Genomic DNA, 70856 nt, shown 5'->3' with positions numbered 1-70856 from the left:
GATGTCATCCGTAGGTTTCCCATGATCTACTTTTAAGGCCACTATGGGAGGCACACTCTGTCTAATCAGCAAATACAGGAAAAGAGGTGGAGTACTAAGGTGAGGCGTTCTTAGAAAGCCTACCTGTCACTCAAAATGTTAACACCCATAATTATCTATACCTGTAAGTCCTGGACACTGGACATTTTAACATGGGATTCTATAAGGATTGACTCACTTTTGGAGCCTGCCCCTAGAGGCTGCCAGATGAAGTGCAGTTTTTAACACCTCTGAGGCTTCATGCCTCACCCTGGAGGTTGCTGCACAATGAACATACTTTATAAAATGACATTAATGGTGAAATGTGCACATAAATAAGGTAATATGCTCTCATATTGAGAGACACAAACATCAAGATGGTGACAGCTGCAGGGTCCATACAGACCATTCAAACTGTTATGGGTTTGTCTGTTTTAACTGATCTATGCTGTGCTCGAAGCAATGTGTCATCACACGAATGATGCCAATGACATGATTACAGATGCAACATGCTGTATGTTCGTGTTTGACTGAATAAAAAAGGATAAATCTCTTTAATGAAGGTTTGTGAATCAGAATTACTAATATATTTAGTACAACTACTAAATTTACAACTTAGTGAAAAAGGTTTTACGATAATTTAGTTTTTTCCTATTTTAATAATTGCTATTAATCCCATAACCATTAGAAGCTCACTCTATGTGTCTCAGCAGTGATATATTGTGGGACTCACCGCTGCTTTCAGGAGTATAGAGGCTCTTATCAGTCTGGATGAAGATGTAACCAGCCTGAAAGGAAACTAAGACGACCTTCTCCAGCTCTCGGTCAGGAAAATTTGCTAGCAGGCAAACATACTGTTTTCTGCTGGAATCCTCACTGAAGCTTTCAGAAGGAATCTAAACACGTAGGAGACACAATGTTGAAAAGATGGGGCAAAACAAGTAGGCAAGTTCAGTAGGCCATCAAAAAACCTGCTAGCAAGGAAAGCATAAAGTCCATATGGACAGGGAAGAGGTCAGGGCCGGTAATAATAAACACTGCCAGGAAAACCAGGGCTGACACACACACACACACACACAACACACACACACACACACACACTTCATTACCGTTATTTTTCCAAAGGCCTGAAACTTGTTTGCCTTATCAAGGATCACAGAAGTTTGTGCCAGCATTCTGCTCTTAGTGGGATGGGTCATCACAAAGATGTCAACAGCAATATTGCTCTCTTGGTGTTCCAAATCCTGAATTTCTACAAAGATATTTTCTGATGTCCCTACTCGTAGCAGATTAGGTGCAGCCAAAACCTCCCTGGAAAGAAAGCAGAGGATAAAAATGTAGTGCCAAAAACAGAGAAAACCAAACTGCTGCTAAGGAATAGAATAGAATAGAATAGAATAGAATAGAATAGAATAGAATAGAATCTTTTCTGAATCTTTTTCTGACATGCTAATAATTTGGTCAAAATGGAAGTATGGTGATACGTTTTTGACTCCTAAGTATTTAAAACCCATTACATTGTCGGATTTTCCCACAGAATCACTTGTGCCTGTTTCTTTAGGTGATGGTGATAAAATAAAAAATAAATATTATGCGCTTAAAGAATGTTTAAAACAGGTCTACTTACATGGGAGATCCATAAGAATGAGAAATTAAAGAATAAAACGCCAGACTGCCCAGCAGCAGCAGCTGGACCCGACACATTCTCCTAACTGAACCCATGTTGGCTCCAAGTGCAGAAACTCCCTCAGTATCACTTTTTTAAGTCCACTGACAACCCCTCCTCCAACACCCGCTGTCTCGGCTTCCATAACAGGACAGTTGCACAAAGTTCCAGTCATTGTCCTGGGCCAAGGACACAGTAATGTAAACATATTCCATTGCAATTACAGAAAAAAACTCCTCCCATCTCTCCACCTGTTTTGGGTTCAGTGAATTTCCAGCTAATGCTACAGTCTACTATTGCATTATTGATGGATTAAATAATCGATCAATGAGGTCATTTTAGGGAGAAGCCAGTGGAAAAAAAACTGCACTGATAATGTTCCTGTTACTAGATTAAAGGTAGGGTAGGAGATTTTGAAAACTCAGTGAGAGTCAGCCAGACTTTGAAAGTTAACACACGCCCCTTTCTCTCGGAGCTGACCCCGAAGCCACGCCACCCAACCAGCCTGTGACTTCGGCCATCATGCACGTACCTCTCTGGTGCGCGCAGAGCAGGAAGAGAGCACCAACCAGCCAACTATACACGCAGGTGTGCCTCGTAGGATTGGCTGATGTTTTTAGCGTTTTATAGCTTCCACAGATGATTCATATTCTTCATTTTAAAGCGTAACTGACGAACTAATTGGTTGCTATCGGATTGTAAAGAGAAGTTACACTAATTTAACAAAAAGTGCATAAGAAGAAAATCTCCTACCCTACCTTTACCAGCTACAGCTTAAATATTTAGAATGTTTGTCACCAAGTGTATATGATTTAAAATATGTGAAAACTCTTTCTCCAGCGTGGGAAAATGAAAAAAGTAAAAATGAGTGATGAGAAAAAAAATGAGAAATTATCAAAATGAGTCCACTTTTTTTCTAGTGGTCTTGAGATATGCAGGTCATTCAGTACAGAGGAAAAGCTATACCCCAAAAAGGAAATCTGTTGTTTTGACATGGAGGCACAAGCATCCCGACTTCATGTATGTACACATAAAATAATGCTCTTCTTAACATCTATGGAACATCTATGGCCTCCGAAGCTAGTACAGCCAGATGTGCAGGTATTTTGTGTATTGTGTCAGTCTCTGACACTGGCTTTCTAAAATGTTTGTTGAAGAGCTGCTTTTAAAACATCAACGCTTGTTCTATAATACATTAAACACATTTTACAAAGGAAACGGTTAGGATTCTGTGTTTCTTGATTTGTTTTCTGTGTGTTTGCAGTTGTCTTGTGTTTCCTGTTTTATTTTGAAAGTCCATGTTTCCCCTTGTGTTTCTGTGTGTTTTACTTCCTTGTGTTTCCCACCTTTAGGATTGCTCGGCCCGCCCTGATCTGTCTCACCTGTGTCTTGTTTCCCTTTTGTATTTAAATCCTGTGCTCCCCTTTGTTCATGTTAGTCCATCCATTTATTCATCGCTTGTTCTTGTGTGTGTTTCCATCCTCCCTTTTGGATCTCTGTTAGGTTTGGTTTGTTGTTTACTAGTTTGTTCTTGTTGAATTAGTTGCTTTTTACTCCTTTGATTTGTACTTTACATTCTGGTATTTTATGTTTTTTGACCTTTTTGGCTTTATTAAAAGCTGACTTTTAGTTCACCTTGGCCTTTGTGTCTGCATTTGGGTCCAAACACCCCCATAACACAACAGAAACCTTTTGCTGTTGCGACAGGTTCCTGCCCACATTAACACATAGAGGTGCAGCTGGAAGAATATGCACACGTTCCATTTTCAAGGACTGAATATCAACCTCACGTTACATTTTCCTCATGAGGACGTGTCCCACTCCACTAAGCATTAGCACACTTAAAACCTCTAAAGCTTGTTATAGCATATTTTAATCACGTTATCATTTTTGCATACATTATATGTCATAGCAGATAATGTTTTACATAGAAAAATGGAAAGCAAAATAAAAACAATTTATCAATGAAAAGATTGCCTTATTTCATTACGTTGTGCTAAACTTCACATCCAAAGGTACTCTGCTGGTGAATCATATCCTCCAAACCCAAACAGGTATGTCTGAATTCGACAAACTGACACTCTGCTGGTGTTGGCCAGTACTCGACCCAGGTCTTAGCCCTGAACACATACTGAAACCTGATGACAGAAGAGTGGAAATTAGATTTTTATGTGCCTGGCAGACATAACAAAGGTGACCTTTGGTGACCTTTACTGACCTACATCACATTGAACAGCAGTTCAACAATAAACTTACGTTCTGTTCTGTTCAACTCTTTCAATATCTCTGGATGAGCCCATGATGAGGTAGGTTTTGTCCTTAACTAGATTTAAAGGTGTTCTGCAATGTGGAAAACTGAGGAATATGCGCAGTTTACCCTGAGGAGCGACATCAGTGTCTCCTGTCATTAAGGAAAAAGAAAAGGGGAGAGAGATTTCTTAAAGGAACAAAGACTTAAGCAGCACTACTGTTTGGCATCTATATCATTACAGAGTATACTGAAAAGAGCATAAAAAGTGCCAAACAGTAAATAACATTTTTAGTAGTGAGCTACTCCTTCATGGTGCCTGACACCAGTGGCAGGCAAGTGAAACACTGGTCCTAGTCCTCCAGTCTATCCCGTGCACCTTATATTCTGATCATGAACTAGTGAGTCGTTTGTCTATTTGTTAGGTCTGGTTGTCATGGTGATGGGAAATAGTTGTGTCACATAGGTGTAGGTGGTGACCACTGGAATTTATAAAACAGGCATTCACTCACCTGTACGGGGGTTAGGGGTTAGAGAAGGAAGCTGGGCGGCCACAGTTTTTGTTGACCGTAGTGTATATCATACATGGCACACCATACACCTTTACCCATTTCATCCCTGGTCTCATTCTTTTGGTTTACATGTTTTCATCTCCGGAATACAGTGCTTAATTCCATGTTCATGTATATATAAAACATCATCAAGATGAAGACGGACTCAGCGTCTTTTTTACCACACATAACAGCATGTCAGACATTGAGGAAGTCGCAACAGCCTGGTTTCAGGCTGACAGAAAGGCTCATAGTGGTGACTGGTTATCAACTTGGTTGAAGTTTTTAGTTACTTCTTACCTCTGTGTGTTGGATGGGACCCTTAAACTCTGCGTGGAGCCTGCATTCCATATGTGCACAGTACAAACATCCGTGACTAGAGGACTGTTTAATACAAGCTGACACACTTTAACACTTTCTCAACTTCACTACTTCCTCCGCACCATCAAGCTGCTAGCACAACTTCAGGTCACCATTCAACACATATATACTGTTTGTTGCTGAGTAAACTCTGCATGTTTCCACAGAAGACAAGTACCCACCTTCTTTGATGGACTGCAGAACCCGCATTTTATATTGGTCTGTGTTAGAAACTTCAGTGAACTCCTCCAGTCTCACTTTGTATGCTACAGACAGACGAGGTCTCATAAGCACACTCAAAATATACATACGGTATTTTAATGGACCCCCTTTGTGTTTTTCTTACCAAATGCAGTACTTCTACTTTCACAAAGTGTTTCTGTGCGCTGTTCAGAGCTGACTGTGCCTTGCTTAAGCATGCTGCAGCTCCCTGAAAGCACACAATAGGCTCAGGAAAATGGGTCTGAATGCATGTTAACAGAGCTAATGAGAAATGAAAGCTATGCACATTTATGACATTTTCAATTGTCATGTAATGTGGAATATGAAATGCGATATGGGGTGAGGGTCCAATTGGGAGCTACGATGGAGTAAATATTCACTGGCTTTCAGAAGCCTTTCATATTGCATATTATATATGATGTATGATATTTTGTGTAAAAAGTGTTACCTTTTAGTATGAAAATATTCATAATAAAAATTAAGTAATAAAAAAAGTGTTAGTAAAATGGATAACCAGTGTTTACCTTCAGCACATTGGCATTGTTCACCATTACAGAGCTGCAGCAGTACACCTTTCCTCTCTGGGTGGTAAAATTTCATGCAATGTCTCTCTGCAGTGGAGAGATAGATTTTTGAGTGTGAGACAATTGTGAACATTTTAAAATAATAAATGAAACATCAGACTTACGGTCATAATATTCATAGACTGACACTGCAGCTGGTTGTAAGATGCCCACTCGTAGCACCTGATGGAGCCTAAAACTGATCTCCGTTGGTTGTGTGTGAGACACCTGTGGACAGATGTGCATCAAAAGTGCGATAGATGTTAAAAAAGAAGGAAAACAAATGTAAACCATTAGAAAGACTTACCCCATCTAGGTAGATAATAAGTGAACCTCTTTCTGACAGGGCTGTGTTCATCTCATATTTCGCAATGGTTCTTTCAGGTCCTCTAGACAACTGCAGTGCACACACAAACACACATAACACACGTTTTTCTTAAAGGCTGTCTAAACTCTGCTGAAGGTGGGTTTGTATAAAGGTGCTTACTGCATCCAGGTCTCCGTTGTTAGGAATGAAGCCAGTTAGCAAACCGATATCCAACACTGACATGCTAGCACCATGGGTCTGGTGCTTATATCTGCATACACAACAGATGGAATAATTAAAATTACAGCATAGACGAGACAAAGGCAAGAAGTATGAAGAAGTAAGAAGTAAGTAATACAAATGTAGCTCTCAGCGTAAGTTCAATCAGGAAGACTCTGTTTCCCATCAGTCACCATTTATCCCTATCCGCTTCCTAATCTTTCTCCTTCTATCCCTCACTCCGCTGCTCCCCCTCTCTTCCACTCTCTTAGTCAGGTGCTTAATAGATAGCACCTCCCTCACCAATCAGCTGTTGCTTTCCATCCCTCTCCTGACCAATCACAGCCTAGCATGAAATTTAAAAGTCTCCATCTCCTCTGCAGCTGTCTTCTGATCGAACACGGCAACCCTCCTCCACCCCAAGCACCACCAGGCCCACGCCAGTTTAGACCTCCTATCTCCTGCCCTCCAGCTCTCCACCACCACCAGGTCTAGACCCCGGGGGGTTTTCTGATCAGTGGTCTCTCCTCCTGTGTTTTCTCCCTCCTTTCGGACGTGGTCTTCACGATGGGGTCTAGGATGCCAATGCACATTTATAAATTTGTACACAATAAATCTTTCTCATTCAGTTCGCTGAGTCTCTCATGATTGAAATATACTTTAAAGTATTTAAGGTGTACAGTAATACCTTGAGATATGAGTTTAATTCGTTCAGTGACCTTGCTCATATCTCAAAGTAATTTCCTCATTTAAATTAATGGAAATGCCATCAATCCGTTCCAGCTCACAAAATTCCACTCCAGTTGTTTTGTTTATGTGTTTTGAATATGAAAATGTACAGTACCTGTATTTATAAATGACAAATATTGTATAAAAACATACAGTGATCAAAGAGAATGTTAAATACAATAAACTGGCTTTACTATAAAGTGTATTATTTACCTTGGAGATCAGACAACTTGAGCACGGAGGTTAAGGGAGGAGTAAACGTGCGGAGGAGTTAGGAATTTTGTCTGGTACACTTTCACTTTCGTTCACTTACTCACTACTGTACACTCTGCGGCTCAGCGTCGACTCTGATGCTCGTATCTCAAAGATTTGTTCGTATCTCAAGGCAAAAATGTGGTCGAATCGCAGCTCGTATCTCAAAAAATTTGAATGTCAATGCACTCGTATCTCGAGGTATCACTGTATTTCCAAACACATTTTTTAAAGCTAAAGTGTAAAACCTTTTTCATCTAAATGAGTCTCACACTGTGCTAATGAAGATTATCTCTAACAGGCAAATTTATGAATTTTACTGTACTTTATATTACAGCTATTATGATATTCAAACTCTTCCATTCCGGGAGCAAAGGTAAAGAGGGGAGGACGAAAACACTGTAGCTTCCAAGAAAATAATCCATTATTTAGACATAATAAATGTCTGAAAGTTGAGCCAGACATGTGCACTAGGCTACTGCTGTACAGCAAGGGTGATACAACTACTCACAAAACATCAATTTTCAGCCTGTAGACCCTCTCCGTCTCATCAACTTTCTCTGAAGGAACAAAAACAACACACAATGTACATGAGGTTGGGTGATGATGTTGAAAAACGAATCAATTGAAACAAATAAGAAGAGAGGGGACAACGATTTACCCGGGATGAGCTGCACTGACAAATTAAACTTCTCACAGTCACTTTCTGTTAGTTTGGGCTCAGCATAATACAGGGACACCATCTGTCACAAAGATGAATGTGGATTTTAATGTTGTGCTGGGATTACATAAGAACTCATGACTACAAAACAAAATACTTACCGTCAATGTTGCCTCTCCTGTGCCTGTGGCAATAACTGTCACATTGTGGTTTATACCCTTAACCTATCGTACAGCACACATATACATACAGGCGTCAACAAAAACATGCAGTTATATGAGGGATGTATATGTATAAACAAATGTGTTGTCACTCACGTCCATTGTTCTTGTAGTGTGGTAATTATTCCTGTTAAAGTTGACCAATAAAGGTTTTGAAAGTCCCAGCACAGTGATTTTCACATTTAGATCATACTCTGGATCTTTAGTGCTCTCCCAGTACTCTGCGACAGCCTGGTACACTATTATAGTAGCCTGAAGAGAAAGCAAGACTAAGCTCAGATGAAAAAAAAGAAAAATGTCTAGATGGTCGGAAACACTTTGTGTTACCTGAGTTGAACCATAGCCTCCGCCAACCTTCTGTTGTTTATTGAACCAGTTCACAACAGGCCTGGCATCTTCAAAGGCCTTCAGTATAGCAAATACACAAGACAAAGGTTGAAACTTCTGTTACCGTTGGACAATTGGAGTTCAAAAATAACCAAGGCTGGTCCTGGTTTAGTTATACAAGAGGTGCCTGATGAACGTTTGTAGGTTTTAACCAAGTCTCATCCATGATTATACAGAAACGTCTAGAAACAAAATCTGCAAATACTAGACTGCGCAGTTGTGTAAATGCAGGAGGGAACTCTGTTGTGTTAGTGAGTGGTAAATGAGCTGCTGTCACCCATATGAAATATGAGGATATTCATTACAACTATATGAATAGAATAGAATAGATGAATAGAATCCTCATCAACATCAAAAGGCAGAGGATGTTATTTGACTGATTATAAATTCAAGATGTTGTTTTACAGACTAGAAATCTATAGAAAGAAGCAGCTGAGACATGATACCTGACACCACTATGTTTACATGTTTTTTGAATGCTGTATTGATGATCTGTCTAGTAAAGACATCTTTGATTTATTTTTGTATGAAACAGCCATGATAATGAGCCTGTTGCTTATTAAAACAAAGGGCTACACAGAGTGAGATGATTATTGTTTCTACATAATATGACAACATAAATGTTATTATCAAGGACATAGAATAGAATACAAATACTTCCAAGCTGGGAAATGTACCTTTTTTTTCCCCACATATTCATTGCCAGCAAAATTGTGTGTGTATCAGATACAGATAAATGTCAGGGATTCCCAGCCACGTGTTCATGGACCGCTGCTTCTTTGCTAACTTTTAAGGATTGCACTCAAATCCAACAGCCTTTAAATTCAACAAATAACTCAACAGTTTTACTCGCCACTCCAGTTTGAGAACTTTCCTTGTAAAGTCAGCCGGATAAACAATTAGGCAGGAAAATGTTGAAAATTAGTTTTCAAACATGGATTATTTTCATATAAATCTTTCTTCTAAAAAGCCACGTGAGCTGGAAGGGAACAGCATCTGTCAAGTCACTAGTGTTTGAGTCAATTTCTTTAGACCTTTTTTATTTTAAACTATAAACAACATATATGTTGTTTATATGTGGCATCACCCATAGGTTTCTGAAGAGTCCTTATGGGAGGCACGTTGGCAGCGTCACATTTTGCTTAAACTTCCAATACAGGCAAAGAGATGGAGCATTATTTTTTAGATTTTTTTTAACGATTAAAAGTAGGAAAAAAAGGGAAGAAAAAAATGTGTACAGAGGAAAAGAACCTGGATGCACCATATTTATAAATGACAGCAGACAAAACATAGTTTTTATTAATAATAGTAAATAAAGTTTGTATGAATGGTTGTGAACATACACATATTGTAAGTGGGAGCATACTCACCTTGGCCTTGACCAGAGCAAGAAGAGCATAACCTGTGGCTTCCAGAGTGTATAAATGGCTGCTAGGAATGGGCCAGTGGGATAACTCTGAAAGACACCCAAAATTTACTGTGACATATTTATGAACCGGAGTAATTTCTTTCCCTAATATTTAGTCTTGTATAGATAAAAAGAACTTCTATTCTTGTAAGATCATTTACATTCGGTTTAGGTCCATAGTCCACATAGGTGGATGAATGACGGATATTTGCTTTTTAACAAAAACAAACCTGTCTTGTGAACACACTTTATCTATGACTGATTAACATATTCACTGAAAATTCTCTTGTATGAACCTGAACCTGTGATGCTATATACTAAAAGTCTATGTGTGTGTGAAAAAACCTGGAGAAGCAAACTGGTAGAGGCGCTCCTTGTTCAGTTTGTTTTCATTGGCCAAGGCATATGAAGTTATGGCAACAGCATAAGGGTTGGTGACGCTAGGCAGGCGCCACTCCAGATAGGCTACTGCTTTGTCTATACTTATAGGTACCGATGCCTGGACAGAGGAGGAACAAAGAAAAAGAGAAAGGAACAAGACAAAGGAGCAATGTCAGAGCAGACGATCTGTTATTTTGTCAAAGGAAGGTTCAAGGTTGGAAACACAAATGTTGCTTGTCTGTAGCAACAAATTTCACTCCCTGTGCATAGTGTTGGTGTAAAAACTAAATGTAAATGTAAACATAAAAATCTATTATTATTGCCAAGTATCATAACCAGCATGATGTAATCCAATGGCAAATCTAAGAAATGAAGAAATACAAATTGTGAGGGGCAGAACGAGTACATATTTACTGTATTTTGGTGAGGTACTCACAAGTTCGTGAAAACAACTGCTGCGTGACTCCTGCATGGCAATGAGGCAGAAGGCTGTCAAAGAGACGTCTGAATCTATGCCAGTCATGTCACCCTGCACACACACACACACACATCAGAGCCATCATTATCATTATCAGTCAGACTTGTTTTACCTGTAATGATAATCATGAGGTGCCATGCAATTTCCCTTCACTTTAAATGGCTTTAAAACAAAGAATCACATTTTATCTGTGCACTCACCACCATCTCGTTGTGGGCTACTCTTCCAATTTCACTAAATGCACCATCAGGTCGCTGTGTGTTAAAAATCAAGAACTTGACAGCATTACAGATCACGTCTGTTCGCATTGCCACCAGATTACGTGCCATGGAAAACACCTTGACAACATAGGCGGTCAACCTTGTAGAGGACAGGAGAACATGTACTGGTTCTAAAGATTTCTTACTAATTAAATAATCGCGTTTAAATTATTGAGAGTCTTACCAAGTGCTCTTTCCAATGCTGACAAACGTACTAAAAGAACCATCCCGTGTATTACGAAAAGCCAACTGGTTAGCGTAGCCTGCAAAAAAAATAAAATAATAAATAAATAAAAAAACACACTTTTTATTTACTCCACTGATTCATACTCACTGGAAGCTTGGCCCATTTTTTTATTGTAGCATCTCCCAAATTACACAATTTGCAAATGACAATGCACCGAATACACCTATATGCACCTACCAGTTCTTATGTGTTGGAGGGCCTCATTACGTTTCTGAAAGCCCACAGTTTCCCATTGGTTGGTTTTGTCCAAATACACTGTGGCAATGACAGGCAGAGTCATGCGGATTATGTTCCCCTCTCCAGATCCTGAGGGCTGGGAGATCAAAGAGCCCATTGAACTCCCACTAATGATGTTCTCCACCAGTGAACCTACTTGTTCTCTGCCTGCATGCAATAACACATCATAGTGAATCAGAAAGAAGTAAGCATGTTAATCACTCCAAGAAATCAGTGAGGTGGTTATTTACAGTAGTGCAGCGGCCCTTCAGGCATTGTATCACATTAATGGCTCAAATATAAATGTCTCTCACCTGTCACAGAGATCTGTGTGCGTGTAGGGGTGTTTGGGACCAAAGCATGCCTAGGAATTCCACTGTTTAAAATGTCTTCTTGTTTATCACCTAAAGAGAGAAACAGCGGAGATGTTGGGAGTAAATAATAACAAATGATGAAAATGATAATCTACCCATTTAATGGGTAAACTCACCTATGCCTGTTTTGGTTGGATTTACAGTTAAAATCTGAGAAGATTTAACCAGCACGCCTTTAGGCTTGAAAACCAGAGAAGACAAATTTTTAGAAACAAAAGCATTTTTAAGTTAGTTTTACATATAAAAAGATACTCAGATACTCTCTTACCACTACGAGCAACTTCTTTCTGATTCCATCACTCATTGATGACTCTTTCACAGCTGCTTTGACCTCAATGCTGTATTCACCAACTTTCATGGGAATAATGATGAAGGGTACAGATTGTGTAGTTTGGGCACGAATATTGACCTCCTGAACATACTTTCCAAGACTGAAAGCTACACTGCACACATTCTCTTCCTCAAACAGTTCCACTCGCACCTTGAAGACAGGACAAAAATTGAGAAAATGTATAGTTGAGCACATCAAAAAACATTTTTTTTAACATTAAGAGAAGCCTTATAAAGATAGGACCACCATCAATAATGTTGAACGATGATCCAACAATGATGTCTGGGGAAATATTATTATATAGAAATAAAATTGACTAAAGAAGGGGTTCAGTCCTCTACTAAGCGATGTTCTAGACTTACTGTGACAGGATCAGGAAGGTAGTTGTGTAGGATTGCTTTAATTTCCAGCTGCTCACCATGGACAGCAGAATAAGGCAGTTTAAGATCAATGAAGAATTCCTTCCTCACAATCACAGGCATTGGATCAGCTACACAGATTCCTTAAAGACCAGAAGATAAAACAAAAAGGGAAAAATGTGAAAAAACAGGGGAAAAAGATACGAGGGATAACAAACAAATAAGATGGTAATTTAGTAAATCTTTACCATGGGTTTTTGACATACTAATGCCAATGAGCTGCCAGGCTGTGAGTGAGTGTGGAAGAGGAACAGTGTGCTCAAATGAGGTGGTCTCACTGAAACACACCAAAGTTTAAATTCTAGTAGCTTTAAATGATAGTATAACTAATTAAATGATTAGTATATTTATTTGCTTTGCTTTTACTCTTTTGGTGGGTGAGTTTCTTTTGACGCACCAGTGAGGTGTGTGCTGAGGGCAGGCAGGGAGTCTGATATCTGTCCGCATCCAACTTTCATGAAACAAAGTGCGAGCAACAATCTCCTCGCTGTCAATGTAATCCTCATCTGAAAAACAATTAATTATCACTTACACTCCATTTATTTACACCATTTATTTATTATTACAAAGTACTTGTGAAATATATTCCACTCAGGACACAAAGAGTGTAAATACTAGTAAAAGTAAATATGTGTGATTCCTACCTAAGCTGGTTGTGAGTTCTCGTTTCTGCCTTCTGGTGATGGGACATTTCAATTCTAAAATAATATAAACCATCATTAACAGAATCCAACAATATTTGTTTAGCACTTAAGCTTTGCATGATATGAACAAGAATAAAAAGACATTTGATTTAAAAAAGCTGATTTTTAAGCAAAAGGTGCTGAAGTGACAGCCTCAAAAATCAGCTCATAAAACAATGGACAGCATTCATATAGTGCTTTTCAGAGTTTTATCACCGTGTCTGCACGGGGTCCCAGAAGCAGTGTTGGTCTCAAACAACAGCCCAGCATCAAAGAACACACCCATACTGTCCTTTCCTCCTCCTGGTGTGCATCCTGTGTCGTGCTCCTCTACTATGTCCCATACCTGCATCATAGAAATACAAACAGACCAGGCTCAGGGTTACCGCAGGTAAATGTGGTGTGATCAGCTGTGCTTTAAAAGCAATTTATTTGAAGGATAAAAAATAACCTTTTTCTGGGTGAGTCGGAGCTTGTTGTTTAGGGCGTAAACACCTTTGTCAACAGCGACCAGTCCCACTGTGGCCCCTGGATGTCCTGTAACTCTCATCCTGAACAACTTACCAGGCTCATAGGATGGTACATCTCTTGATGGCTCCAGTCTCAGCTAAATGTAAGGACGAATGCCAAGCAGACATATAAAAATATGTCCAAGACGTGATAAAATTTTATGTTTTGGGTTTGTTTTCACAGAGATACATTTTGTTACATTGTGTCTCTCACCGTGCCCATGCAGGAGACTTTTACATTCACCCAAACAGAGTCTGATACCACTTCATTGGCAGTTGGATGGTAGTAGGCTACAATGCGGAAGGAATGGAGCATTTCCTTGGTGACAGGAAACATCCTGGTAAGTAGAATTTGGCCAACTGCCCTGATACGTCCAAATTTTACCAGCTGTCCTCGGCTCGAGATCTGTTGACACAGTTCCATAAATCATTGTTTATCAAATATAAATGTACATCATCAGAGAAATTAAAAGGACTTAGACATGAAAAGAAGTATCGCTTTACCAGGTATGTGACATCATTTTGATTTGGAGGGTACAAAGAGAAGTAGACCTGCAGGATGCCTCCTAATTTTGGCTCAATTTCCCTTAGACCTGCAGAGATATGTTGCAATGAGTGCTAAAAACAGAAAAGCCTGGTGCTGTCACTGCCCTGTCTGACAGTAATTCAGTAACTCCTTACTGATATGTATGTAGTTGTTGCTTCCAGTGGTGTACGGAAGAGCTGTCATGGTGGCGGATGTTTGTCTTTGCAATGAAATATGAGGATGTTTGGTCTTTGCCTGTAATTGAATCAGCATGTAAACATACACAAGTAATAAAATAATAGAACAATTAAGAAATGCATGTACACTACTGTTCAAAAGTTTGGGGTCACCAGGCCAGTTCTATAGCTTCTCTGATCAGCATAACGGTTCTGCTGTGCTAACATAATTTCACAGGAGTTTTCTAATCATCAATTAGCCTGTTTAACATGATTAGCTAAAACAATGCACCATTAGAACACAGGACTGATGGTTGCTGGAAAAGGGCCTCTGTATACCTTTGAATATATTCCATTAAAAATCAGCCTTTTCTAACTAGAATATAATTTACCACATTAACAATGTCTACACTGTATGTCTGATTACTTGTTATCTTCACTGAAAAAAAATATTAAAAAAATTAAAAAAAATTTAAATAAAGATATTTCCAAGTGACCTCAAACTTTTGAACGGTAGTGTATATATGTATCCATCTTATTTAATTTTAATTTCCTAAAGCACTGTGCATCAACTGCAAAAACAAGGACAACAAAAGCACACAAAACACAAACACATATACCGGTAATATAACATTATAACATAAACACAATGGTTTCAGCTTGCTTGACAACATCAACAATCTGTCATATTTGTTCTCTGTAATGTAAGATGTTTGCTGCATGTATGATCCTCTCTCGTTCTCTTTATCCTCTCTGTCCTGTCTACCTCTTCTTCTTATTCTCTTCTTTCCCTGGCCGACTGTCAGCAGGAAAGTTCTCCCTTATGAGCCGGGTCCTGTTCAAGATTTCTTGAAGTTTTTCTTGTCACTGTTGCTAAGGGGGTTAAGGCTCTGGGTCTCTGTAAAGTGCCTTGAGACTATTCTGATTGTAAAATGTGCTATATAAGTAAAACTGAACTGGACTGAATTGAAACAGTGAGAGGAAAATGATTCGGTCTTTTTCAACAGCTGGATGCAAGCAAGATTTTTGCCAATAAATTGATACCCCCATTTTCTCCTGTTTGGGACTTACAGTGATTTCCATTCTTGCTTTCATTCCAATTGTATTGATGGTAACCCTTGCCATGCCACTGGCATCAGTAATGCCAAGCACTTCACCAGGATGGACAACAACTGGAACACTTTCTGCTGGAGAGTCATCAGGATTTAGAACTTCAATCTGCCATCAAAGCAAAAAAAAAAAAAAAACAGCCGTGAAATATGTCTAAAGGAAAATCCAATACTTGTAGATGAGCATATCTGCAAATGGTATTAATATTGTATTATTATTATTTTTTTCACATTGTCCATGTAAAATGTTTTTACAGTCAGAAGCAGGATAGCTTACCAAAACATCTAAGGCCATTCCTGGGTGGAAGTATTTTGGAGTTCTTGTGAAGTAGATGGTGTAAGGGGACTGGACAATCTGGATACCTCTCAGCTCTGCCGCCACCATTTCACTACCTGTGACAGGAACACAAACTGATCACTATGTGCTTTACATTTCTCTCTGGTTCATGTACAGTTACTAATTTATGATGTTCTTGCAAAAATAAAACAACTTTCACATGATCAAAAATACTTGACTGTCTCTCCTACCGCTCGCTGTCAGCACACTGACAGCCACATATATGGAGTACTTCTCAAGAGTGGGGATGTGTGGGAAAGTCTGTGTGATGTGGCGTCTCCTCAGTGTGACCGTTCCACTACCTCTCTGGATCTAATGCATCAATGTACAAAAATAATATAGTGATACAATAATAATCCATAATAGTTGTTATAATGTTATTTGGGTTGAATTTGTACTCACTGGTACCCTTTGAAGAGAGCTTGGAAGGCTTATCTTCTGACCTTCATGTATAATCCCAAATAAAACATAGGCTGTTCCATCCACCTCCTCACCAAACAGATACCTAAAACCACAGGAGAGGCAAAACAGGACATTTAAAATATCACATGCCACCCTCACTAGGATGCACCGGTAACCAAATATATATATATAGATAAGATCAACTTCACCATAGACACTCTCATGGTCACCACGGAGCAGACAAGATCACAGCTTGCCACCCTCCTACCCAGCGAAGTCATGGATGAAGTCATCAAACTGACTGAAAAAGTCCAGACGGCACAGCACACCAGGGGTAAGGAACGACAAAAACGCAAATTCCATAAATTGAAAACTGTTTTCTCTGTTAAAAATGCAGCTAACCTTCACACATGGAGGAGGGAAGACCACTCACTGCCACAGCAGGACACCCAGGACAAATGGGTAAAGAACCTTTCAGACAGACAACTGAGCCAGCCGGAAAAAGACGTGTTGGCCAAAGGACTCAACTTTGCCATCTCGCCAGAGCAGATTCCAGTGGTGGACCTCATCACAGCCACAGAGTCAGCCATCAAGAACAACAACCTGACAGACACAGAAGCTGAGCAACTCCGCTTGAAGGTCACAGCCACACTCTCCACTGCTAAAGCACCGCCATCCAACCTCTCCAGTGATGAAAGGAAGGCCCTGATTGCACTACAAAAGGACCGGGACATCACCATCTTATCAGCAGACAAAGGAAGATGCACAGTGGTGCTCAACGCACAGGACTACCACGCCAAAGTGACAGAACTCCTCAGTGACACAGCCACATATGAGACACTGAAGAGGGACCCCACCGGAAACTACAAGAAGAAACTAGTCAGCTACCTACAAAAACTGGAGAAGGACCAAATCATCAACCGCAAGCTCTACTTTCGACTGTATCCTGGGGAAGCCACGCCACGCCTGTATGGACTCCCCAAGATACACAAGGAAGGAGTCCCCCTCAGACCCATCGTCAGCAGCACAAACTCAGTCACATACAACGTGGCTAAGCACTTGGCTGAACTCCTGACACCACTGGTAGGTGACACACCACATCACATTCACAACTCGCAGGACTTTGTGAACAAGGTGGAGAAGATCCAAATGGACCCAGATGACACCATGGTCTCATTTGATGTCACCTCCTTGTTCACCTGCATCCCTACATCAGAAGCCACAGAGATGGTAAGGACTTGTCTCACACAAGACAGCACACTCAAGGAGAGAACCAACCTAACGCCAGACCACATCTGTGACCTGCTGGACCTCTGCCTGACCACCACTTATTTCCAGTACAATGGGAACTTTTACAGACAGAAGCATGGCTGTGCGATGGGATCACCTGTGTCTCCTATTGTGGCCAACCTCTACATGGAAGAAGTGGAGAGAAGAGCCCTGAGTTCCTATCCTGGAACCACCCCCACATGTGGATGACACCTGGGTCAAAATCAAGACCAACGAAGTGGAACGGTTCACAGAACACATCAACGCAGTGGATAACAACATCAAGTTCACTCGCGAGGACACCAAGGACAACAATCTGGCCTCCTTGGACTGCACAGTACATATTGAGGAGGACAGGAGCCTCAATGTGGAAGTGTACAGGAAACCCACACACACGGACCAGTACCTGTTGTTTGATTCACACCACCCACTGGAACACAAACTGGGAGTCATCAGGACCCTGCAGCACAGAGCACAAACTGTACCCACCAGCTCAGAGGGGAAGAAGAAGGAGCAACACCACATCAGGAAGGCCCTGCAAACATGTGGCTACCCGAAGTGGGCACTCATCAAAGCCACAAAAACAAGACCCCCCAACAACAAGAAGAAGGACAACACCAGGCGGAGAAAGAACATCTCCATTCCATATGTGTCAGGAGTATCAGAGAAACTCCGCAGGATCTTCAACAACCATGACATCCCGGTCCATTTCAAACCTATGACAACACTGAGACAGAGACTGGTTCACCCGAAGGATAAGATTCCCAGGGAGAAACACAGCAATGTGATATATGCAGTCCAGTGCAGTGAGGAATGCTCTGATCTGTACATTGGAGAAACTAAACAACCACTCCACAGAAGAATGGCTCAGCACAGGAGAGCCACCTCCTCAGGACAAGACTCAGCTGTTCACCTCCACCTCAAAGACAAAGGACACTCCTTTGAGGACAACAACGTTCACATTTTAGACAGGGAGGAAAGGTGGTATGAAAGAGGAGTCAAGGAAGCCATCTATGTTAAGCTGGAAAAACCTTCCCTTAACAGAGGTGGTGGCCTCAGACATCATCTTTCCACCACATACAATGCAGTGATTCCATCCATTCCCAGGAAGTTTGCACATACTCACAGTAAGAACAAAGGGCTGTCAACCAGTCCCCCTCCGGCAGTTTCATAGTCGTTAGCCAGTCGTTAGACACACCTGGCCCAGTCAGCCAGAACATCACAGGTAAGTATGAAAACATTTAGTGCTATTGTTTGTAAGTTTTTTAAGTTTTACCCAGACCCACCCACATAGGTCTGTAACCACATATAAACCAAGTTTCCCCACCAAACAGTTAGAACTGATGAAGCTGCTTGGATGAGCAGCGAAACGTCTTCTAGAAAACTCTACAAGTCCAGACGCCTTGCTTCAATCTTCGCTACCAATAATCATGCCAAATTATCTAGAGGGGGTTCCTCCACAAGGAACTTTAGCACTACTACTACTACACTTGTCAAAAAAAAGCCAAAACACCCCAACAACAGCATGCTGAGTGTGAGAGAGAGACGGCTGCAGCAGCTAAAACGAAAGCTGATCACAGGAACACTCAGACCCACTCCGTCCGTGGCTACTATTATTCATTTTTTTATTCGGCTTCGGCCACAAAATTTCATTTCGGTGCATCCCTAACTATAACTATCTTTGCTTTCTATCAAATGATTGAATCACCAATTAAACCTGTTCACTAAATGTAAAAAAAAAATGACTCTACATACTTAGCTGTGATGTCAATCCTGAGCTCTTCACTGTCCACATAAAAGAAAGCGCTTGCAGGCGTCAGTTTGACCTCCAAACTGGGAAGAACTGTAAAATAAAAATACTTTTTGTGTCTATCCCATCAAACTAAAAAATATGTGAATAGGTTTAAATGCAGAGTTGATGACTGAGAGGTCTTACCATGTTCTTTGACCTGGAACTCTGCTGAAAAGCTCTGCTGTGGGTTACTTTGGAATTTTGCCACCACTTTCCACATTCCAGTACTAGTCAAAGGCACACAACAGAAACGCACACAGTAAGGTATCGGGTTGACTGGTGTTACTGTAATAGATTATAAAAAGTTATGCATGGTTGCCTTTATGCCTCAGATTTTATAATTGTTCTATACAATTAATAAAGACTATACATTGTGGAATTACATTGCATGAAACAACAACAGTTCTTTCAACAACAAAATACCGGTGCAGGTACAGCTTTGGAAAAACAGTTTTAGACTTGATGAAGGGTAAATTTGTATACAAATGATTTTAATTAAAAGGAACTGAAATGAAATACTCACGCAGCAACTTCACCAAGTCTGTATTGTCCACTAACAATTCCTGATCTTGGGACAGCTGTATCAACTGATAAAACGACGCCATCAGGAGTCTAAAAGCATCAATAACAGAAACCCTTACAAGTTCATAATTATTAATACTGCAAATCCTTGCTACTTTGTTATTGTTGTTTCAATTGTGTTGCTTATTTGTACTGAAATGACTACATTACTACATCCCATGTAAGTGGAATATATGATATTACTTATCCAGAAGAATACACCATACCACAACTTCAATGACAACAGTGGGATCAATTTGAGTTCCATCCTTCATCTCCACAGGCTCCATGCCAGCCGTCAATACAAACAGTCTGTACAAAACTGACAGACAAAGGAATGGGTTAACTATTATTGTCTATATGGGGTCATGTGACTGTGAAGGAAATATGCAATTCCACTGCTCAGCTTATTCTAGTGGGATCATGATACTGTAATATACATTAATTAAACAGTCAAAGTGATTTTGACCCTCTCCCTTCCATCAACAGTGAAATTAACCTGCATTAAATGCATTGTATCGCCCGTGTGGAAACACACTGAATAACCTTCCACAGCTTGTATGAAAATCAGCTGATATTTTGGCTCATATTTAGGCTGTAATATAGAAAATAATAAATGTAGAAATGTACAAACTTCCATTCACCACTGTGTATTACTTTAGCTTCGGCAGTGATGTCACTGCAAAATATTGGTGATTTTTTTTCTTCTTCTGGTTTTCTGTGTTTCTCCCAGGGTTCTCAATTGTCCAATAACTAATGTTAAATTGCTTTACACTGTAAACACAGCACATAAACATTTGAATTTTTGAAATTCTTCAACAACCACCACAATAAATCAAATGACATCATATCTACCCCATGAGATGTTCTTGTGTTTTTCAGCAGTGAGCTGGACCCACCTCTGCTGTTAGGGGTGTAGAGGGTCTTGTCAGTCTGAATGAAGATGTAGCCAGACTGGAAGGAAACTAAAACGACCTTCTCCAGCATTTGGTCAGGGAACTCAGCTTGCAGGTAAACATACTGCTTCATGGTGGGATCCCTACTAAACTCTTCCAGAGGGATCTGAAACCAGAATAAGTGAAAAGTGTGAGTGGAGCAGGGTATCCAGTGTGACAGAATTATTCATGTTATTATGGAGAGAAACTGTAATATATTTTATTCACCGCTATTTGTCCAAATGCCTGGAAGCTGTTTGTATTGTAAAGGGTCACAGTGGTGTGTGCCAGTTCTTTGCGTTTGTTTGGATAAGTCATTGCTCTGATGTGCACGTCGATGTCTCTTCCACTGCAATCTTGACACTCCACAAAGATGTTTTCTGTTGTTCCCACCCTCAACAGGTTGGGGGCAGACAGCACATACCTGCAGAGTGTTGGAATGACAGCATGTTCTACTGACATGGAGAAAAACTGGACAAACCTTTTTTTAAATTATTATGTACATGCATTAATGTATAATGTTGCATGCAAAATGATTTATAAGTGATTTTTATGGGCCTAAACACAAAAATATTCAGTGCTTCAGTGCTTCATAAGATCATAAGTTACTTTCTGGACTTTGCACACTAAGTTATCTATTAATTGTCTCGATTGAGATCCAGAATTGTGAATCACTTTTGCTCTTGACTCTTTGTTTCTCTGCAAAAAAAAAATACAAACTGCAACTCCAATTCTTTAATATATTAAAATATCAAACTTTGCTGTGACCAGTGGTGGTTCTCCACACAGTGATATGATCGTTAATGTAATATAGAAAACCGCTTAGCCGCGCAGATGATTTTTTTCCAACTGCTCGTGCCGCCCCCTGCGTGATGCCACCCTGATTCGCCCGTGCCAAAAACCACCACTGGCTGTGACTCTGCTATCAGTTTCTGACTCTTAAACAACCTGCACATTACAGGCACACCTGATCCTCCTTTATACTCATTGACCCGATGACATATCTACCATATTTAAAAGTTCAGTGCTAACATTTTATTTTAAAGCCATATTACTGATAATATTGTGTATCCCTAAACTTTACAGAATAAAAAGGAAAACGTTCCCTTATTTTATACCTCAAGCTCTGTGATAATGTACAGCAAGTCTACTTACAATGGAGCTCCATCAGCTGCAGAAGTCAGGGAGGCCAGAGAGGCCAGGAGCAGCAACAGTGTCCTCCTCATCCTGCTCTGCCTACAATATAGCCTGTGGCCCTGCAGTACCGTCCTTTTATTCACTTTCCTCCTCCTTCCCCTGCGCCCCCATGCTCCTCCTGTTCCTGCACAAAGTAAACACACATATTTACACACGATTTCCCAGCAGCATTTGTGAAATAAGGTTCAGGTTTGATGAAATCCCTGAAGGGTAAATATTAGAAAATCAATACAGGTTTGCATTCTTCACATACTGTAAAATGGATCATTAAGAAAAGCTTGTGTTATGAGTCTAATGACAACTCAGTATTTTTAATGTCTTGTGTGAGTAAATCTCATCCACTTATCATCTGTCCATTTTCAATCAGATGCATGTGTTTCTTCCAGGACTGATTCAGATAACTGTGGTCTTATTTTTTATGTGCTACAATAAATGTGTGACCAGCTCACCCAAATCGATGAGTAAAATGACAAATGACAGGCTGACCAACTTCACTCTGTTGTGGCCCCACCACCTGTAAGAAGGGTACAATACTGCCCTTTTGAATAGGAAGCTCCTGGACATGCAGGTAGAGACCCCACTGGTCACCTGGATCACTAACTATCTTACGGGTCGACCACAATTTGTGAGGCTGAGGAACACCGTCTCGGACACGATAGTGAGCAGCACGGGGGCACCCCAGGGCACAGTACTGTCTCCATTCCTGTTCACACTCTATACATCGGACTTCAGACACTGCTCACAGTCCTGCCACCTGCAGAAGTTCTCGGATGACTCTGCCATTGTGGGCTGTACCAGCAGAGGTCGGGAGGTGGAGTATATGAGTGTGGTGGACAGCTTTGTGGAGTGGTGCGGACAGAACCACCTGCAGCTGAATGTCACAAAGACAAGAGAGCTGGTGGTGGACTTCAGGAAGCACCAGACACTCCCAAACCCGGTCAGCATCAAGGGTACCAACTTGGACATTGTGGACAGCTACAAATACCTGGGTGTCCACATTGACCACAAACTGGACTGGTCCACAAATGCAGAGGCAATATACAGGAAGGGACAGAGTCGCCTGTATCTACTGAGGAGACTCAGGTCCTTTAACGTCTGCCAGACCATGCTGCAGATGTTTTACCACTCGGTGGTCTCCAGCGTCATCTTCTACGCTGTAGTGTGCTGGGGCAGCAGGATGAAGACGGCCGACACCAACAGACTCAACAAGCTCATCAGGAAGGCTGGCTCGGTACTGGGAGTGGAGCTGGAGTCTGTGGTGGAGGTGACAGAGAGGAGGATACTGAGGAAACTCCTCAGTATTCGTAACAACACGTCTCACCCCCTGCATGACACACTGCTGTCCTACAGGAGCACATTCAGCGGTAGACAGAGACTACCGAGGAGCAGCACAGAACGCCACAGGAGGTCCTTCCTGCCAGTGGCCATCAGACTGTATAACTCCTCCCCTTTCTGTAGGGAGAAGCGCTAGATAATCATGTCAGGCATCACTGTCATTCCCTCCACTTGTCTATATTTATGCTTACTTAGCACCTTACATCTCCATATTGTATCCATGTATCATATATTGTGCTCATACTGCGTACTGTAGTCTTATTTTTGGATTATAGTGACACTTATACTCTTATACTCTGTACTTAACTGCATGTAATGCAACTTGATACCTCTGGCACAAGAATTTCCTTCGGGATTAATAAAGTTTTATCTTATCTTATCTTATATGACCTGGGTGGTGTTCAAAGGAAGGGACCATGGTGCTCAGATGACACGCAATGCCTATACCTAATTAAACAACCTATATTTTGAAAATATATTTTTATATCAGACCCTGAAATTATGTGTTTCGTATTCAGGTTGACGGTTGGCTGCTGTAGCATACAGCAGGAAGGAAATTGAAAGTAGGGTAGGAGATTTCATTCTGATCCACTTTTTGTTAAATTAGTGTAACTTCTCTTTACAATCCGATAGCAACCAATTAGTTCGGCAGTTTTGCATTAAAACGAAGAATATTAATCATCTGTGGAAGATATAAAATGCTAAAAACCAGCCAATCCTCCGGGTGGACACTGCGCGGAGTATTGGCGGGTTGCCACTCTCTTCCTGCTCTGCGTGCACCAGAGAGGTACGTGCATGATGGCTGAAGTCACAGACCGCAGCTCGTCTTCAGGTGATTGGGAGGCGTGGCTTCAGGGTGAGCTCCAAGAGAAAGGGGCGTGCATTTACTTTCGAAATCTGGCTGACTCTCACTGAGTTTTCTAAATCTCCTACCCTACATTTAAGGAATGACAGCACACTTACATTTGTTATTTACAAAATAACAAACTGGTATTTTTTTGCTTAATATATAAAAATAAACTATATATTTAGTGCTGTGTTCAGTTTAGTGGTGAAATAGGTTTTGTGGCTCTGAGTGCATCTTATTTGGTGGAACAGGCCCAAATAGCTCTTTCAATGCTTGAGGTCTAAACAAACACGCAAACGCAGCAGATTTTTCAGACAACAGTGTTCATGTCTGTAAACTGCCTACTGTAAAGTCAAATCATTCAAGTCACTTTACTGCTTTGTCAAAAGGCATTCCTGGTGTGAAATATTTCTTCCTTGAAGTTGATGCTGTATGGCAGGGGTCACCAAATGGCAGACGTATTGGAAGATAGCCATAGCGCATGAGGAAATGCACACACAGACCAATTGCATACGAGTTTATCCATCCCACGTGATAACTCTCAGCCATTCAAATCTGGGCATTTCAGGTGGTTGCGATTACAATACAAGTTGCAGACAGGTTACACACGTGAAAAGACGAGAGAAAAGAAAAGAAAGACAGCGATACACCGGGATTAAAGTGGGCCAGAACGGTCCAGTACAGCATTCCGGCAGCGTCTATAAATAGATATGCATTCAGAAAATGATTAAATAGTCTTATAGTAATGTTGTAATTTTTCGGAGATGCAGGTTGCAGTCTGGTTGTTTCCGTCACGCAGATATTCAATACATCAACCAATTAAATCCCCACTCCCTCACACACACTCACCACTTTGTTGTGCTGTACCTGTGCATGCAAAGAAAGTTGCATTCACAGTTTCTGTGACCTGGAACGGAACATCAGTGCATTCAGATTTTAGTACAGGGCTCAATAACCAGCATTGGATGGAGGAGAATGAGGAGGAGAGGACCCAAACAGAGGATTACAGATTATTTGCAAGCATACTGAATGAAAATGAGATTTGAAAATTTTAGCTGGCATAAGTTGTGTTATCTAGAGGTGGATAAGTATTGTTCAAGTGAAGTAAATCATTCCTGCCTGCTGCAATCAAACTACAGACTGTTGTACTTTAACAGTCATATAGACATGCACACGTGTATTGTATGTTTTTTATGCCATGCTCTTTACAATTGTGTGCATTTAAAAGCTGAGTTAACCACACAGAAATAATCACAGAAGCTGACACAGACCTAAGACCATCACATTTTAATCACAGCTTAGTTTCTGCATACAGTTTTATATCACAGTGGATGTTTAACAGGGGAAATTTAATGGAAAATAAGGACAATTTTGAAAGATGGCTTCCGTTCTTTAGGTTTCACTAGTCCTCACATGCAAATTCTGTGTATGTTGTGACCATATCCTCCAAGCCCAAACACGTATTTCGGTATTGATCAAGTTGACACTCTCCTGGTGTCGGCCAATACTCGACCCAGGTCCTCTCACCGAGCACATACTGATACCTGAGAACAGCAGAATACAAAATACTCTTTTCATTCAACAGTAACACATATACACGACAGGTGAAAGTGATTTGTAAAAATAGGAGAAACCCTTACGTTTTATGCTGTTCAACTCTACGAATGTCTCTGGATGAGCCCATGATGAGGTAGGTTTTGCCCTCGTTCAGATCTAAAGCTGTTCTGCAATGTGGGAAAGTGAGGAATATGCGCAGTTTACCCAAAGCACCAACATCAGTGTTTCCTGGAATTGGGATAGAGGAGAAAAAAGAGAGAGAGAGAGACGGTTAGAGGAGGAAGTTGTGCTAAGTTGTGCAGTTAGCCACAGACCATACTGCTAAAGATAGTGAGCTAATGTAGCATCTATTCTGAAGGCAGAATAGATGCCTTGTTTCTAGTGTATGTGATCCAACAACCAACCTGTATGTGATCTGCTAGAAAAGCTAAAGGAACACCTAGAGATCACTAATCAACATGTTACATCATGTCAATGTTTCATTGACTTTTTGTGCAGTTTAAACACATACTAGATTTCGTCAACAACACTAACTAACTTCCTGGAGTCTTTATAGGTGGCTTGCCCACTTTTACCAGGACCCAGTTTTAGTAGCCACATGTTCTGAGAGCTGTGTTTGTTTTTGCTCCTTGGATTTTCCTCCTGTCCTTCTGGGTATTTTTTGTTCCTGCATTGTTGTAGGATGCTAATAATGGTTTAAAAAAACCTACCTACCTTTGCCAAATTTAATTTGTTTCCGTGGACTTTCATTTAGTTTGGAATATCCTTGTAATAATGAAGATGTTTATGTTCATCCTTTTTTTCTAAAGATTCATTTAACCCACAGCTTTATTTTGGTGAACTAAAACTTAGAAAGAGCCGAGACACCCACCTTCTTTGATGATTTCCTCTATGCGCATTGTGTAACGATCTGTGGTAGACTCTTCCTGGAACCCTTCCACTCTCACTTTGTACACTGCAGACAGACAGACAACATGGATCCCTCCTCACAAACACTCAGAAGCACACACAGACTTGCTTGGATATATTTTCATATGCAGTCTATTTACAGTTTTCTTACCATACTCGATTTTGTGGGTCCTAGTACTCTCACAAACTGTTTGTGTGCGCAGTTCATTGCTGATGTCGCCCTTCTTCTGCATGCTGCAGTTCTCTGTAAACACAAACATAGGGACCAGGTAACTGTGTGTGTGTCTTTGTGAATACATGAGACGATCAAAGAATGAAGAAAAATCTGAGTAAAAATCCAACAAAACTATTGGTGAGCTGTTGCTGCCTGCGGCCTCTGTCTCACTCCATTTGTCACTATTGTCAAATTATTTTTTTGGAAATCAAATGTGACCACATTTGGGCAAGAAGGTGGAGCTTCGTCATTCATTCCCTCTCTCACTCTAAAAATTGTTTTTCCTAATCAATTAATCAATCAACAATTTATACAGTTGTTATTTTTATTGTCATTGTTTTAAAAGAGAAAAATATAAACAAACAAAAAAATCAGAATCAGAATCAGAAATACTTTATTGATCCCAGGGGGAAATTGCTTTCATTCCAGGTGCTCAATGTATACTCAAAAAAATAAGTTAGAAATATAAAAAAAGGTAAAGTAGTAAGAGTAAAATAAAAATAAAACCTAATAAATTCTAAACATTAATAAAAATTAAAGTAAAATCCAGGCAACTGAAGACTGATAGTCATATATAATACAACCTATACCGTGTGCAGTAAAATCTCATCTAAATAAATCCAATATGGATATAATTACAAAACAGTGTGTTAGATCTGATCTCAGAGGGAGGAGTTGTACAGTTTGATGGCCACAGGAAGGAATGACCTCCTGTGGCGCTCAGTGGTGCATTTAGGAGGGATCAGTCTGACACTGAAAGTACTCCTGCACCTCAGCAGCATGTGGTGGAGAGGATGGAAGCTGTTCTCCAGGATCCCCTACAGCTTAGACAGCATCCTTCTGTCTGACACTGCTGTCAGGGAATCCAGGGAATACTTTTACAACTAGTGTTTAAGTAATATATGTTTGTCCAATTGAATTTATTTTCACCTATCAGCCATTTTGCCAGTAATTCTTAAGTAAGTTCAGACACGGGGCAGAGACTACATTTACCTTTATTTACCTTTTGAATGATAACAGCACTGCAGATATTGGCAAAAATTCAGTATTGCTCATCAATGATGTCACAATCTGGTCAGCGCCATTTTAATTTTTCAATTTGTTGTGTGACCCCTAAGTTATCAGTTAACTTATGTATGTGTTGATTGATTGGTGCTTATTTAGACCAGTTTCAAGCAACAAAGTGGTGATTTATGGTAAACCAAATTTGATGGGCAGATCTTTGTAAGTGGCGCACTTGCTGTGATTGAAAATGTCTTAGTTTAGTCCCCATTTTTAGCTGTCTAATACAATAAAACTAAATTCATAGATGATGCAGGATAATAATTATAATAATAATTGAAACCTTTATTAGTCCCACAATGGGGAAATTGCTCAAGGCAGCCCAGCAAAGAGCGCCATACACCAGTGAGTACACTGGAGGATATGCAGGTAAAGTGTCTTGCCCAAGGACACACAACAGTGACAAGGGAGGAGTTGGGATCGAACCACCAACCTTCCGGTTACGGGACAACCCTGCTATACCGCTGCGCCACTGCTGCCCACACAGGATGATAGATGAAATATGCTCACCTTCAGCACACGGACAATCTTCACCATTGCAGAGTCTCAGTAGATGTCCAGCTTTCCTCTCTGGATGGTAGAATTTTACACAATGCGTTTCTGCAATGGAAAGAGAGATTTCTGAATGTTTTAAATAATAAATATATTTAAATACAATGTCATAACATCTTGAAGCTAGCAGAGACTGAATATGTTACTTAGACTTACGGTCATAGTATTCATAGACTGACACAGCGGCTGGCTGCATGACGCCCACTTTGATCTCTTGATGGATCCTAAAACTGATCTCCTCTTGTTCCCTGTGAGATACCTGTGGAGAGATGTAAACAATAAAGAAAAAAAGAAAAAAAAGGAGGGAAAAGGGTAATAGGAGGGAGGACCGGTGCCTCACCTTGTCTAGGTAGATGATGAGTGAACCTCTTTCTGACAGGAATTTGTTCATCTCATATTTTGAAATGACCCGGGCAGGGCCAGTAGACAGCTACACAGTGAGATAAACACCAGGATGCATCACCTTTATCCTCTTAAACATTAAATATTTAAACTCTGTTGAAGGTGGATGTATGTAAATGCTTACTGCATCCAGGTCCTCTTTGTTAGGAGTGAAGCCAGTAAGCAAACCGATATCCAAGATTGACATGCTAGCATCATGGCTGCTGTTCTTATACCTGCACACAGAGAAGATGGAAGAATTGAATTTATTAAAGTTCTGCATTGAGTGGAATTATCAGGTGTGAAATGTACTCACAAAACTTCAATCCTCAGCCTGTATACCCTGTTGTCCTCACCCATTTGCTCTGATTGATAACAACATGAGCATAAGTTTAGGTTGAAATCATGACAAATGGATAAAAATACACAGAGACTGAGGGCACCGAGTCACCTGGGATGAGCTCCACTGACAATTGAAACCTCTTACAGTCACTTTCTTTTATTTTGGGCTCAGCATAATACAGTGACACCATCTGTCACACAGATAAATGTGCATTTTAATATTGTTCTGTTATAAACAAATTCTATAAGAAGTAATAACTTGACAAAAAAAAGGCAAACACTTACTGTCAGTGTTGCTTCTCCTGTGCCTGTAGCAACAACTGTCACATTTTGGTTAATATCCTTGACCTGTTTTGGGATTTAAATGTATAGCACATATACACAGGGATTAGCAGAGGACACACACACATACATCATGGGTCATGTGTGTATGAATGAATGTCTCACGTTTTCTCTTCTCGTAGCATAGTGGTTATTCCTGTTGAAGTTGAACCTGACCGGCTTTGACCGTCCCTGCACCATGATGTCCACATTCAGATCATACTCTGGTTCTTTAGCTATGGCCCAGTACTCTGAGACAGCCTGGTACACAGTTATTGTAGCCTGGAGAGAAAGCAAGTCTAAGCTCAGATGAAGTAAAAAAACAAACTAACAAATACATGGGCTAGAAGGCCAGAAACACTTTGTGTTACCTGAGTTGAACCGTAGCCTCCGCCCACCTTCTGTTGTTTATTGAACCATCTCACAACAGGCCTGGCATCTTCTAAAGCCTTCATTAACACACACACACAAGACAGGAGTTGAAATGTCTGTTACCAATGGAGCATTGGAGAATAACTAGTGGGGGGTACTTGTTACATGCACATGCATCCAGGAGTGATTATCCAGTTTACTTGGCATGGTATTTCTATCAGTTTAAAAATGACATTGTCTACATGGCCTATATGCTGTCATCCAGGAACGTGAACTCATTAAACACCTTCCCTGGTGACCTATACTGGAAGCCCCATACTACTATCTCTCCTCCCCCCCCCAGGATGAAGAAGGAGCTCTCTGTTTATATATAATTTTATTACACCATTTTCCTGGTGTAATTGCTGATGTGGATCACTCTGGAGGAGCGGGAACTTCTACAAACAAGGGATCGATATGGTCCAAGAATTCTGGACCGACTGTTTTGTAAATTGTCAAGAAGGCAACCTAAAGAATCTGGAATATTAATTAAAACTATAAAACACATTTTACTGTCTTTGGTATCCAACACACAAGGGTGTGTAACTCACTTTGGCCTTGACCAGAGCGAGTAGAGCGTAAGCTGTGGCCTCCAGTGTGTAAACATGTCCACCAGGTACAGTCCAGTGGGCTAAGTCTGCAAGACACACAAATAGGGTTTTGTTTTATTACTATGCTGTATTTTTAACAAGATTAGATCAGTAGTAGTTCTTTACTGTATAATGTTAAAACACTGTGATTAAGCTCTGATTATTGCTTTCACAAAATTTGAAATAAACTGGAATCAGTATGGACAACAATTTTGTGTTACCAACAATGGAACATTTGAAATTTTCTCTCTTTCAATTTTTACTCCTTTCTCCCTCACTAACTGTAGAAAGCCTGCATATCAACCATAAAGCTGTATTTTGCGTGTCACTGTGGTGGGTCACTCTCTCGCCACTGTGAACCTTGTTTTGCAGTTTTGCTGTTGGATGCACCCTTAACGAAACATAACAAAAATATTACAATAGGGCCTTTGCACCACTTGGTGCTTGGGCCCTAATTGCAATTTCTTTTGTCTTAATCCTTTGACTGAAAATGATATTCCTACCCGCGTTTATTGGGATGCAGAAATAAATAGTTGATTGTTGTTGTACCACACTTCAGTTTACTTAATCAGTATATTGAACTTGACTGACACACATGCATAAGTGTGTCCATTATACTAGTGATGTCTAAACAACTAGCCCACAACCTTTGTTTTAGTAAGTACTGGTGAGTATCAGGTGCTGAGAATAAATAGAAAGTGAAAACAGACCTGGGGAAACAAACTTGTAGAGGAGCTCCCTGTTCAGTTTGTTTTCATTGGACAGGGCGTAGGATGACATGGCAATAGCATATGGGTTGGTGACAGTGGGCAATTGCCTCTCCAGGTATCCTACTGCTTTGTCTATGCTGCCAGGCAGACTCTGCACAGATAGAAAAAAGAGAAATAAAGACAAATCAACAAGAAGAATCAGGAACGTAACCCAGTGCTAAAAAACTGCTACATTTCTTCTCCATATGATCCATATGAAACATAAGCAAGCTCCTGAACATGCAGATAGAGACCCCACTGGTCACCTGGATCACAGGTCGACCACAATTTGTGAGGCTGAGGAACACCGTCTCAGACATGATAGTGAGCAGCATAGGGGCACCCCAGGGCACAGTACCGTCTCCATTCCTGTTCACACTCTATACATGCGGTGGAGGTGACGGAGAGGAGGATACTGAGGAAACTCCTCAGTATTCGTAACAACACGTCTCACCCCCTGCATGACAAACTGCTGTCCGACAGGAGCACATTCAGCGACTGAGACTACCGAGGAGCAGCAAAGAACGCCACAGGAGGTCCTTTCTCCTTCCATGCATCATATATTGTGCTCATACTGCGTAATCCACTGTGATTTGGATCTTATCTTATCTTATCTTTCTATCTCTAAGCAGGACGAACCGTCCATATTTTCAACACTTACTCTAGCTAGTTTAATGCACTACATGCATATTCACACTGTATGTTAGGCATGGGACGGTTCAGTACATGCCCATCAAGTAATGCAGGGAGGCATTTTTTTACCATCCCATGCCTACATAGTAGTGTGAATACATCATGTTAGAACAAATTTTGTTAGCATGTTGCCATGCGGAGTGTTACTTTCTCATTGGCCCTCATTTTGTCAGTGTTTACATACATTTTATGTATCAGATTTATCAATTAAAGACAAAAACAGCTCTATGTTGTGAGATGATTGCAATTCAAGTAAACAAAACAAAAAAAACAAACAAAAGGTGACGGACAAAAAACATAGTATTTTAGTGTGGTACTTACATTAACAGATTCAGTGCATATTGTTTTTGATTCCTGCATGGCAATGAGGCAGAAGGCTGTCATGGAGACAGCTGAGTCTTTGCCGGCCACATCGCCCTACACACACACACACACACACACACATATACACACACACACTCTAATGTCATCAACTACATATTTTTATTTATAAAAACAGGTCATGAGTGACATGTACAGCTTTGAAAGATGGATTAAATCTGTGAACTTACAATCATCTCGCCATGGACTACTCCTCCAACTTCTTTAAACTCTCCATCAGGCCTCTGTGCGGTGAGAATCAGGAACTTGACAGCATTACAGATCACGTCTTTTTGCACTGCTACCAGAGGGTAGGACATGGAAAACACCTTGACAACATAGGCTGTCAGCCTGAAATAAGACAAGAGAGAGTGCATTTTGTTTAGTTTCATCTTGTTGCACATACAATACAAACTCACAAAAAGTTATATTTTCATTAATAGATGATCGAGTGCCTTACCAGGTGCTCTTTCCTCTGTTGACAAACGTACTAAAAGACCCATCCTGCTTATTACGGAAAGCCAGCTCATTAGTGTAGCCTACAAAAAAAAAAACACTTTTTTTACTGACTGTCATTCAATTCTCCACTGATTTACATCTACTGGAAGCTTTTTGGAAGTCATTTGGACTGAGATCCTATGCACTATATAGGCACTTACCAAATTACACAGATACTGCACTTACATCTGTATGAGCCTACCAGTTCTTATGTGTTGAAGGGCCTCATCCCGCTTCTGAAAGCCCACAGTTTCCCATTGGTTAGTTTTGTCCAAATATGTGGCTGCAATGACGGGCAGAGTCATGGTTATCATGTTCTGCTCTCCACATCCATAGGGCTGGCGGATAAGAGACGCCATTGATGATCCACTGATTACATTCTCCACCAGAACACTGACTTGTTCTCTCCCTGAGTGCAAACACATGACAGGAAAAGCTCAACAATCACAACAATCAATTAGTGAGATCACTGGTTAAAGTTGCATTACATCTCATACTGCTACATGCTACATCTCACCCATCACAGAGATCTGTGTGCTTGTAGGTGTGTTTGGAACCAAATCGCTCCTAGCAATTCCACTGTTTATAGTTTGTTCTTGTTTACCACCTGAAGGGAGAAACCAAGGGGAGATGTTCGGTGTAACTAATACAAAATAAATCTAATAATATACGCAGCTTTAATCAGTAAACTCACCAACGCCTATTTTTGTTGGATCTATAGATATGACTGTAGGGGTTTTGATCAGCACGCCTTTAGGCTGTCAAGAAAAACAGGACAGATTAGTGTTAATTTATCCTGACAGTAGCTGATAATAAAAAAAAACACTCAGTCTAAAGGGCACAGACAAACAAGATATTCAGTCTCTCTCACCACCACCAGCAACTTCTTTCTGATTCCATCACTCAACGATGAGCCCTTCACAGCTGCTTTGACCTCAATGGTACGTTCACCGTCCTTCATGGGAATAATGACGAAAGGTACAGATCGGGAAGTCTCCTTCCTGATAGTGACCTCCTGACGATAATTTCCACGCCTGGAGGCTGCACTGCACACATGCTCTTCCTCAATCAGTTCCACACGTACCTTGGAGGCAGGACAAAGATGGAGAAAAAAAGGCTGAGATATGTGTAGGTGATCAACATTTCTATTCTTTGCATTTACAAAGTTATTAATAGAATTAAAATTAATAGAATCTACAAGAAGAAGAAGCATCTATCTTGAATAAAAATATTATCATGATACAGTGATACATCTGCGCAAATGTAGCAAAGCAAACATAGACTACAGAAGGAGCTGTAATAATTTTAATTCCTCCACATTGTGTTTTAAGTCCACTGTTAAGTGTTGTTTTAGCCTTACTGTGACAGGATCAGGACTGTAGTTGTGAAGGATTGCTTTAATTTCCAGCTGCTCATCACGGACAGCAGAATAAGGCAGCCTGAGATCAATGAAGAAGTCCTTCTTCACAATCACTGACATTGGCTCACCAACACAGATTCCTTAAAAATAAGACGATAAATCAAATAGAAGAATCTACAGACATATAAACGTCTTTGACTTGGATTTTGCAGGAATGTATAGAGATATTATGGGCAGATAACTCCCGCAGACCAGCTTTAAATCAGGAGAGCCCCCACAAGTGTAAGAAATTTTTGCCAAATTTGTGCCAATAACTGCTGAATCCTCACCGTGGGTTCTTGACAGACTAATTCCAGTGAACTGCCAGGTTGTGATTGAGTCTGGCAAAGGAACACTTTTTGAAATTGATGTAGTCTCACTGAAACGTAAAGGAAGTGTTGATACCGTTAGCAGCTTTACATTAGAAAGGGCTGAATACATTCAGATACACAGATTTCAGTTGTCTCACCAGTTAGGTGTTCCTGGAGAACAAGCAGGCAAGGTGATTTTTGTCCACTCCCAACTTTCAGGAAAGTTTGTGCGAGTAACAATGTCGGCGCTGTCCATGTAATTGTTGTCGTCGTCCTCACCTGAGGTACAAAACATAGTATCATAGTTTTTAAAATAAGAACCACACCTAACCATCATCCACGCCTTGTTCTCATGTCTTACTGCGAGCCAGCTGAAGATTTTCCTCCCTCCTCTCCTTTCGCACTTTTTTCATCTCAGTACAGCAGTGAAGGAAGGCATCTTTGCAGGCCTGCCCATCCACAATGTAGTCCATGCGTCTCTCGCAGGAGTATGAAACAGGGATTTCTTTCATGCCATCCAAACAACACTCACGTTCTATTTTCTCCTGATATCTACTTACTGGGAAAATAAAAAGGGGGGGGGGTGTTCATGTTTACATCTCGGGAGAAATATTAGTGTTAGAATTGTGTTGTTCTTCATTAGAAAGTGCACACAAGCAAGCAAATACTTACACAAACTGGTTGTGACCTCCATTAAGGTAGCAGCTCGTTTTTTCCTGTTTGGGACGGCGCATTTCAGTTCTGCAAATACAACACAGGCCACGTCTTTAATATGGTAAATACATTCATCATGATTAAAAAAAAGAAACAACTAGGGTCAAATACACAAACATAGACCGAGTATGACAGTAATAGTAACTATGTATACAGTATTGAGTGCATCAGTGCACTGGGCCTGTTTGTTATCAGGGTGCAATCCACTTTGATGCTGCTGATTTGCTGTTTCCCAATCTTTTTTAATGTTACCTTTGATACCTTTGATATGAAAAAAAAAAAAAAAAGCTCACTAGGTGCCAGATGACACAAGGATTTTAAATGCTCGTCTATATAAGACAATACAGTAAAGGCTGTTACAAACTCTCAGTGCTCTGAGAAGAAAATGGCGTCGCTTTCTTCTCAGAGCGCTGGTTTGGCAGCTCTCGCAGCTTGCTCTCGACACATCGTCTGAGGAGAACTGTTTTCCTTTGTCGTGTCCGAGAACTATTGTGTGATTGTCAAACAATACTTTCTGCCAGACCTATTGTTCAATCTATTATCATGCTACCAGCACCAACACACCGACCTCTCTAAAAATCACTGGCTCGTTATCGTTCCTGCAGCTGGAGGGCCGTATGAGGAGTTCTGCACATATATGTAGCTTGTGAAGTATGAAAAGTCCAGGCCGAAACACACGTTCTTGTTATTGCCACCTCGGGAACACGAACAGATTTCTCTGTTCTTAGGGAGTGCGTACCAATGCAGCAAAGAAATGGTCCAGAATTCCGAAATTAGCTTTGATACAACTTAAGAACCTTTGTTCATGCACTATTTGTATTAAGTCCGGTTCCCTTATATTTTGAACATATACATTTTATTTTTCTCAGACATCACATTGTGCTATTCATGTGGATAAAATAAGGCTGTTATAACCAGAGTGTGTAGAGTGAGGCACCTTGTCTGTACGGGGTTCCAGAAGCAGTGCTGGTCTCAAACAGAAGGCCAGCATCAAAGAACACAGCCATACTGTCCTTTCCTCCTCCTGGTGTGCATCCTGTGTCGTGCTCCTCTACTATGTCCCATATCTGCAGGATAGAAATCCATCAGAGCAGACTCAGGGTTACAGCGGGTAAACATCGTTTGATAATATGGGTTTAAAAATACAAAAAAGCAATTTAATTGAGAAGAAATGAACCTTTTTCTGGGTGAGTCGCAGCTTGTTGTTTAAGACGTAGACACCTTTGTCAACTGCGACCAGTCCCACTGTGGCCCCTGGATCTCCTGTGACTCTCATACCGAACGTCTTACGAGGCTCATAGGATGGTACATCTCTTGTTGGCTCCAGCCTTAACTAAAAGGAGAAGGGCAATGAATGACACGTGCAGATGCTTAAAAATATGTTCAAAAACCGATTCATATTTGTGTTTTTTTACATTGTGTCTCTCACCGTGCCCATGCAGGAGACTTTTACATTCACCCAAACAGAGTCTGATACCACTTCATTGTCAGTTGGATGGTAGTAGGCTACAATGCGGAATGAAGGGAGCATATTCTTGGTGACAGGAAATATCGCCGCAATCAGAACTTGGCCCTCTGTCCTTTTACGTTCAAATTTCACCAGCTGACCTCTGCTCAGGATCTGTGGATACAGATTAAACATTCACTTTTTTTTTAAGAGAACAGATACCTAATATGCCCTTTCAGGCATAGCCTAAAATATATACTATGTAAGACATCTCACCAGGAATGTGATGTCATGGTTATCATTTGGCTTGGTGTTGAGGTTGAGATTGACCTTTAAGTTCTTTCCTAATTTCATCTCAGTTGCATCCACACCTGCAAAAAAGATATGTTGCAATGAGTGATAATCACTGAGTAGTGTAGTGCGACTCCTAGTGGTATTTAAGAATACTCCTCACTTATGTGGATATAATGGTTGCTGTTGGTTCGGTATGGAAAAGCTGTCATGCTGGCAGATGTTTGTCGATTATTTGAAATACGCTGATCAAGCGTCTTTGCCTGTAATGTAAAGTGGCCACGCACACACACACACACACACACACACACACACAAGAGTACACGAATAGTGAAAAAAAGAACAATACAATCAGGTGTGTCTTATTCTAATGAAGCTAAAAATGTAAATTGTGCTACTAATGTGAGCAATAATTACTCTTAACTTCACAACTACAAGCAGTTTTTAAGCACAGGAGTAGTTTGCAGACTTACATTGATTTCCAGTGTTTTCTGCAACGCCACTGTATTGATTGTAAGCCTTGCCATGCCATTGTCTTCAGTAATGCCATTGACCTCACCAGGATTAACAACAACTGGAACACCAGCTGCCGGAGACTCATTGGGATTCAGAACTTCAATCTGCCGTCAAACATACAAAACCTGATCAGACAGAGTGGGGCTACAGTAACACACATTTTAGTATTAAAGTGGAAATACTGTTAAATATAAATTCATATTTTTACCCAAACATCAAAAGTCATTCCTGGTTTGAAGTATTTCGGAGTTCTTTTGAAGTGGATGGTGTAAGGTGACTGGACAATCTGGATACCTCTCAGCTCTGCCTCCACCATTTCACTACCTGTGACAGGAGCACAAAGAGAACATGTTACACTTTCCTCTCTGATTCAGGTACAGACAGCTGGAAATGGCTGTCCTAAAACACATTCCACATAGCTCTCTCTCTCTCTCTCACAATAAAACATTGTGTTCCACAGGGTCCGTATGGAGAACTGTCTGTCTGTTTGATCACATGTCAGCTGTAATATTTGCTATCATGACTGTAACTCCACAGCAGCCTACACACATCAACAGCTTCAGCTTTCCATTCACTGTGACACTTGCAAGACAATCCATGCAGGAAACAACAGTATTGTTTTCCTATTGTGATAACAAAAAAGACAATAAAAAAAATAATAAAAATACAACATACTAAATGATACGTCTAATACTTTCTGACTTACCGCTGTCGGTCAGCACGCTGACAGCTACATATAAGGAGCTCTTCTCAAGTTCAAGGATGTCTGGGAAAGTCTGTGTGATGTGATTCTGTCTCAGCGTCGCATTTCCAATACCTTTGTGGATCTAATGGGACATGATAAGGCAGTGAACAGGTACATTATGACATCACGATGACAGATACAGTGTTTTACTTCACAGACGAGACAGGGTGAGTACTCACCTGCGATCTCTGAAGAGAAGCTGGAAAGCTCTTTTTCTGACCTTCCCTTATGACTCCAAATACGACAAAGGCTGTTCCCTCCACTTCCTGACCAAACAGATACCTGACACCACAAGAGGAAGACACATTTAACCCACACAATGAAATAAAATGTGCCACACAACATGCAATCCTTAAAAAACAAAACAACAAAAAACACATACGTAGCTGCGATGTCAACAGTGAACTCTTTACTGTCCACATAGTAGAAATTGCTTGAAGGTGTCAGTTTAACCTCAAAACTGGGCAGAACTGAAAAATGAAAATACTTTTATTTATGTTTGTCCCATTTGGTAAAGAAATGAAAAAAATACCTGCATTTAAGAACAGAAGGTCTTACCGTACTCTTTGACCTCGAACTCTGCAGAAAAGGTCTGCTGTGGGTTGCTTTGGAACATTGCCACCAACTTCCACACTCCAGTGCTAGACACACAAAAACAATGTTTGAAACTTCACACTTTTAGCTCTATGAAGTCTTTCAGACTGCAGCATCTGTAGTAAATATAACAGAAAGAAGCTTAGAATTCAACTGAGTTTTAGAAAACAGCATGTGTCGTGTGTTTTAGTGATCTTAGAACTGTTCCTAAGTCTTGACTTGTTTGTCGTTATGATGTGGTTTGTTTGCACACTGTTTTGTGTATTTTGTGCTTGGGTGTTTTTATGTTCCGCCTCCTGCAGGCTCCTTCTTTTTCAGAATGGCGGGGCATGGTCTCCGGTTGGCTGGGGGTTGGCACACCTGTGTTCCCTCCATGCCTTAAACACGTGCCTGACTGCGCTTCGTCGCTGGATTGTCCTACCTTCTGTGGAAACATTCTTGCCGCCTTGAAACTGCTTTTTATGTGAATACTCTCTTGTGAAACTTTAGTGACTGGACCAGTAGTTTTGTGTTTTTGCTCTTTTTCCCCAACCCTGCCAGTCAGCCTCCCTTTGATTACATTCAGCTCGAACCTTTTTGGACTCACCTGTGTGTTTGATCAATTAAATCATCTCAAAACTTCCTTCTATCTGTGGTCTGCTTCGAACCATTAGAACAAGCTAAACCTAACATTTGTGTTGCTAAGCAGCATGTGACCATGATCAGGTGGTAATTACAGTACAATGAAACACCCACCTAACAATTTCACCGAGTGCATAATGTCCGGAGTACATTCCTGATTTCAGGATAACATTTTCTGAATCAATTGGCAAAACGATGTTATCAGGGGTCTGGGAAAAGAGAATGTTACAAGCATTTATATACATTTATGTTGCAAATACTGGCTAATCTGATGTTAAAAAGAGTAAAACACAATACCACAATCTCCAGGGAAATGGTAGAATCAGCCTGATTTCCACCATTCCCCTCCACAGGCTCCATGCCAGGTGTCACTCCAAATATCCTATATTGAACTAACAGACGAAGGAAGAGGTTAAAGGAGGGTGTACGAATTAGGATTTTTGTCATGTAATTGCTTTTACTGTGGCACTTTAAAGACTTTAAACATGTTTAGAATCCTCTAGCAATCATCTCATAGGAGTTACACACTCCTCACCTTTGCTGTTAGGGGTGTAGAGGGTCTTGTCAGTCTGAATGAAGATGTAGCCAGACTGGAAGGACACTAAAACAACCTTCTCCAGTGTTCGGTCGGGAAACTGAGCTTGCAGGTAAACATACTGCTTCATGGTGGGATCCCTGCTGAAGTCTGCAGTAGGAATCTGAAACAAGATTTTAAAAGTGTATCATAGGAGCACTTCTGAATAATCAATGTTTCTACTACAGGCCAGTAACCTATTTATTCACCGATATTTGTCCAAATGCCTGGAACTTGTTTGCATTGTTAAGGGTCACAGTGGTGTGTGTCAGTTCTTTGCTTTTGGTTGGATGGTTTATCACAACGATGCGGACATTCATGTCTCCTCCACTGCAGTCTTGACACTCCACGAAGATGTTTTCTGTTGTTCCCACCCTCAACAGGTTGGGAGCAGACAGCACTTTCCTGTAGAGAGTAAGGCAGAAAGAGAGAATATTCTCCTGTCAGGATAAACTGCTCACTCTTTAAAGTTTCTGGACTTTACACACATTGAGTGATCTATTGATTATCTTGATTTAGATCCAGCATTGTGGATCAATGAACCTTTTGCTCTAGACTGTTTGCTTTGTCTGTACTGCTGTGCAAACAGAGTGCAACATTTAGGCCAATGTACTGTCAACATACTTGTGCAACACAACCTGGAGACGGCAGCTCCTCGTGATGTAGGTGAAATGAATCCTATTAGGGATCTGATTTTTTTATCAGAATTTTAGCTTTTGTTTTTTTTTTTTTTTTTATAAATTATTGTAATTGTGAGTATACTGCTGTCCTGTGACCGAAGTGCCTCATCTTGTTCCTCATGTTTGCCTGATGTGACTGAAGTAACTCTGATCTCCCTCTGTTGATTTTTGTACTCACGCTGATATGTGCACATATTTCTTCCACCTGACTGTGGAGAACATCAACTTTTTATTTTCTACACATCCCGCATAATTCAGATATACTTGTCTCTCCCACACCGATGTGATGGCTACTTTTTGATTATTAGCTAGTATAAATTTTAAGTAGCTGCCTGCCAGTGTGATGATTACTGTGCATGCCTGAACTGAACAAAATGATGTTACCCAGAAAGGTTTAATTATACCTCAGGTTCTGTGGTAATAACAAAGGTCTACTTACAATGGTCCTGCATCAGCTGGAAAAGTCAGGGAGGCCAGAGCGGCCAGCAGCAGCAACAGAGTCCCCCTCATCCTCCTCTGCTGTCAGTGTAGCCCGTGGCCCTGCAGCACCCTCTTTTTATTCACTGCTGCCTCCTCCATGCTCCTCCTGTTCCTGAACATACGTAGTTGCAAATAATTACACATGATTTCCCAGCAGCAGTTATGAAACCGGGTTCAAGTTTGATGAACTCTATGGCGTAAAGGGTAAATGATAAAAAATCAATACAGGTCTGGATGTTTGAAAATAAAAGCAGTGGACAACCTGACCTAAGACAGCCAAACGATGCCTCAGCATTCGTTCAGTCTTGTCTTGTTTGGGAAAATATTCACATTTTCTTGTTTATATTCTAAATTAGATGCATGAATAATCAATGTGTACAAAGTAGTGTGGTGCAAGGTGTGTTGAGTAATTTCAAGGTAAAATTCCTGGCAGGACTTTTTGATGTTTCAGTTGCTGCTGTTTTTTTGGAGTTGTTGTTGACTAATTCATTAATTTTTTTTCTGTTACCTTGTACCTTACCTTACCTTGTAAGTATAAATTCAAAAAATAAATAAATAAAATGAGTGCGATGAGAGAGTATGCATGATTTTATAAAATTTTTGACTGATCATTTGTTTATTTAGTGCAAACAATATACTGACTTTTGTAGGAGATTGCTAAAAAAAACAACACTCTGGGATCAAATCTGTGGTTGGTCATCAATCTCCCGAACTCATCAAAGAAACAAATGTCTACATTTTTGCATGGCTCCGCCACCTTGGGACAGGAAAACACACCAGCCATGAATCATCAAACTTATCAACATTAAATAAGTAATTTCACTCACAACCTGTCATGCTCATGTGCTGCCACACGGGGGCAGTAACTTTCACAATGTCAACACAGCAGCCTCACAACCACCACCACCACCACCATTACCTTCAGAGTAACTAAATCTAAACTCTAAACTGAAATAGCAACAAGAAAAAGAAAAAAAGAAAGAGAAATACTTAAATAAATAAATACAGTTATCTTGATTTACACATCAGTTAAAAATTAACAAAAAATAAAACGTGCAAAACTGATAGCAGATGAGTTATTTAAAGTAAGGGCTGAAACTTGTAACAAAAAATAATTAATTCCAGAAGTCAAGTTAAAAGTTGAAAGGTTGACCCATCATCCTCCAGAAATGCATGTGTTTCTTCCTTTGGAATCGTCCATCTCCTAACAGAAGGATTTCCTGTTGTAAAAGTGAAGCTTGTGTTTAAGGTGTATCTTCTAACTTCTTCTCACATTTCGTCTCAGCTCTGAATTGACTCATTCTGATTTAACTTCTGATAAGACCTGCTGCATGGATAGAGTGTCTTTGTTCTGCAGGACTCCTGTTATTTAGATAGTGTGTTTGATTAGTGATAATGAAAGGTAGATTGTTCTCTGCAAGGCCTTTTCTGTCTAATCAGTAAACCTTTACATCAGTGAATGATGGGTTGTATTGATCAAGAAGGGGGAAACACACATTTTATGTTATGCTAAACTTTGTGGCTGACAGGAACATTAGATATTTGGACTGTTTGATTAGGTAAATAAAAAAAAGAAAAGAGCGATCTCTGATTGGTGTTGGGAACCACGTGACGAGTGTCATTAGCATATGCACGGACAGGTGAGCGTGAGAGAAAACAGTTGGAGTAGAGCTGCCAACGCGTCCACAGCGGGCGGACGGACTATGAGTTTTTGTCGGTTTCCTGGAGCGTCTCTGCTTTTGATTCACCGGCCAGCTCAGTAACTGACAGGTAACTTCAAATTTAAAACCCTGACCTACAAACAAACACACACACACACACTGAACGACGTGTGAGAGAGCCTCTCATTCCTTTACCTGTCAGTTCGCAGCAGCAGCTTCACCTGAACACCGGTCAAACAGGTGTAGCAGGATATGTAGCATTCCGCCATGTGCACATATACATCCGCCTGTGGCAATAGAAAACATTAGTGGGTGTGTCCGTGTTGGTGTAAATCGGTTTCGGCTAGATTGAGGAGAAAAGCAGCATGTTTTTTTGTCATTCTGTGTGAGATTTCCTCACATCTAAGGACATCTGGGGTCAGTTTTGCCGTTTATTTACTTAATTATTTATGTATTTAAATGTCTGCACCAAGGGTCTAATTCCTTGCACGTTAACTTTTAACATTTAATAGCAGCAAGTAAACAGGATTTATAGTTAGTGTAAAACATTTCTTCTTTACTCAGCAAGTTGTTCACTGTTAAGAAAACAAAAAAATACTTTTGATTTTAGAAAACAGGCCAAACCTAATTCTCATAAATGAGGTGGGAAGTGATGGGGCTAGTTGTTTTTTTATTTATTTTCTGGTACTTAGTCAAGTTAGAATTTGTAACGTTCATCATTTTTCTTTAACGGTCTTTGCTGCATTTATCTCTTTACAAATCCAAATTTCTCCTCTTTCTGCTCCCACTATGATAAATGTGTTTGGTTGTTTTATGTTTAAGCAATAATGCAGGAATGAAAATGTTATCGAAGCAACGTTGTCTACATTTTATCGTAGATATAATTCAAAGATGTGGTGGTTCAGTCTTCCATCCGTGTGATGTGTGTTTTAGGAATTCTTGTCTTGCCTGAATCACAGGATGGACGTGATTACTCTGCGTCTCTGTTGATAAGATCTCTCTGATGGTATTCAAAGCACTCACAGGCAAAAGGAAACACATCTCTCTGTGAGATGTGATTGCTTTCAGATCATGCAGGTCAATTGTTAGTGCAGCTTTAACTATTAAATGTGAGCTGCTGGGTCTTTACCCCCCTCTGCGTCATGTTTTATACATATTGCTTTTTATGAAAATAAAGGACAAACTGCATTTTTGAGTTGAAGTGATTACCTGACTGACATAAAAACTACTTTTTAACTGTTTTTTTTAGGTGCCATTTGTGTTTAGCTGATGCCGTTGTGGTCCAGATGTAAGAACCCAGCAGCACTGATCGATACTTCCAATTCTGCAGGCAGGTGAGTTCATTTTAAACATGCTATGCAGCTAGCAGTGGATAGCATCCTCACCTAATTCCACTTTGCACTACAGGATGGGACAGTGAGTCAGTGTAGCATCTGGTTGGTCTTCATTCCAACAAGACAGCAAGAATGTGTACTGTGTAAGTTATTATTATGTGTCTAGCAGTGACACATTTCCTCCCATCCATCTTCAGTGTCTGCTCCCTGGACAATACATTAGGTTAAAGGCTGGTGTGTCACTGTTTTCACAAAGATTCGACTCGGCAGGAGCTGTGGCTCCACAGCTAGACGTGTTCGCTACATGGCGGCAGCATCGTCAGCTCTCTGGGTGGTGAGGGTCGCCATGGTAACGTGGCATTGACTTAATGCTAGTTTTTAGTCAGTTCTCATTGTTGGAGATGCTGTTTCTGCCAGCATCTGAAAAAAAGTAATAAACAGTGATCTGTAAAATTGGACATTTTATAGATCACCTTCCTTTCTGTGATTCCACATAGTGACCCCGTGACTGAGTAAATACAAATATGGTGGCCCCTTGTTTATCACAGGGGTTGCGGGTTCCAAAAAGAACCCGCAATAGGCGAAATCTGCAAAGTAGTCAGCTTTATTTTTTTGAAATTATTATAGATGTTTTAAGGCTGTAAAACCCCCTCACTACACACTTCTTTTTTTCTTAGACAGGCATGAACATTCTCACACCTTTCTCTCTTGTTTAAACTCTCTCAAAGTTCAAACATTTGTAGTAAAATAAGTCCAGTATTATAGAACGAAACCAAAGATCAAACCGTTTTCAGTACGCATTCTGCAGTGTACAGGAGACACGGCACAGAGGAGAGTGGCTGCAAACCATTGTCAATCAATTGGGATGCAGAACACAATGCAAAATTGCACTAAAATCCGCGAAACAGTGAGGCTGCGGAAGGTTGACCGCGCTATAGTGAGGGACCACTGTATACAGCACTGCTTGAAAGTTTGAAAACCTTTTTCTATATTTATATTATAAAATACAACCTGAAACATCAAGTCCTGACAAGAGAGAAAAGAGAACCCAATCAAACAAATCATCTATTCAGGAAAACTCTCCCTCAATACACACATACGTGCAAGTATGTGAACCTCAAGTGCATGTACATGGTAGCACATGATTAAAGTGGCTCCAGTATCCAGTAGTATTTTAGCTTGTACGACCTGCTCTCAGACTAAGCTAATCTCCATATTTGTCAAATTGTGTGTTTGCATGTGGAGGAAGTTGAGATATTAGCATGCTCAGTTCACCCTTTCCCATATGTAGCATCAAATCCAAATGGAATTTATCAGGATGTTTACTACTACTGCCCTCTTTAATGGCCCACACCACTTCTCTCCCCAGCTGTCTGTCATCATGGTGATGCAGGTATCATTATCATCTGCTTCATCAGCGTTGGTCTGCACTGCGCTGTCCCTTCTCAGCTTGGCTCTGCTGCTGCTGCTGTGTGTCATCAGGAAGAAAAGACGACTGGAGGGAACGTACAGGCCGAGCGCAGAGGAGAGGAAACAGACCGGGGCAGCGGGATCTGAAAAACCTCGCCTGCCGTTACCGCTGCCAAAAGAAGAGCGCCTTATATAAAATAAAAGACACATTTCTGCTCCTTGAAGCTCTGGATTGATCACTATGGTTTCTCCCGTGCTGCTGTCCTCTGGGATGTGTGGACCAAATATGGATGCACAGTTTGTGCTTCTTCTTCCTTTTATACCCAGAGACACCTGATAAACAATCAGAAGAACTCCACTGTTTCACTGCATGAAAAGAGGAAGTGTGTCACCTAATGCTCCCTTTCAAATGGCCTGAGGTGTATATTTCTAAGCAGGTTAGTATGTTTTTGTCATTCTGTGTATTTATATATTGTTTAACACTTTGTCCATAAATGAAGGATGTGAACTGAAACACTGTGATGCACTTTTTTTTATTTTTAGAAGTTAATAGAAAACACAGAAATTAGTATGGATGGTACACATGGCGTTCTGTGAATAAATCAACACAATGCACACACAAAGTACTGCTGCTCTGTGATTGCTTTTATGTTGGAGAGTTGAAGTTAGCAGGTGGAGAACTTACTTATTCAGAATGTGTCAGTTTATGTTGAGAATGACCCTCAAAGAAAATTCATACAGGGTGGATAAGGTCTTATGATGAACAGGTAAAACCAGGAAGTGTACCGAAACAAGAGAAAAGTAGACACTGCACAGTGGAAATTGCAAGGTTGTGTTCAAGAACAAAAATATCCACACATTCAATAAGCTAATATGGTTGTAGCACACCTGTGAGTATAACAGTATTTGTAATTATTCTCACTGCCAGAGGGGGGAGACAAAGCAATCTGCACTACGCAGCTCCATGTCTGGATATTCTCTTCTTGTAAAAACAGATTTCATATAGCAGCAATGAGGTGGCCAGGCAGCAAAGGAACTACAGTATCACAGTGGAGTTAAGTCAGAGAAATGGTCTATAGCACTCCAAAGGATTCACAACACAATTACATCGCCCTCTAGTGGCCAGACTGCACTAAATTTGTTGTGACTCAGTGAATTAGTGGTACGAGTGCGTTGGAATCAGCTTGACACAGGGATTCCAACCGTACCTGTTGGAATCCCCCAAAAGTTACAGACATTAATGCACCTCCAAATTTGAGCAGTTGGTGGTGCTAAAGCGTGGGTGGTTCTGACATGAAACTTTGTGAAAATAATCACGGTACTGTTCTGAATCAGTGTGCCAAATTCCCCAACTTTCCCACAGATGGTTCTATGGGCTGCCATAGACCTCCCATGAAAGAAATTCTGCCAGACACTCCCTCTAGTGGCCACCAGCAACAACAACAACATGAAAAACCCAATAGTATAATTCCATGAAGGGCCTCATATCTTTAAACATTATTACAATAATGTCATCCAAGTTATTCACTTCACCTGTCATTGTTTATAATTAGCTAAACCTGTCCCAGTGACATGATGCTGTCTGTTAGTAATCCTAGGAACCCTCATTAAAAATGACACTTTGCATTCTTGACTTTTGTTTTTTTTTTAATATATATACATACATCTTAAATAGCAACAAACCGAGATGATGTGACACAAGCATTTTATTTGTGTTTGGTGAGAGTAGCAAACTGTACCTGGCGTCATCCTTCAAGCTTCAAACCTCTTCTTGAGTTCTGACACTTTGATCACAGGGCGGTCTTCCTCCTCAGACCCCTCTGAGCGGTTGTTGGTTTCTGGTTTATCACATGGTGTGTTACTTTGTGCATTTTCTCTGCTGTGAAATGTGGCGCAAGGTCTCCCAGGTTCAGCCAAGGCTCTGGCCCTGGACTTCACTTGAAAGCCTGGGCTGGGCTGCTGAGACTGGAACCGTGCTATAGCAGATAGGACCTTTGGAGGAGAGGGGGTCTGTCTCACCTCATGCTCCTCTGTTTTTGCCATTTCTTCACTCTTGTGTTCCTGACCTGCTGGAGAGACTGCAGTCTGTGAATCATTTCCTTCGTGTTCCTCCACAGAGTTTGGCTGATGGGGATTTGTGTTTACAGGTTTGGTCAGAGATCTTGTCCCCTCTTGATTATCCTCCTCTTGGTCATCTCTTCTCTCTTCTGTTGTCACATTTGTGTTTGTTCCTGTTTCTGTGTCTGTTCTTAGAGACGTCTTCTCACTTTGCTCGTCTTCCCTTTTTTCTTGCAGCTCCTCTTGCTTCTCTACCACTTCATTTACAGGACTGTCCCCTAAACTCAAACTTTTTTCCTCTTCTTGTTTCCCCTCTTCATCAAACACCGCTTCCTTAGCGTTATTTTGGGCATTTATTTTTTCTTCTTGGTTCCCATTTATTGCTACCTTCACTTCTTCTTGTTCCTCTGTGTCCTCCGGTACTATGTGTTGCACTCCTATTTCACTTGGTACTAGTGGACTTTCTGTCCCCCCCTCTTCTGGCATGCTGGCATCCAGCCAATCAGAGTCCTCCGTCAGGTCTGACAGCTCCTCTGTTGTTTCCAGATTCCAGCTGTGCAGGCTGCCGCTGCCGCTGATAGACAGGAACAGGCTCTCCTGGCTGGGATTGGCTGGACAACGCTAGAAAAAAACCCCACTAAACTTAAACCTGCTCTTATGCACACAAGGTTTCTGTGTTTGTTGTATGTGTGTGTGTGTTAGTTTTCTTACCTTTGTGATATAGTCGTGGCTGTCCGGTCCGAACAGATCCAGACTGCGAGTGCCATACAGGAGGCCACGCTCGTGAGAACTCCGGGAGCTGAGTGTGTCAAAGATCTCCCCGAGAAGATCCATCTCTTCTGGGTCACACAGCATTGAGTCTTCCCCCTCTTCTTCATCCTTCTGGAAGTCAGCATCATGCTGGTCCACAGGTCCCGAAACAGCTCTGAAACAACACGCGATAGACACTATGACACAGGAAGCAGGTAAGCATTTATGTATTTATTTGTTGGTGCGCTGTGGTATACACATCCAATATCTCCAAAACTCTGCAACTCAAACAAAGACCATCTAGCCCTGTAAGCTTGGATTTTTGTGTGAACTGTCCCTTTTAAGACCGTCAACAGCCACATGGTGAATGCCTGCAGCAATATTCTAGTCACTCTATTCTTGGTTTTCATGTTGCATATTTCCAGGTTTTAAGTTTGAGAATGTGGAAGCAAAATTAAATGTTCTTAAATTTAAAATTAAACATTGAGTCTGAACACTATTTGAACTCTCTTTGGTATTTTTATGGCAAAAATTGATAAAATATTGTAGTTATATGCAAGCTGTAATTGTATACATCTGAAAAAAACTCCAAGTGCATCAAAGAGCAGACTTTAAATGTTCAGAGGAACTTTGCTCACCCATCCCATTCGTCGCCTGTGTCCTTCATGTTTTCCTTGTCCTGTGGAGCCCTGTTTTTATAAACAGGCCGACGGGGGCGTGACTGACATGAGGCAACACAGCAACAAAACCGAGAGAAAAAACAGCAAAAAAAATGCAATATGAGACAGCTGGTTACGAACAAACCATGCGTGAACACTGAAATGTGGGATCTCACCATCCCAAAGTGTTGCGTGATTGGCAGGCGGTTCTGCAGACTGTCAGATTGTGCACGGCGGTGTGATATCGATCCACCTCTGTGATGAGGGGAATGTTCTTCATTGTGGGCCTGCATTACACACACACAAGGAGGAAGCATTAAAAAACAGTAGTAATTAGTTTGAATGAAAGCCAGCAGTCTCATGAACACAAACCCACCTTGTTTGTGAGCAGGTTTTTCAAACCTGACTTGGCAAGATTTTTGGCCTGGGAGAGATTAATGAAGAGATCAGTAACAGAATCCAACACAAACCTGCTCTCTCTCCTCCCACTAAACAACACCTTGGCCTTAACTCACCCTGATGTTTGCTTTGGACTTCATGTTGAGGATGAGAGCTCCTCCCCCTTTCTGTGAAAAGTGCAAAATAAATCCGTGTTGGATCTTTTTGTTTTGTAAGATAGCAACAGATCAAACATAAAGATAAAAAAACAAACTTACCTTTAAATGACCAACTAGTTGATGATAAGATTTGCCTCTTCCTACAACAAGACAGGACAGAAACAAAACAGGAAAGAATGAGGATACAACTAATACAGCTGCACACACACATACAGATACTTACCTGATGTTGATTCACACTTTATTATTTCTTCTTCAAAGAGGTCATCTAGTTCCTTCCCTTTGTTCAGAATATCCAGGCGGCCATCAATGAACTAGAGACAAAAAATAATAAGGATTATTATTAATAAAATATTGGAAAAATGGTAATTTACAGAACTTACATTCTCTTCTCATCAGAATTAATGTTATCAAACAACATTCATCAATAATAAAAGTCAAAGACTCTGCAGCAAGAAATATTGTGTATAGTTACTACTAACCAGCTGCAACAGCAAAGTCAGTGTGTGTCCAGCAGAGGGCACTGCGTACCTGTTTGAAGAACTGTAAATGAATGGCACTCTTTAGGAACTGCTTCATGCTGCTTGACTTGTGATCCAGAAACAGCGTTTCAGAGAAACCTATTTCTTCTTCCTCCTGCACATATAAACAGACCAAGAGTGATGAGAAGTCTGAAAGAAAATCTGCACGTAGTCCGTCTGTGAGGGGCTGACCTTATCACCCTGCAGTGCATCCCTGTAGCCTCCAAACAGCAGAGCCTGAGCCCTCAGAAAGGCCCGAGAGACACCACAGCCAGGTGACACTGCCTGACGCTTCAAACACACCTTCAGCTCGGACACCTGGACACACATTTACATTTATGTCTGTGATGTAAATCCAGTCAAACTCCTATTGCTGTAGTGTAGTCATAACGAGAACAATCAAGTAGATATGAAGACCTAAAAGTGCAACAGAAGGTTGGCGGAAGGTGAAGTCAGTGTATACTAATAGAAATAAAAAGCTCATCAGGAAGTCTAAATATGGCACATCTGCCACAGTTACTAGCCCCCACATTTCCCACCTCTGTTTCCTCTTAAACTATCAGGGCAGGGTATATTTACAATTGACGTTTTTTAAACATGTGTTAGCAGCTTCATATGGCTGCACTTGTCACAGTTCCTTTCTTCATAACATCTGAGAAGCATCACGTTATCTGGTCTCCAATTCAGTTATTACCACGTCTGAAGGTATCCTCTTCAGGTCATCAAAGGGGGTTTCCAGCGTGTTTGTGTCCACATTCAGAATAACAACTTCCTCCAACCCACGACTCCTCACCTTCTGTCAGACAGAGACAGAGAACAGTCAGGTGTCAGTGCCTTCACTGGGTTAGTGACATCTTCTGAGTGGCTTTAAATCAAAGGGGTTTACCTCAGACAGACTGGTGTGGACCCCTATTAGATAAGGCATTGGTGCACTGTAATCACAAGGAAAACATGGGAGACAGTTGTGAAAAGGACGGATAGATATATAGACAGACAGACAGACAGACAGACCGATGGATAGACTCACCAGCAGTAGTCTAGCAGGTGAGGTGGGAGGACAGGTATGAAAATGTGTTGCCAGTACATGGGGTATAACACAGCGCTGAGTGCATGCACGCAGGATGTCAACTGCACAACATGGAGAACAGTTTTAACACACACAGAAGCCTGCATGTGTGGTCACATGGGCCACGTGTGGTGGTCAACATGATACGTTAAAAACAGCCCATTTCTCTGGCTGCATTGGCTTCTCAGTTCATGTGGTCAATGCCCTCAGTGGTGTTAAATAAATGTTGGTGTTAAACACATGTCACCATTGGTAAGAGTTGGTTTCTGGGTAATGGACACGCTTCTGTAAACAGGTGTCATTTGTGGCAAATGTGGCTTACGGTGCTGAGTTTGCTGGCAAAGATGAGGATGCGTCTCTCAAACAGCATGCTGGCATAGAGCTGAAGCAGGTTCCCTACATCCACCGCCACAATCAGCTCCGTCAAGTTCCTCTGATGAAGCCACAGAAACAACCGGCTGTGTTGAAGTAATTCATGTATTTTGTAGATAAGATTTAGTTCAATCTAACATACTCACATTTTCAGGGATGGAAGGCAGACTTTTGGGGTCAGGAGCTATGAAGTATGGAACCTGGTGAAAACAAATGATATTTTGAGTAATGCAGTAAGAATGTGATGAAAGTGTTTTTACTTTCAGCAACACTGATAGATTAGTATTAATACATGCATGCGTTACAGATTACAGCACCAGCATTTCATTCCAAGCCATCGTACTGATGTTATTTTTGGTTAGTTGGTTTACTTGGTTGATTTTCTGCAACAACGTTTTAATGTTTTTCTAACCTGAACTTAACTCTCAATATATGCTAAAACATCTGCCATTGCACACCATGGTCTCCATTTATGCATTAGAACAGTTGTTACCATAGCAACCAAAAGTGTCATTTTTTTTCAGTATCATTTTTTATTTTTTCATTCAATTTTTTTATTTTGGAATGAAAATTTCCCACAGAATACAGCCAGCTGCAGCCTTGAAGGAGTTTCCAGTAAGACAAAACACTAGCATTGGTGTCAGTAAAGTCTGGGTTGTTAATTGGCTACAAAACCATAGTTGTTGTATGAGTGCTAGACTGAGTATTCAGTTAATTAGAGCTGTGAGTGACATTGTTTTAGTCCTCACCAGGGTGGGAAATTAGCACTAGCTACTGGCTAAATTCTGCTAAAGTTTGAAAGTTTTATATATAGGATATAATGCCAGTTTGATCAGTTTTCTGTTGGCAGCTGATAGACATTCATAATTTGCCACCCTGGTACACAAACATCAGCTTTAGCCACCAAGCACAGACATGCTTAATGTTTCCAGCAGGAGTTAGTCTGTATCTGCTCAGACAGCTGCATGGACACTCCTGTGGGACTCACCCCCTCCTGTCCCTGTGGGTGTCCAACAGGTTGGGACACCTCTGTACTGACCAGCAGCTGCTGTCCCTCAGAAAAAAAACACAAAACACTAACCACTGACAGAAAACAGCCTAAAAGTTAAGTGTGGACCCTGATTCTCATCTGGCTCTGTTGGAGATTTACCATCTGCAGGGTGACGGATCCAGCGGCCAGTGGTATGGGCTGTTTGTAGAGTGCAGCCAGGAGTGCTTTCATCTCATTGTTCTGTTGGGGAGATGATGTGATCATGTTACTGACACAAAGAAGAGTCTGACTGGTGATGTGTTTTCGGACCCCCACGCTGATTTGAAGGAGCTGACATTGATTTTGTAGGCTACATCCTGCACATGTTGAGTTGGCTAACTATACTATAACTACTGATATAGCAACAGATGAACGATTAGCACGAGATTAGCATGTCTGTCTGCTCAGCTGTGGACAGATTATTACAAACAACTGAGATGGAGTGTGCTGTACTGTGGAAACTATGAGATGACCGACATGAACACCTCTACTGCAGATCTGTGATCTTACCTGTCTTTTTGAGAGGTAATCAGCCAAGTTGTTGAGAAGTTTGTAAAACACTTCAAACCATGGAAGATAACTGCAATCAAATTAATTAAACATGCATTCATGATCAAAGGTGAAGCGGTGGAAATGGACATGGTCTCATAACTTAGAAACAGGACTGTACCTGAGAATGCAGAGGCAGGTGTGTGTGCTGTTGGTGAGACGACAGAAGCCAAAGCGCTGGCATCCCTCAAGGTCAGTCAGAACAAAAGTAAAGTGCTGCACGGCCACTCCATCCCTCACTCTGAGCAGATGAATGGAGTAAGAAGTGGACACAACAACAAAAAAAACAAAAACACACTCACTGCCAGCAGGTCTGTACTCACCTTTGTATATCATATGGGAAGCAGAACCTGGGCAATGTTTGAAAGGACTCCTGGAAAGTGGGATAAACTTGTTACCATCTTATTTCTGATGATGGAATGGTTATGAAGAAGCTGCTGTATGATCAATTGATCGTAGCGCTGACAGTAGGTACCTCATCACTGAAGTCCTCTGGAAACTGAAACAGCACTGCAGGGTCTGTAATATTAAACTGAATGAATGAATGAACTTTTACGCTAAGCACAGTGTACAAACAATATGTGAAATAAATAGAAAACCCCGTATAAGTGCCGGCAAATGTTCAAATTAAACTCATTTGTTCAGGTTTAACCCCCTCAGCTCACACCCAGCTGCTCAGTCAACGAGAACACCACATCCAGCCTATGTGTGACTAGACAACAGGCCTGTGTGGGTTTTTCTAGTCATATCACATGACAGGAAGTACAGGCAACTCCTGCTGAGGCACATTCACAAAGGCTTGCATCTTTATCACAGTATGACAGTCAAATTCACAGTGGGGTGTGTGAAAGTAACAAGAAAGCACAGTGGTGGAGGAACAATGATTTGATTTGTCTGATCTCCGAACAGCTCCACTGTCGACAAATGCAGATCTACTAACAAACCAAAGGGGTTAAACAAAGATAATATCCTAAATTTGTCAATCATCTGCTGACCTTGTGTATAACTTTTTTTTTAAGTATGCTGTTTCACTACTAATAATCTGATGGTGTCATACAGAGACCAAGCCAGTAATACATATCACTTTTATTTGTAATGGTGTATGCTACAGGTATGTTTATAAAGGTGTCGCAGCAGAGGAAACAGTATTTGCACAGATGTAAATGGCATAAAAACAAACAGAGGCCTCACCTTTGTCTCTGGCTAAGGGACACGCTGCTTCAAAGAACCAGTTAAAGGTTCGCTCAGGGTTTTGTCTAACAGGAAAGAGAGTCACGTTTTATCTCAGCTTCCACAAACATTTATAATGTTTTTTTTTAAATATAACACTGGTCCAAATTAAAGCTAATATCACTTTAATTAAAACATTGTCTATAATCATGTCAAAATGGTCAAAACATGCCTTCACTTTGAATCAAAATTGCTTTACATGGCAACAGAGTTTCTGCAGGAAACTTCCTGTTGCAGTTGTGAGAGGAAGTACTTAAAACCACAAGAGCAGACTGACTGCAGAGAGATGATGGTAAGAGGTCGAAAAACCAAAATGACTTAAATGAGCTTACTTCAGTCTGGAGCCCATGCTGTCCGAATGCGGCTGTGTCCATGTGTTTGTCTGACAGCAGTGAGGTCTTCAGCAGGTGTAGTAGACGGCAGTCATCCCTCTTGTGTACTTTAGCAGTGGCTGAAGTGAAGACAGCAGCAGCAGTGCGCACAATCAGCGCCGGAGTGACAGAACACTTCCTGATCTATGTCAATTTATGTGAATGACGTCCGTTATATTCAAGATCAGACCACTTCTCCACACGCTCAGCATTCATACTTACTTCACTTTAACATGTTTTACTTGTCGGTAGATGTGTTTTTATTTTAAATATTTTTATTTTGGAAACATGATGATGACTGATAAAGGTCCAAATCCTGGCATTTAGTATTTGAACACATACTGTGTTTAAAACAGGCATGGCTACAGTTAAAACCTGACTTTAAATTAAGCTTTGGGCTGATCTTGTGGTGGGTAATGTTTGAAATGGTTAAGGTTACATTTCAGTCCTTTGTTAACACTTGTTCTGGTGTCTGACAATAGAAATTAACAGATATAAATAAGAACAGCTTTTCTATATAGTGAGAAAAGGAGAGACACAGGACTGTGTACACTGGCCGACCATCACCTCCACAAAACAGCGTTGTTCAGCCTGGATTATTCCTTGTGAGCTTAGTGGAGCTGCTGCTGATGGTGTGTTTACATAGGGAGAACATGCTTTTAGTGTGCATCGCCTACATGGGAAGTTGAAACTTGAAATAAAGGTAAGCATCTCAGACAAAACCAGAGGTAACAGGTATCCACATCCTGCTTGAATTTATAGATCTTACACTGCCTCCTTGTGGTCCTGAAATCAAACTGCCTAATCTGGGCTCCATTTTGAGTTGTTTCATTGTGTGACGTTCAGGGGAAATCTAAAAGCTGATTTAGGCCTCAAAAAACTTCAAACACAAAAGCATATTTTTCCAACAAATTTATTTTCAATGCCAAATTAGAGAGGTGAAAATTTGCACGAATTGAATACAAGGCCCAGGTATGGAACTGATGATGATGATGATGATGATGATGAATGAACATTAATAAAAAGCTACTGACAAAAGACCACAAGCACACCTGTGTTAGCTACCTCAATATGGGCACTGCCATGATAGTGTCATTTTCAGAGTGAGAAGTATGAATCCTACTCTGGCAGGCGAGAAGACAAGAGGAGAGGCAGAGAGAACCGAAACAGTAATACAGGAAGAAAAGAACAGGGAAGGGATGTTACAGTAAAAAAAAATAAAACATAGAAGGAGAGCAGAGTAGGGATGAAATGAGTGGGTGGAGGGTTGAATGGAATTATAAATGGAATGATGAGCGCAGATGAATGATTTCAGCCTTAGGCCACTTCCTCCTCGCCCTCCTCCTCAAACTCTCCTTCCTCAGCTGTGGCATCCTGGTACTGCTGGTATTCAGACACCAAGTCGTTCATGTTGCTCTCCGCCTCAGTGAACTCCATCTCATCCATGCCCTCGCCAGTGTACCAGTGGAGGAAGGCCTTGCGGCGGAACATGGCGGTAAACTGCTCAGAGATGCGCTTGAACAGCTCCTGGATAGCTGTGCTGTTGCCTATGAAGGTGGCAGCCATCTTGAGCCCGCGGGGCGGGATGTCGCACACGGCTGTCTTGACGTTGTTGGGGATCCACTCCACGAAGTAGCTGCTGTTCTTGTTCTGAACGTTCAGCATCTGCTCATCTACCTCCTTCATGGACATGCGGCCACGGAACACAGCAGCCACGGTCAGGTAGCGTCCGTGGCGTGGGTCACAGGCAGCCATCATGTTCTTGGCGTCGAACATCTGCTGAGTGAGTTCAGGCACAGAGAGGGCTCTGTACTGCTGGCTACCCCTGCTGGTGAGTGGAGCAAAACCAGGCATGAAGAAGTGCAGGCGAGGGAAGGGAACCATGTTGACGGCCAGTTTGCGGAGGTCGGCATTGAGCTGGCCGGGGAAACGCAGGCAAGTTGTCACCCCGCTCATGGTGGCAGAAACCAGGTGGTTGAGGTCTCCGTAAGTGGGTGTGGTTAGTTTGAGAGTGCGGAAGCAGATGTCATACAGGGCCTCGTTGTCGATGCAGTAAGTCTCATCTGTGTTCTCAACCAACTGGTGGACAGACAGAGTGGCATTGTAGGGCTCCACCACGGTGTCTGACACCTGTAGACAGAACATGCAGAGATCGGGGGGGATGAAGTAAATCAAACAGAAATATCAACCAGCGGTTTACAACACACGATTACTGTACCTTGGGAGAGGGCACCACACTAAAGGTGTTCATGATACGATCTGGGTACTCCTCACGGATCTTGCTGATGAGCAGGGTTCCCATACCGGAGCCAGTACCACCTCCCAGGGAGTGTGTGAGCTGGAAACCCTGAAGGCAGTCACAGCTTTCAGCCTCCTTCCTCACCACATCAAGGACTGAGTCCACCAGCTCAGCTCCTTCTGTGTAGTGGCCCTTCGCCCAGTTGTTACCAGCTCCACTCTGGCCTGGAATTACAGGGAGTTATAGGAGTTTATTGGTCTAGATATTGGACTGTATGTGCACATCTTGTTTTCTCATATTACTCATAATTAACACAATCTACTATCTTACTGTGTAAATAAAGTGTGATGTATACCAAAGACGAAGTTGTCTGGTCTGAAAATCTGTCCGAAGGGGCCAGAGCGGACAGAATCCATGGTGCCTGGCTCCAGATCCACTAGGATGGCCCTGGGCACATACTTCCCACCTGCAACAGAATCACATGTGTTAAAGCTTATCATTAAAAAAAGAACACCAAGCTTACATCATACAATGTCTGAGTGTTCTAACCTGAAGCCTCGTTATAGTAGACATTGATTCTGTCCAGCTGCAGGTCACTGTCTCCATGGTAAGTACCAGTTGGATCAATGCCGTGCTCGTCACTGATCACCTCCCAGAACTATGGACACGCCGACAGGTGAGGTAGGAGACAGAAAAGAGAAACATGAGTGACATGCAGTATAAACTCAACTCAAGTCTGGGAGACAGTCCTATGAGCACTGTGTGTAGAACACAAGCAGTTTCTTTATTTGAGATTCCTGGAATGCTGATCAACAACATCACATATTGAAAAGGTAAGAACCAGCTTAGACTGGCGCTAGCATGCTGCATTTCACATTAACCCAATATGTGCCAAATACTGGTACCTAAGAGCACATCTGGGTGAACAAATATTACTATAACACTGCTTCCATCTGGGAGGCGCTACAGGAGTGAAAGATGTCTTAAACTCACTGTCCATACAGCTTTATAGTGACTGTCAGTATGTGAGTATTATGTCAGTGTTCTTCTAACTTTAGGGGCTGCATCATTTGAAGGCTGCAGTTTTACTTGACATCTTTTTAGTTTTTACTTGGTAGTGAAGTCAGATGCAGAAGTTGATTGCTGCATGGACTGTAGAGGTGCTACACTCATCAACACCCGCACTTAAACATAACTGATCTTTTTTCGTCATTGTCTTAAGCTCAGCTGATACTGAATTTAAGGGAGCGCTCCTGATACTGTGTGTTGCCGGCTAGTACAAGGTTGTAGTGATGTGAAAACATTGTGGGTTTTAGCACATGACATGTGAGTCACTGTATCACCATCTGCTTAGCTGTGATGTGTATACTGCAGTGTTATAAAGAATGGAGGGGAAGCATGTGAAGCAGGCGCAGATACCAATATTTGCATGATGGACTGATCAGCAGACATATATCAAGTCAGTCTCTAGTCAGTTTTTTCCTCGCATTGGCAAACGCTGTGGCAGTACATCCTGCTGCACGCGCTGAGCCCACAGCTGCCGCCATGAAAAGTCTGAAAGAGTCGATTAAGTCATTAAGCTCATCGCCTTAAATCCATCTCTGCTTCACAGACACCTTCAAGTACTGGGCCGATGAATGAATAAGGCCACATCTCCTATTTAATGTGAGTATAATAAATAAAATATTAACCTTATTATGGTCTAATATGATCACTGTACATAGTGCATGTTGAAAGACTGCATCCCTGCATCCCTGTTGGCGTTCCAGGGCTTTCTGTGTCTGAGCCACACCCCTTTCTATGGCCACACACACACAAACAGTGTCGCCTGTTCATTCATTGATTTTGTTGCAACATCATTTTAATTTGACAAATCAATCTTATCGTGCACACACACACACAGATTTGATCCCATCCATCCTCTGTTACACACACACTGTGGCTCCATTAGTCGGTCATTTAAAGGGCACCAAGTGACAGCAGCGGGGATGTCTCGGCCGGCGCGCCACCGCCCATCCTGAAGGATTCTTTTGTGCGCTGCCTTCACCCCGGTCTTACACAACACTTTCCTCTCAGCTGACCTAATTAGTACATTTTCCTGCAGACAGCATGATTTCTACGGCAGCAGCGAGGACAAACTGAGATTCAGTTAAGCTACATAAAAATGCGACAGCAGGTAGATATAACGCAGACGGACGTGTTATCTTGTCTCCATACCTTGGCTCCAATCTGGTTCCCGCACTGCCCGGCCTGGAGGTGCACAATCTCACGCATGTTGTCGCTGCGTTGTGGGGAGTCTCACACAGAGGTGCTTGCTGCTGCTGATGATAGGAAGCTGACGACGGGCTCCGGTTCTGCTGCTGTTCGGTCCTGGTACTCCCGGTTCAGTCTGGCTGAATGGCGGAGGAGATGTAACTGCGCTCTAAGCTCTCCCGTCTCGCCCTTCCCCCTTGTCCGCGCTTGCGCCGTTCCTCCCTGTGCTGCAGCATGACGTCATCACCATGGCAACGGGAACCGGGCACGGCCGGAAAATTTGGCCTGTCCGGGCTGGAAGACAGGCTGGCACGCTGGAGGAGCGCCGAGCAGACACCGCTTGTTGGATTGACATGGCTGTGAGATAACACTGGTGAGATAAACGACCGAGATTAACTTTCTCCTGAAGTCACACCACAAAGCTGCAGACTGCCTCTCACTGTCTGACACCATGGAAAGGAAAATTAAAATTCAATCTGGGTCTGATGTTTTAAACTACATGGATGAGATGAATTACAGACTTCAAACAGCCTATAAGTTATTCTTGCATATGTCCTTGTCTGCACTGCTGTGTGTGTGTGTATGAGAGTGTGTGTGTATATGAGTGTATGTGTGTGTATGTATGTGTGTGTCTGGGTGGGGACTTTTATTTGTAATTTCCAGAGAAAAGTTGCCATGATCTCATAGCAACCACCTGCAGGGACTTGCAGAGATGTGGATGAGGTAGTGCATCAAGCTTTGTGCACGGCTCAGTCATAGATTGTATATAACTATAGACAAAGTGTCTGTGACAACACCCACCAGTTGCTGAGGACCCTCAGAGGAACCCTCTGATTGCCAGCATCTTAGTAGCACCACGGTTGACCTGAACTCCTGATTAATCTACATACAGGCCAAAGAGGAAAAGCACAAGCAGAGCTGAGGCAGAGAGTACAAAGGAAGCAGGAAGCTGTAAGGCTGCACCCACCTGTCACTCAGTGTGGTCACACTAATGCAAAGTCTTAATATAATTAAAAATTAGCTATACCTCTGTAGAGCTGTCAGAAAAAGAGAACTTGTTTCGGCTCCAAACGTGTTTATTTCTCAACACATCCTCATGAAAACACCACATCTGGTCGATAATATATCTGCCAGATGGGCCAAGAATTAGCACGAGGCATGCATCCACAGAGGAGTGACAACAAGAGAAGAAAACAGAGACACACAAGGGAACTTGACTTTCAAAATAAAACAGGAAGTTCAAGGAAGACACTGGAAAGGAAAGAATAAACATAAATGCAACTACAACAAACCAACAACAGGTCAGACATCATAATGCAAGACCAAACTAATAAAACATAAGAATTAACTAGAGAATGTGACAGATAATCACTCCTCCGTCACCTGCTCATGGAGGCCTTTATCTGTTTTAGGACCTGCTAATGTGAGTATTACATTAATGGTTGGGTAAGGTTTTTAAAAAACTGTGTTCAGAAACAGGTCATAGTCATAATAATGACTAAATAACTATCAAGTATTAGGTTACCCATGGAACTGATCTATTCACTATTCAGTTTTTTGTTTGCATCAATATGTTCCATGCCAGCAGACTTGGCAACAACATGGAGTACAAGAGTCAGCTGTATGGAGGTATCTCATGCTCACTATGCCAAACTCAATAACTGCTTGCAATATCTGCTAAGGAAATCAGATAGACAGGCAGATACAGGCCCGTGTATGCAAAGCTCAGATCTTAACATCATTGTTGGGACTGAAGAAGTCAGAATCGTGCATTCATAGGTTGGATTAAATACATTGTTTTCACAACATTATACACACTGTACATGGCAAACATTTCTCATATCTAATTTTTGGTGCTTTATACTGTGTCACAGTGGTGCAGAGAGGGCTGAGCCTGCATGAGATTTAACAATCAAAAAAGGTTACATATTGTATGAGCCACTTCAGTAAACGTCAGGAACAAGTCTTTAAAAGTGTTTTCTGTTTTGAATGCAAAAAAAATCCACAAAGAAAATGCAGAAGACATTACCTCAGTGGTAGATCTGGCACCGAGTCCTCTGCTCTTTCTCAATTGTCCATCATTAGGGAGCAGCTTGTTTTGTTTGTACTGTTGCCCATGGAGACAGGAAGCTTGAAAAACAGAGACTGGAAGGAAGTCAGGATGGAATCTGTCTGCAAATGGGATGCATTCCCCTACTTTTTTCTTTTGTTTTCCAAAAAAGACAACATGTTTTAGAGAGAGGTTGAAGTGAAATCACAAGACTAATACTAAAATATGCATCTGTTCAGTCTGCTTTCCATGAGGACGACATGTAAACAGTATGACCTTCATTTCTATTTATGCTTTATGTGTATTTTATCTAGTGGATATGATTGCATCTATGCACTTTGTAATGTCAGGGTCAATGTCAACTGTATTTATACACCACAATCACAACAACTGCAGCAGCTGTGCATGATTCATGAACACAAAAATGCAGCATGTGAAAGTAACATGCACAAACATAACCATACAAGAACAGACATTATTGTGCAACAGAAAATTTATTTCAATCTACTGGATTATCTGTTGTTTTGTTGACTTGTGAATCATCCGTGAAGCACTTTAAACTGCACTAACCTGCGTGAAATCCATGACATTAAGCTAGCTGCAGTGATCAGTCAGTGCTACAGGTGGAATACAGCAAATAGACTGTAAGAGCAGCCTGGATGGAGGTGTTTGGATGATTTTTATCTTATAAATTAGTTAGATAGGAATAAAAGGTTGCTAATGGTTTGCCATCAGTAATAATTCTATACATATCTTATTCTTATTAATAGATAACATTTTAACCTTCTGTGTCAGTTCACATTTAGCCTGTTGAAATCCCATTTATTTGGAAAATAAAAGAATTGTGCATGTGCAGAGCATTTGCCTCATAAATGAATGTGTGTTACATTCAAGCTCTTGCTAAACTAATTCACAAAGTGCTGCTTAAGCCTATCAGCAGTCGGTAAATCTGTCTGTACTTAGCAGCAAACTGGACTTTTAAATCCGGTGTCTGTGGTGACTTTCTCACTCTGTTGGTACTTCTAGCAGCAAAGCTAGGGGAGCAACTGTTGTCATGGAGATAGAGTGCAGCCTCTAGATGTTCAGCGTAGGGTGAGGGAGAGAATGACAAAAAAAAGCTTCTGATGCTCAAAATGAACCACATTCAGAGGAAGGATTTCAGTCTAAAAAAAGAACGTGCTCAACGGGGATAAACACTGCATGATGAGACTACTAGCTCTAATTTACAGGCTTGTGTTCCGAACAACAGGATATTGGAGTGCCCACTGGTATTAACAGAGACTGTGTAATTCTTCAAACTGCCAAAAGAGGGAGACAAACTTTTGCTTTAATCCAGCTGAGATGAAGTTGATAGAGCAGAGGCCCACAAGCAGCATTCCACAGGCAAAGGCACCCTTCAAAGGGCACATTTGTTGACTGATTCTGTCACCGCAGCATGTCATGGCTGGCAAAATAAATGTGGCTGACAATAGCTGTGGTTCAGTGGAGGGGCTGCACCTGCCAAAAGACATGGTCTACAGAGCTGTTTATTCCATGCATTAAGATTGTGGTGTGTGCTGAATCCAGACATTGCTGGCATGCAATGAATTCTAGGATATGTTGAGCTGTAAAGGATCCACCTGTTGCATGAAAAATGTAACACGAGTTGAATATTTCAGTCTTTAAAAACAGAACACTCTAATTTTGACTGCTTCTACACATGTTCATTGCGGATGAACCATGATGGTAGCCATAAATGATGACTACAGAATTGAACGTGAGTCACGTGATCAGGTGAGGTCAGGGAATACACATAACCATGTTTAGTATGTTCCTTCATTACCAGGAGGAGAGGAACACATTTGAAGGAACCTCCTAAATGGGACAAACTTGTGTCATATCCTACAGTTAAAGTATGCATCTTTTCCTTGGTAGCCAAAAAGTGCACTGCTATCACCATCAAGATCCTACATCCCAAGATTCATTGTAAACAATCTTGTCACTAGAAACCACTGCAGGTTGCTAGGTGATAAGAGCAGGAATGCTTTATAATGAACAAGGAGTCTTCATCAGACTAGACGCTCTCAATAGTGCAGGCATTGCAGGACATACCTGAAATGAGACAGAGCTACAATTAAAGGGAAAGTCAGGATAAAAAGAAAGACATCAAGAAAACATTTCTTGGTAAGTCATAAAAATGACTGGATAATGTAGTAACATTTCACACCCACAAGAGGGCAACAGATATCTTCTTTCGTCAGGCTGATCTCACTCCAGTATTTTCAGGGCTGTCAGGCTGATTTGTGAAAAATGAGGGTAAAGCTGAAGCCTATGGAAACAGTAACAGTCTTACCTGCTCACTTATTTTTTTTTTATACCAATTATTTTAATATACCAACATGAATCTTTTTTTTTAAGAGCACATTAGGTTTTTAGTCCTGAATGCCTGAGGAGAGGCATAGTACACATGACAGACTCCCACATACAGGCACTTAACATTCAGCTGCTGTGACTTCCTCCTCCTTCCTTGAGAGGATGTGAAGTGTGCCGAGCATATCATCCCCCTTCATATCCTGATGTCATATACTCAAAATGCTCCTACAAATCCTCAGGTGACATTCCCCTAGAGTGTCACATACGTCTTTCTTAGGTTTCACCTCCCACATCACCACCACTGTGTGTCCAACTATTTCCTCCCATTGTGCAACAAAAGACCTTGAAAACACACAGACTTCCTTATAACCTGTGTTACTGCTCATAAATTTCAGGGGCATTTAAATATGTTACACCGAGACAAACACCTGACCGGCAGTTTGTCTTTTTATGCAAGAGTTGACAGATGTGTTCCCCTTCATTAATTAGAGTCATAAAACCACCCGGCCTGTCGGAAACACCTAGATCACTGAAGAGGGCACTCGGCACTTTGAAAGGACACGCACCAAGCCTACACACAACTCCACATAAGGAATCCATGACAGGCGTATCGCCCTACAATACAACGTGTAATTTATTCTTTCATTATACAGTATCTCACGGATCAAAACTTGATGCAGTTCTGTTTTATGGCAGAGATTTGATGTTTATCTTCAAAAGATATTCACACTCAGTAAATCAGTGCTACTGCTGCTGAAGGTGAATAAAAGTTAAGTGATACATGAATTACAGCAGCAGAAGCCTAAATGTACTTGTTTATCTTTATGAGAAGGATTAGATAAGAACAAGGGAAGTGGTTTTGGCTGTTGGCCATTGCTACTAATCAATACAACAGTTCAGGCAAACACAACCTTGAGTCAGGGAGGCCGAGTGGCAGCAAGAAAATTTGTGGGTGTGTTTGTTTGTGAGAAAAAGCACTGGCACTTAGAACATGTATTCCTCTGCGTCATCTTCCCTCTCACTCTCGCCTCCTTCGTATCATAAATCACATCAAAAAAACGTTACAATACTACATAAAAATACCTGGTGTATAAAACAGAATGGGGAACTGTTGTTTTATTGGTCATTCAGCCAGATTCTGAGATGCAATATTAATATGATGATGTGTATTTTACTTTGCAGGAATAATCACAAACGTGACTATAACATCCACAGTGTGAGGCTGTAGTGGGAATTGCAGAAATCAATGACTCTTATGAAAAGGTTAGATTTTTAGGTATTTTCTGGATTATTCACATAAAAAAATCACAACATATAATTATAGTCATGTCCATGGTAACATTATTGCAACATTATTAAATTAAAACTTAAATTTTGCAAGAAAATATAACGCTATTAGCCACAGAATAGACCATTGTCCTGCCCAGGATGTACCTTGCCATTCACCCAGTGACAGCTGGAAGAGGCTCCAGCAACTCAGTGACAGTGTAGTCCAGGACAAAGGCCCTAAAGGCAGCACTGATGACCTTTCAACTTTAAGTTTCAACCAACAAAGCTAAGTCAAAGCTCAGGTAGTCTCCTTGGGACTGGCATCATTTCAGTCTCATGTTCCACTAGAGACCCACAAACACACACAATAAGGTCCAGAGAGGTGAGAAGGACAACCACACTCAAAGAAATGACTCATTGGATGAACTCAATGAAACTGTGGGCATGATTTCCATCCAATAAATATATGTAGCCCCATCTCAAAACAAGTACATTTATTCATTATAATAACAGATTTCAGTTCGTTGTCCACCATTTTTTCCTGTTAGTACGACTAAAAATATCTATAAAATATGATTTGAGTAAGTAACTATTTGAGTGAAATAGAGCTAAAATAAAGTACAGTTGTGTTTGTCAAACCTAAAAATATAATAAAAATCAGTGAAATTAACTCACAACCCCATTACTCAATACCTGGTTGAGGTCCTTTTATTTAAATGCAATCAAATACAACCAGTAAGGTGAATAACATCACATCTGGACATTAACTTTTGTACTTCAATACACCAAAATAAGTTGAATGACAACTCCCATGTAGCCAGGTTCCTTTCTTTCTCATTAATATTACAGCCTTTCCGATCCTTCCTTTGGTGTGTGTAGATTTATGACTAAACACATAGTTGCAGTATTGTTGTGTACTTGTTCAAATAAGGACAATGATTAAAGGAACTTTTAGTGTCATACCAGCTCACATTTACATGTGTATGGTAAAAAAATTAAGACTTAGGTCTCAGTTTAAAAGCCACAAAACGAAGAGCAGAATATAAAAAAAATCTATAAATAATAAGAGCATCGAAATATGAAATATAAAATAAGATATAAATATAAAATGTAGGCAGACATTAGATACGCATGTGCAAGTAGGGAGGTAGTTCAAATGTGGCAGTCTATAACATTGCCCCTATAATGGGCGAGGTATTGCACTTAAATGGCCAACTATGTACAATACAATCTTGAAATGACCTCCCCACTACAGCAAAGGGATGATGATTGCATTTTCACTAACTGCACCTTTTATTGCCAGGATCTTCTTTATCTTCTCTCCCTTCACTCCTCCTCTGTTCTGGAAAATTTGTAGAAGCTTCTCTGAGAAGTGGTCCAGCTGGGCCAGGAACTTCAGCTGCAGTGGCTTTGTGGTGATCCTCAAGAACTCGTCACTCACCTTGAAAAAAGGAGTAGGACAAAAAAAGTATTTGTTAGTTGTAATTACTCTCACACAGACTTGAAGGGCTGTAAGAAATGTATACCATGGATAAATAAGTGTGATTTAGTATCGTACTCCATGTATTAAATGTACATGGGTCTGTGTATGGACGTGGGTATCAATAACTACCCCACAGGTGCCTAAAATGTTGCAACAAGTACCTGGTGATGATAAATACATTTCACCCTGCATGCACCCTGCAATGCCAATGCTGTATTTCCTATTGAACATAAAAAAATATAAATATACAGTGCCAGATCACAACAGAAGTAATTTAGGGAACAGGTGATTTCTGCATGTTTACTATTCTTCCCTACTGTCTCTCACACTCACACTCACACACACACACAGGTGAGCACACTACCACCAGCAGACAGAGAGCATGGGTCAGAAAATATATGGCGAATATGTCGACTGCTTCACTTCAAATCTCTGCACTGCTGTGTTGTTTTACATCAGAACTGCACATTGCACACACTGGCCACACAGCTGCACACATACACACACACACAACCGCTGCTGCCGGATAAACTACAAAGCTAAAGCAAAGCACTTCTGGATTAAGTTAGCTGGCGACAAGCTGCACTCTCATGTGAAAACTCCCAAGTAGTAAGCGTAACACGTAGCTACATTGTTTTTAGCCGTTAGCTTATAGCCAGGCGACGTCTGCTTCTAACATACGACGTTAACCTCGTTTACCACTTACCTCTCAGAGCAAGATGACAGTTTATGTGATGACCAAATCAGAAGCAGCCGTAGACGTTAGCCACAAGGAATGCTAAAATAACCGTAGCTGCTTGTAGAGCCTGTTTACTCCGACTTGAACAGTGACTGAAACTTCTTCGGAAAGCTGTCACGCATCACATGTCCATTTAGGACAGAAGACAGAAAACTTACCCACAATAGGAGTTGCACCCGCTACGACACTCTTGTTGTTCTAAGTAGAGGCAGAACATGGTGGATGACGGTGAGGGCAGAGGGTGATCTCCCGTGCATGCTCTGATAGTTGAACTCGTCCTGTTCCTGATTGGGTCTAGGTTTTGTGTCACTTTTGTCTTCTTACACAGTGTAACCATAGCAACAAAGACCTGGAAAGATTGTAATTGAGTTTTGTAAGCCACGTTTCTCCAGACAGGATTGGATTTTGTCTTTCTTTTTTGTCATTGATGAGTTTTACCATATATATATATATATATATATATATATATATATATATATATAAAATATATATAAATAGTCTTTATAATAGTAATATAAAGACTATTTAGAGTGATTGCTTGAAGCATCCATTTGATTCTGAGAAAATAGTTTAAGACTCCACATGATTAAAAGCAGTCATGGTGTTATTAGTCAGTCATTAAATTCAGTGTTTATTTTTTCCTTGCTTCCCAAAGAAAATCTTAATATTCAGTCATTTTTAAAAAAGCCCACTATGAATGGATTATTGTGTAAGGACAGTGGGAGGACAGTGTAAGGCAGAAACACAATAAATCATTGTGTTGAAATGACCCTTCTCTTTTATTGCCATAGATAATGAACAGAATTGCTGTTAAGATCTAATTTGTTAAATTTCATTTCATTGTGTTCTGCTCACTGATATCATTAAATTATCTTTTTTTTTAATCCAGGTCATCTGAGTCACTCTCTTGAGGAGAAACGTGCACACAAATAACACACATGTACGGCTGCAGTTCTGCATGTCCTCTGAGATACAAAGCTCTCTGTGCACTCTGCTGTGGAGTCGACCAAGCTTTAGGAAAATTATCACACTTGGATGCATATAAAGGCAAAGCCCACAAGCACACACACATATAGATATACACTATCAGCATGCAGATTCACTTAAATCACTTATATTGGTCCATTATCATAATTACAGCCATTAGGAAGTTAAACAACAACAAAATTACCATCTAAATAAACAAGCCAGAAGCAGCTAAGTAGAATTAATTGTATGATCAAAAATGTCTTAAGGGAGCGGTTATGTTTTTATAATTTATATTAAAAACGACTGCTTCACTCGTATCGCTTTCTGACGCCCCTCATTCTTTCTTTTGCCGTCTTTCTCTCCTTTTCTGAAAAGCTTTCAAATCATCTCGGGACCTATCCCTGAAAACAATATGTGGCTTCAGCTGCTGTGAAGAGGTGTAGATGTGTGTAAATGTGGGTGAGTACATGAGCACACACACACACACATAGATTTCCGGTTTCTCAAGCTTGGACATTTTTTCTATTATTTATGCACATTAATTATTCAGTGGGTTATCAATAGCCTGCAGCATTAAACCTGATGACGCAGACAAAACAAAACAAGAGGAAAACCTTCAAAATAAGACTTTAAATGGTCATTTTAACATCATGGTAAATCAATATTTGATTATTTGTCTGAGAGATCACTTCCATTGTTTTTCTTCTTCTTTTATCTTTATAAAGAGTATTTCCCTTTTTCACCTCCACCAATCAGCTGACTCCTCCCCTCCACTCTTATTTTTCTTGGTCCATTTTTAATCAAGTTGCTGCTGTATTCCCACGATGGCCTCAATCTCTTCAAGCAGACACCGAGCCTTTGACTGTGGAGACATAAACAGAGAGATGATTAAACGGAAAAAGACACAGGGAAAATGAATCCTAGATACTGGCTAATAAGGACACATCACATTATGGGTGTTCAATACATGAATCAAACTTTTTTCAAATTATTTTCATTATTATTTGTGCAGTTTTATTTCTTATTGTGGCCCCGAAGAAGATACGTGTCTGCTGGTTCCTTGTCCAGCCTGTTAACAGGAAGCCAACAAACATGAAATTATTGTCTGAATAATAATCATATGTTCTAAAGCTGCCACAATTAAACAATGAACAGATGTTTGGAAACAGGAACATTTTCAGGACTTTTAGTTTGTCTATAAAATATCAGAATCCAATGATTGATTAATCATGGTCAATTATTAAATAATACCAGAAAAACTGAAGCTCCCGATATCAGCAAGAAATCACATCTGACGTGTTTACAGACAGGACACTGACCTCATCCCTCCCTACCGAAAAACATTTGCACACAGAGATACTGGGGAGTGATGAGAAAATTCATTCCTCAGAGCCTGCAGGTAGATGCAGAGGCGACGGTGGTGCAGAGCAACAAACAGCATCAGCAGAACAGCAGGAAAGGTGGAAAACTTTGCAGCTTGCCAAATTGGCAGGACGCGTTAATAGATGATGTGGAGACTGACTGGTGTGTGTGTGTGTAGCTTGACGTGACTGTCTGAACTAAAATTTGTAGCATCAATGGTCCCATTTGGACACATGATGATTTTTTTATGCATTTCTTTACATCAAGAGGAAGAATAAAGAAGCTTAAAAACATCTTCACTGCCTCCTCAACATCTGGTCATTTAAATCTTGCAGTTGCTATGTGGGCGCAATTATACACTCTTCTTGTTAAAGAACTGTTGAGAAGCTGCCTGAATTAAATCATGTTTCTATCAGTGCTACTCAGAAACATAAGCAATGTGGAATAAGTCAAAATTATTATTATAATATTATTGTTATTATTATTTAGCAGGAGCAGAAAACAGCAGGTGAAACTTGTTCTGTCACGTGTCACGTGGAGATTCTGGTGGAAATCACAAAGTACAGGACAATCGTCTTCTTGAGCTGCTTCGAACAAGACATTCTGACAACAAAAAGAACACTTCCAACAATGTAAAAAGAGATCGCACCAGTTTGGCAGCTTGGTCATTATATCCACACTCAGAATAATAACAGATACAGGGCCCTCAGGAGTTCTGGTTATATTTAAACAGTTTGAATGAGTTCCCTCTGAGCTGTTCTCAGGCAGCAGATTAAGTCCATGCCATGAAGAACCCCTACTCTTGATTCTTTCATAAACATAGCAAATATAAACTGGTTTTGGTTACTAGTGCTAACCCTGTGACTTATAAAACAGAAGAATGCATATGTGGCTGTCTACCAAAGAAAACCAGCTCGTCCTCACCAGGAAAACACAACATGAAGTTAATATTTCAGTCTTGGAACCTCCACATGTTTATGGGGTGCAGTTCTGATGGTAGACCACACAACAGGAGGGGTTTAATCTGTAAAATGTATTAATGTTATGAATTCTGATCTTTAACACATTACCCCGTAAGGCCTTACCTTAACCAGTAGTTTTTTTAATGCACAGTCCAACTGCAGTTAGGTTAACCATGGGTAAAAACAAAACAGCTTGTAGTGTCAGGGGTACTCAAACCTGGCACTCCCGAGTGGACGTTTGGCTTTTGGGGTTGCATGACCATCAACGTCATCCTAAGGTTTTTTCTGAATCCACCTACACATCATATTAACCCTCTCAGCTTACCTCGTCTTCTGCTAATTAAATTGGGATAGTCCACGTCAGCCAAAAGCCTGCACAGGTCCTCAGCAGTCTATTGCTGTC

General features: G+C 41.0%; 4 protein-coding genes across 8 annotated transcripts; all 4 read right to left on the bottom strand.

Annotated features, from left to right (window-relative positions):
- Window positions 1-1191: 1191 nt before the first annotated feature.
- On the bottom strand, window positions 1192-22116 carry LOC114433087 (complement C3-like). Its single transcript, XM_028401439.1, has 43 exons — window positions 21973-22116; window positions 21046-21241; window positions 20782-20944; window positions 20110-20204; window positions 19845-19933; window positions 19466-19548; window positions 19285-19372; window positions 16261-16363; window positions 16050-16170; window positions 15799-15914; window positions 15484-15630; window positions 14392-14491; window positions 14215-14303; window positions 13925-14116; window positions 13653-13808; window positions 13418-13547; window positions 13163-13216; window positions 12916-13024; window positions 12707-12795; window positions 12462-12601; window positions 12037-12249; window positions 11885-11948; window positions 11709-11798; window positions 11356-11562; window positions 11116-11194; window positions 10872-11031; window positions 10630-10722; window positions 10158-10311; window positions 9775-9860; window positions 8345-8422; window positions 8114-8269; window positions 7958-8020; window positions 7797-7878; window positions 7647-7695; window positions 6116-6206; window positions 5936-6025; window positions 5754-5856; window positions 5590-5676; window positions 5190-5273; window positions 5026-5109; window positions 3941-4085; window positions 3675-3822; window positions 1192-1329 (listed from the first exon to the last, which is right to left on the bottom strand). The coding sequence occupies exons 1-42, from the start codon at window positions 22041-22043 to the stop codon at window positions 3681-3683; spliced, it is 4731 nt and encodes a 1576-aa protein (XP_028257240.1). The 5' UTR covers window positions 22044-22116; the 3' UTR covers window positions 1192-1329; window positions 3675-3680.
- Window positions 22117-25468: 3352 nt separating this feature from the next.
- c3a.1 (complement C3a, tandem duplicate 1) lies at window positions 25469-41315 on the bottom strand. Of its 2 annotated transcripts, XM_028401214.1 has the most exons (43): window positions 41167-41315; window positions 40257-40452; window positions 40009-40171; window positions 39771-39865; window positions 39588-39682; window positions 38817-38899; window positions 38641-38728; window positions 38438-38540; window positions 38220-38340; window positions 37722-37837; window positions 37471-37617; window positions 37161-37260; window positions 36983-37077; window positions 36689-36880; window positions 36437-36592; window positions 36197-36326; window positions 35218-35286; window positions 34907-35104; window positions 34704-34824; window positions 34525-34613; window positions 34196-34335; window positions 33707-33919; window positions 33530-33593; window positions 33353-33442; window positions 33038-33244; window positions 32798-32876; window positions 32529-32688; window positions 32299-32394; window positions 31246-31396; window positions 30497-30582; window positions 29906-29983; window positions 29661-29816; window positions 29499-29561; window positions 29323-29404; window positions 29188-29236; window positions 29017-29107; window positions 28831-28920; window positions 28647-28749; window positions 28449-28538; window positions 26814-26906; window positions 26625-26708; window positions 25837-25981; window positions 25469-25740 (listed from the first exon to the last, which is right to left on the bottom strand). In XM_028401214.1, exons 1-43 carry the CDS (start codon window positions 41235-41237, stop codon window positions 25599-25601), a joined length of 4980 nt encoding a protein of 1659 aa, XP_028257015.1. In that variant the 5' UTR covers window positions 41238-41315; the 3' UTR covers window positions 25469-25598. The 2 variants fall into 2 exon arrangements, with proteins under 2 accessions (XP_028257015.1, XP_028257105.1); XM_028401304.1 differs by lacking the exons at window positions 25469-25740; window positions 25837-25981; window positions 26625-26708; window positions 26814-26906 and adding an exon at window positions 28165-28197 and having other exon boundaries at window positions 28429-28538.
- Window positions 41316-46203: 4888 nt separating this feature from the next.
- Window positions 46204-54887, bottom strand: dennd1c (DENN domain containing 1C). Of its 4 annotated transcripts, none has more exons than XM_028401572.1 (23): window positions 54737-54887; window positions 54366-54430; window positions 53650-53693; window positions 53498-53547; window positions 53296-53415; window positions 53136-53205; window positions 52746-52826; window positions 52584-52649; window positions 51742-51795; window positions 51546-51656; window positions 51185-51285; window positions 51044-51089; window positions 50852-50953; window positions 50350-50475; window positions 50168-50272; window positions 49860-49950; window positions 49736-49776; window positions 49595-49645; window positions 49456-49503; window positions 49256-49366; window positions 49059-49141; window positions 48382-48595; window positions 46204-48291 (listed from the first exon to the last, which is right to left on the bottom strand). In XM_028401572.1, exons 1-23 carry the CDS (start codon window positions 54751-54753, stop codon window positions 47365-47367), a joined length of 2724 nt encoding a protein of 907 aa, XP_028257373.1. In that variant the 5' UTR covers window positions 54754-54887; the 3' UTR covers window positions 46204-47364. The 4 variants fall into 4 exon arrangements, with proteins under 4 accessions (XP_028257373.1, XP_028257460.1, XP_028257543.1 ...); XM_028401659.1 differs by having other exon boundaries at window positions 50852-50950; XM_028401742.1 differs by having other exon boundaries at window positions 52584-52643.
- A 785-nt stretch (window positions 54888-55672) lies between these two features.
- LOC114439716 (tubulin beta-4B chain-like) lies at window positions 55673-59474 on the bottom strand. Its single transcript, XM_028411891.1, has 5 exons — window positions 59232-59474; window positions 57564-57672; window positions 57370-57480; window positions 56994-57238; window positions 55673-56905 (listed from the first exon to the last, which is right to left on the bottom strand). Exons 1-5 carry the CDS (start codon window positions 59286-59288, stop codon window positions 56093-56095), a joined length of 1335 nt encoding a protein of 444 aa, XP_028267692.1. The 5' UTR covers window positions 59289-59474; the 3' UTR covers window positions 55673-56092.
- Window positions 59475-70856: the final 11382 nt, after the last annotated feature.

The sequence above is a fragment of the Parambassis ranga genome, chromosome 1 (genome assembly GCF_900634625.1).
Source record: "Parambassis ranga chromosome 1, fParRan2.1, whole genome shotgun sequence".
NCBI classification, from domain to species: domain Eukaryota; kingdom Metazoa; phylum Chordata; class Actinopteri; family Ambassidae; genus Parambassis; species Parambassis ranga.
The sequence above is the reverse complement of the archived record's forward strand: the minus strand, read 5'-3'. Positions and strand labels throughout refer to the sequence as shown.

Coding starts and splice junctions, on each gene's coding strand:
- LOC114433087 (XM_028401439.1), bottom strand. CDS start 22,043: ATGAGGAGGACACTGTTGCTGCTCCTGGCCTCTCTGGCCTCCCTGACT. Junction 19,549..19,844: donor AGACTTGGTGAAGTTGCTGC/GTGAGTATTTCA, acceptor GCCTTTGACTAG/TACTGGAATGTGGAAAGTGG. Junction 13,809..13,924: donor AAGTCTCCTGCATGGGCACG/GTGAGAGACACA, acceptor CCTTACATTTAG/CTGAGACTGGAGCCATCAAG.
- c3a.1 (XM_028401214.1), bottom strand. CDS start 41,237: ATGAGGGGGACTCTGTTGCTGCTGCTGGCCGCTCTGGCCTCCCTGACT. Junction 34,336..34,524: donor TAGTCTGTCAAGAACCCACG/GTGAGGATTCAG, acceptor CTTATTTTTAAG/GAATCTGTGTTGGTGAGCCA. Junction 33,245..33,352: donor CACACAGATCTCTGTGATGG/GTGAGATGTAGC, acceptor GTTTGCACTCAG/GGAGAGAACAAGTCAGTGTT.
- dennd1c (XM_028401572.1), bottom strand. Junction 52,827..53,135: donor ATTACCTCTCAAAAAGACAG/GTAAGATCACAG, acceptor TCTCCCCAACAG/AACAATGAGATGAAAGCACT. Junction 51,796..52,583: donor ACCCACAGGGACAGGAGGGG/GTGAGTCCCACA, acceptor TGTTTTCACCAG/GTTCCATACTTCATAGCTCC.
- LOC114439716 (XM_028411891.1), bottom strand. CDS start 59,288: ATGCGTGAGATTGTGCACCTCCAGGCCGGGCAGTGCGGGAACCAGATT. Junction 57,673..59,231: donor GGAACCAGATTGGAGCCAAG/GTATGGAGACAA, acceptor GCGTGTCCATAG/TTCTGGGAGGTGATCAGTGA. Junction 57,481..57,563: donor CTACTATAACGAGGCTTCAG/GTTAGAACACTC, acceptor ATTCTGTTGCAG/GTGGGAAGTATGTGCCCAGG.